At 42.3% G+C, this 72089-nt stretch overlaps 2 protein-coding genes and 1 pseudogene across 3 annotated transcripts; all 3 read left to right on the forward strand.

Annotated features, from left to right (window-relative positions):
* Positions 1-36298: 36298 nt before the first annotated feature.
* On the forward strand, positions 36299-38331 carry LOC121798031 (uncharacterized protein At5g01610-like). Its single transcript, XM_042196854.1, has 3 exons — positions 36299-36583; positions 37427-37481; positions 37797-38331. The coding sequence occupies exons 1-3, from the start codon at positions 36497-36499 to the stop codon at positions 38165-38167; spliced, it is 513 nt and encodes a 170-aa protein (XP_042052788.1). The 5' UTR covers positions 36299-36496; the 3' UTR covers positions 38168-38331.
* Positions 38332-44586: 6255 nt separating this feature from the next.
* Positions 44587-47396, forward strand: LOC121746872 (ferritin-4, chloroplastic-like). 2 transcript variants are annotated; one of them, XM_042140826.1, is made up of 8 exons: positions 44589-45024; positions 46064-46147; positions 46240-46300; positions 46412-46499; positions 46578-46639; positions 46754-46819; positions 46919-46982; positions 47062-47396. In XM_042140826.1, the coding sequence occupies exons 1-8, from the start codon at positions 44687-44689 to the stop codon at positions 47109-47111; spliced, it is 813 nt and encodes a 270-aa protein (XP_041996760.1). In that variant the 5' UTR covers positions 44589-44686; the 3' UTR covers positions 47112-47396. The 2 variants fall into 2 exon arrangements, with proteins under 2 accessions (XP_041996768.1, XP_041996760.1); XM_042140834.1 differs by lacking the exon at positions 46064-46147 and having other exon boundaries at positions 44587-45024.
* A 3352-nt stretch (positions 47397-50748) lies between these two features.
* LOC121746886 lies at positions 50749-51799 on the forward strand (annotated as a pseudogene).
* The last annotated feature ends 20290 nt before the right edge of the window (positions 51800-72089 follow it).

The raw sequence follows: 72089 nt of genomic DNA on the forward strand, positions 1-72089 counted from the left end.
TGCGGTCCGGTACTGCCTATGAGGGACCCCAACCGAAGAAGTCCAACAGAGAGCCTAGTGGGACGAATATACTGAAGGATGTCGTCTCGGAGCGAGAGCTCAACAGACCTCTACCTCAGATGCAGGATCCATTCTTTTTGGATAAAGCACCATTGGAAAAGAATGAAACAAGAGGCGAACTGCCCAGGAGAGACCCTCCTAAGGAAACGGAACCCACGAAGAAGGCTCCCACCCAGAATGTACCTGAAAGAGCAGAGGTGCGTAGGTGTCGCTCAAGCAAGGATCTATCCTACTGATTAGTATAAGAATCCCCGCTAGCCTAGAACCTGCTTTCAAAGAATCCTCAACCCTCTTCTACTGGGTAGTATAGTGAAGGTAGGGGTCGAATCCCACAGAGATGGTGCGCTAAAACTATTGCGGTGATATTCTGGAGGGTTTGGTTAGCTACCAAGCTTTGGGTTGAGACTTATCTAGGCTGGAATTTAAAGGTGGTACTCTACTGACTAGGAGGTGGGAAAGGTGTTGGACAGGCGGCTGTGTACGTGGAAAGTGGGGAACATGGTTTTTGGCTAACAAATGTGGAAGGTACGAGTTTACTATAAAATGTTAAACAGAATATCAGAGGAAAAAGAGGTAGTTAGGTGACTAGGCCTACAGGTCTGAAAAGTAACAGCTGAAAAGTAAGGAAAAGTAAAGGACAAAAGCAAAAAGTAACTAAAAAGTAAATGTGGTCCCAAATTTGGATGTGGACATTGTCTTCTCCAGCAAGTCTGAACACAAATCGAACAACTCAGGTTCCATGAACGAGAAATGCAGATTAACAACTTCACAAAAACAGATCTACGATCTAAACTCCAAATAAAAAGATTAAACACTGAAACTGCAATTATGCTTACTGGTCAACATGCAGGGTGGCAGAAATCACATAAATTGGGTTTTCACACTTAACTAATTCAGATCTGAAATCTAACAGCTATCTAGACTTGCAAACTCAAAGAGATTAACTACAGAAGTTAAAACATGCGATTCCACACTGGAAATTACCGTAACGGCTAGATCTAAGCTATCGAGGCAGGAAGAAGAAAGAACAACGATACAACCGAACGAAACAACTTCATAGCAATTTAGAAAACGTTTGGATCACAACCAAGACTTCAAAATAAGAAAAATACTGGAAATGCGAAAGATCCAACGTAGAGAAAACAAACAAGATTAACTAGAAAGCAAATAAAGATTGTTTTTGCCACTCCGGGCGATGGAACTGCTAACTACGATCGTGCTGACTGGAAAGAGAACTTCTGAAACTCCGGAGACTTCTAGAACTCAGGTGATCATGGTTGTGGCGAGGAATGAGGCTCTGGACTGGGCTGAAGGACTGAACTACCGAGAGAATTCTACCTAATAGTGGATGATGATCTTCTTTATCTCTCCAAGTGGCTTCCTTTTATAGGGAGGCTTGCCCTTAATTTTAGGGTAAAACCTCATTGCGAAATGACTTCTCTGCCCTTAATTGCGGTTGACTAGCCCCAGCTATCCTTCTTCTCCATCTCGAGCCATATTTTTTTGCATGCATCCTGGTCAGTATGTAATCGTTCTGACGCCCTTTTCACCTGAAGTATCTGAAGCTTTGCCTACTGGCTAGAACACTCATCCTACACACTTAAGCAACTGTTTTGCAGATATAATCCAATTATGCACATCATACTGACCAGTAACTAAGGCCTAGAATACGACTTATCAAACTGCTCACACTTACCACATGCTTGTCCTCAAGCGTGAAGAACAAACAAAAAGAAATAAGTCGAATTCTAGTCTGGTTACTCCCCTGACCAACTCAATCCTAAATTAGACCCTAGACTATAACGGAAAGAGAAAACAAAAAACACAAAAACAAGCACAGAAAAGAAAACACATAAACGAACACAGAATGACTAAACACAAAGATTGGGCTATATTTTCAACCATCCCTCCCCTCAGGATCAGGTGCAATCCGGCCTTAGACAGCCTTGAACTTCCGCCGCCCCCCCTTTCTCTCCCAGTCAGTATATCCGCTCGTCAAGATCGCCCAAACTTTCGGCCAAACACTAGGTTCACTCATTCACTCATACCTCTCCGGGAATGTTAGGACTGTTCTCTCATAGTGCTCAACCACAATTGCTTCGGACTTAGATTTCACGTGCCGCTACTGAATGGCTTAAAGGCTTGTAACGGGGCTATTGGTTTGTAGTGTTTTGGGTGGATGTTCCTAAGGCTCTAAGGTTCAAAAAACTTCTATTTTATTTGATTTGGGGGAACTGTGTGCATTTGGGCCTCTGGTTAGTTGCTTTTCTTGGCTGGCGCTTCTGGTTTTGATCTCCAACTGGTCAGTAGCTTCTTGTGGCTTCGCCACCCTTATCCATGATCTCAAACCATGGATTGAAAATAGAAGAAGGAGCTGATCTAGCTGACAGAGAAAGGTATCAACGATTAGTGGGGAGGCTCATTTACCTTTCACATACCCAGCCGGACATCACATATGCAGTTGGCGTAATTAGTCAGTTCATGCACAAACCACAGGTTGATCATATGGAGGCCGCCTTAAGAATCGTTCGATATTTAAAAGGAACTGTGGGGTATGGAGTGTTCCTAGCAAAAGGAAAAGACCTGGAGGTCCATGGATACACTGACGCTGACTGGGCAAGCAATCCAATAGATAGAAGGTCGACAGGGGGATACTTCACATTCGTTGGAGGTAACCTCGTCACTTGGAGAAGCAAGAAGCAGAAGGTAGTAGCTCTATCTAGTGCTGAAGCCGAATTTCGAGGAATCAAGAGCGGACTCACTGAAATAATATGGTTGAGGAGACTGTTGACAGAAATTGGCTTCCCACCTACACGGAAAAGTCAACTATTTTGTGACAACAAAGCAGCAATCAGCATTTCAGAGAATCCAGTACAACACGACAGAACCAAACACGTGGAGGTCGATCGCCACTTCATCAAAGAAAAACTCGAAATGGGTACTATAGAGTTCTTTTCTTTGTGGCTTCGCCACCCTTATACCTTCTTCTTCTTTTTAGGACCTGGGATAACTCCCTGGTCAATTTTCTTCCAAACTTCCTTGCCCAGCTGGTTCCTGCCTTCTTATACACCTTTCTGGCCAGTAAGCTCCAATCGTCTCATGCCTTGCACACACAATCCCAGTGGCTAGGGGTGTATATCTGGGTATAAAGAGTTAAGAAAATGGGTTCTAAAGGTGGTTTTTTTTTTTTTGAGGGGGGGTTTTCTACTGCCTTCAGTGTTGCTACACGCAGTCACTTCACCCTAGGCACCCTGTGGCAGCCACTCTTTTCTTTTCTGAATTAGTGGAAAGTGGTTCCACTTTAGGTTTTTAACTCACATTTAAAGAGGGATTTTGTGTTTTCGCTCTAAGTGTGGGCTTTTCTTTCATACTCGCATCATCTATCCTGGCTAGGAGGTACTAAGGGGGGTGGTTTCTGTTTTCCAGCATGTCGTATCTCCCTCAATTCCCCTCACCGTCAGCTCAGGACAGTTGAGTTTTAAGCCCAATCAACACACAAAAGAAAAAAAAACTATACCTAACAAGACACTAACACAAGCATAAACACAAACCACACATATACACATACATCATATTGGCCATTGCGTCCCCCCTCCCACTTCACAAGTGTCTGCCCTCAGATAAGGCTGTGAAGTGGAAAAGGTAATGGCCAGTACGGTGGATACACAAACATGACAAACAAAACGATATGCTAAAAACTAAAACTTCTCACACTTAGACCATGCAATGGGCTAAGTGTGAGCCAACATGCTTATGAAAACAAAACAAAGAAAAAAAAACACAACACATGCGTCAAAATAGCGAACCCTGACTTCTCACACTTAGACTATTGTGTAGGCTAAGTGTTATGAAAAGGGTTTGGTCACATACTACACGGATTATACTACCTAAAAAAAACAAAACACATTTAAAATACGAAAAACTAAAAACTGAAAATAAAAAGAAAACTAACTGGTCAGGTGGGGTGGTGGTCACTTGTTCCTCCTGCTCCTTCGCGGGGCAGGTAGTGGTTGATAAGGCTAATTTCATGCATCGGTGTAGGGGTTCATTTCATGAAATTGCTGGGTCTAACGCATTGAATTAAGTCAGGTATGTGAAGTTTTTCGCCAGATCCAGGAAAAGAAGAGGACGCTTGCATGGTCCTAGGAAACTGGCGAAAGGGTGAACAATTGGAAGAAAATTGCTAGACGGAGGAAGCCTCGGAGTTGAAGGGTAGAATAGGGATTTCTACGAAAACTCTAGAAGGCTATGTCCGCATCTATAAAAGGGAGAAACATGCAGGCTGGAGGGACCTTCTCGGCTGGAGGCCTCACTAACAGCTCCTTGCTCGATTCACCTTTCCACACACTTGACTCTGAATTCGCGAGAGATTCCAGTTAGCACTTGGCTGGTGGTTCACATTTAGCTTTCCGACAATGGTTTGAGGGTTGTAACACCGTCCTAGTTCAAGGGCGAAGAAACAATTTACATTTCCGTTGCTATTTACACTGATTCCGCCGAGCTTCGCTGTTCGAAGCTCGGTTTTCTTTTGACAACCAATATTTCCGGTTTTATTCCAGATTTTACTTTCGCTTATGTCTATTGTGTTTATTTCTGGTTTGCTGGTTGAGTTCGATTGATTTCGAGTTAGGATTGTCAGAGTTAGTTATTTTTGCAGTTGGTTCTGATTTATTGCCGATACTTGTTGTTTGGATCTGAAGAATGGTTCTGCTTTTTGGATGAATCGGAGGTTGGGTTTTGCTGGAGTTTGTGATTTGTTTGCAGATTGTTCATGATTGATTGAGATTGGAGTAGATCTGTGAAAATCGGAGTTATGGCGTTGGTTTTGCTGTTTGTTGGGTTCGGATGGCTTGGATCCGGAGTGGATTAAGCGTCCGACGTAATCTGAGAAGGAGTACTTGATTTCCATGCCTAGTTTACGTATTTACATTTCATTTCGCCTAGTTTACGTAGATCTGTCATATCTTCGAGTTATTGTAAGTTTCCGTCGACCAAATCTGTTTATTATGTTTAAATCTGGGCATTTCCTCTGTTTTCTCCATTTGCGAATCTGAATTAGTTAGAAAAGTGCATGAAGATTGTTAGCTGCAGCTTTACCGTACGTTGTCAGGCTTGGATTTCATGGTCCCCACTTTTTATTTCCTTTGTCTAGTGGTTATCGGTAGTTATGTACTCGGTCTAGGAATTGTTTAAACTTTTCTGCCTGTTACTTGGTTTAAGAGTCCTTTGTTCTTCGGTCTAGTATTTACGTTTTGTGCCTAGGTCTAGTAGTAGTTAAAATCTCAACCCCTTTTGCGTGGCAGCAGCCATTTTGTTCAAATTCTCTCAATACTAGCCTACGAATCCATCTCTGTGGGATCGACTCCACTTCCCTATACTAATCCATAGTATTCGGGTTGAGGAAATTTAATTGTTGAAGGAGAGTCGTGAGTGCCCAACGACCGGAGCGCCATTCGATCCCTCGAGTTACTGGACCCTGTGATTCAGTTCATTCGGAGAAGCGTGGTGTCTCGACCTAGCAATTGCTTAGATCGAATTTTGCAAGCGCATAACTCACTCGACTCTCACCCTTCAAATGGCGCCGTTGCCGGGGATGGATGGCGTGCTTGGTGCTAGTGTTCAGAGTCTGTGGTGTAAATAGTTTTGATTTGTTTTCTTTCTCTTTTTGTTTGCAGTTTATGAGCAGAGGCTCAAGGTCTACCTACTGGAGCAACTCATCTGGGTGGACACACGGCCAGTTTGGTTGGCGGGTTAAGGATACAGTCTCTACTGTGACCACCAGATCAGGGTTCACCACGGGAGGCCCGTTTCCGAGTGAATTTACTAGCGACGAATCTTGGACGTCATCAGGACGCGAAGATCCAGAATCACCACCCGAATCAGAAAAAGAGTCAGAAACAGGGGAAGCAGAGGAATTAGTCATGGCGCAGGTGGTAGACCCAGATCCAGAAATCGGCTCTCTCACTGCCCATTTAGATGGAGAACCAGCTCAAGCTATAGTAATGAATCCACGCCAGAGGACTATCGAGATCAAGACAAACGTACTCGGCATCTTGCCGACGTTCTCTGGGCGTAGAAATGAGTGTCCGTATGAGTTCTTAAATGAATTCAGTAAGTTATGTGGTATTCAGAAGAGGCCGAATGATGCAACAGAGGAGGATTATCGCTTACGAGCGATTCCGTTTACCTTGAAGGGGGAAGCTAATACGTGGCTATTGAGGTTGCCTCCGGATTCTATCCGCACATGGAGGGACTTCAAGTTGGAATTCTTAGATTATTTCTTCCCATCCAACAAGACGAATGCACTTAAGAAAGAAATACTAGAGTGTAAGCAAGATTACGATGAATCGTTGAGTCAGTACTGGTCGAGATTTAAGGGGTTGTTGGATGCATGCCCGAATCACCGGATGATAGAGGCAGAGACCTACTCTCTGTTTTACGAAGGAGCCACTCCCGAGTCAAAGGACTTAATGAACTCCTCGAGTGGGGGAAATTTCACAAGAAAAAGGGGAAGTGAGGCAAGAGAGATCCTAGGGAAGTTGATTGACGCTAAGAAGGCGTACGATAACCCTAGGAATGCAGTGAAAAGAGGATCGGTGCATGCTGGGAGAGAACAAGAAGATAACAAAGTCGAAGCGAGGATTGATAGGCTCGAGAAGGCTCTTTTGAACGCGATTGAAAAGACGATTCCACTGGCTTCACAAGGGAAGGAGAAATCTCCTGGTCTAGGAGATAATCAAATGCAACAATATTACGGGACCCAGGAAGGAGATTATCAGGCCCAGGTCAATGCAATGGGAAGTTGGAATCCCGATGGGAGCTGGAATCCAGGGAGACAGAGAGATGCGCCTTGGAGAAACCATCCGAATTTCAGATGGACTGACAACGAACAGAATCAGCCGGCACCACAACAAAGTCAGCAGTTTGCACCTCAGCCCGAAAGACAAGGTAACTGGTCAGGAAGGAATCAAGAGGGGCAGGGCAACTGGATTAATCGGAACCAAGGAGACCACTCGAGCTGGGGAAACAGGAATCAGAATAATCAAGGGAACCCTTATGTACCACCGCACCAAAGGAATTTCCAAAACAATTACCAGGGCCAAGGAAATCAATACAATAACTCTTCAGGCGGTCAAGGAAACGCTCGTCAGAATCAAGCAAGTGGACCAACTCTGAGTATAGGGCCGGGACCCAGTCAACTACCAAAGTTAACAAAGAATATCGATGATATGGTGCAAGACCTCGTCAGTTCTCAGCAACATATGCAAAACAACCTGCAATCGAACAATGACGTAGTGCACAAGCTGCAAGATGCTCAACAGGAGCAGAAAGCAGCCATGGATATGTTGGCTAAGCAATTGTCCCAAATAGCCACTTCTTTGAGTGACATGCGGGGAAACGAAGGAAAAATTCCGGCCTCAGTAAGGCCACCTGATAGAGCTAATATAAGTCAGATTACCTTGAGGTCCGGGAAAGGATATGAGGGACCGGTGGTGAGAACAAAGGAGGGGACAGATCCTAAGGAAGGCAAGAAGAAAGAGGATACAACTCCCAGACCCAGACACTTGGAGGGAGGAAGTCCCTTGGTCAAGGATGACCTTGAGGAGAAAGATTTGGAGAAACAATTGCCTAGACCGACCGAACCATTCTTCCTAGATCCAGAGCCGGAGTTGGAAGATGAGGCAGTGGGAAAAGAAACTGGAGAGTTATCAGCTGAAAGTTCTACCGGAGCAGGGAAGCGACTGAAACCCTTTCCGAGTCGGGGGGAAGCCAAGAAACAGAAGGAAGAACCGGTAGACTTCATGGACATTTTTGGAAAGTTGGAAATCAATCTGCCATTTTTACAGGCCCTGAAGATGCCAGTCTTTAGCAAGTTCATCAAGGAATTTATAGCTGGAAAGGCTAGGCCCAGTGGGAAAATTCTGATAGGCGAGAATGTCTCCGCAGTAATTCAGAAAAGGAAGATGCCTTCAAAATGCAATGACCCAGGTATGTTCACCTTACCCATCTCTATTGGTAATGTGAAAATCGAGCATGCTATGTGTGATTTAGGTGCGTCGATAAACGTGTTACCACTTTCCATATACAAGAAGTTAGTTGGGGTAGGCATGGTAGATACGAAAGTTGTGATTCAATTGGCGGATAGGTCATGCATCTGTCCTGAAGGGGTGCTTGAGAATGTGATAGTCAGGGTACATGACTTCTTGTACCCTGCTGATTTCCATGTGATTAAGATGAGTGATAATGAGTCTGCTGAGTCGGGCGGAGTACTTTTAGGGAGACCCTTCCTACGAACCGCTAAGACTATCATTGATGTTTTTGATGGAACAATTTGCCTTGATTACAATGGGGAGAAATATACATTCAGCATTGATGAGGCAATGAAGAAACCTCTTGACGTTGAAATTTTGAATGCTATAGATGTTATTAACCCTTTGGTCCAGGAATATCTTGAGACGGAATTAATGCAGGAACAGATTGAGAACTCCGAGATGAGTCTTGACATTGATAGAGAGGTAGCCAGTTGGTGTCAAGCAATGAACACAAGTGAGTTATCTGATGAGGAGTTAGCTGAAGCAATTCTGGAATTCTGTGCAAATCCGGAGCTAGCCAGGTCAAGGAATACACCTTATGTGGCGAGTGTGGAAGGTTCTGCTGGGTCAAGGAAGGGAATGACTACGGAAGTAACAGAGAAAAATCCCTTGCCCCAGGAAAAAGATGTTCCCAAGAAAGAGCTGAAAACACTTCCACCAGGCCTAAAGTATGCTTATCTAGAGGAGAACGAAACTTTCCCTATTATTATCAACAGCAGCTTGACCGAGGGATAAGAAGAGGAACTGCTGAAGGTAATCCGAAGAAACAAGAAGGCTATTGGGTGGACACTCTCTGACCTGGTAGGAATTAGTCCAGATTTGTGCATGCATCACATCCGCTTGGAGGAAGGAGCAAAAGCCTGCAGAGACCCTCAACGCAAATTGAATCCTAACATGAGGGAGGAAGTGCTGAAGGAAGTATTGAAACTACTCTCCCTAGGAATCATTTATTCCATACCAGACAGTGAATGGGTGAGTCCAGTCCATATGGTACCCAAGAAGTCAGGAATACAGGTGGTCAAGAACGACAAGAATGAATTGGTGCCCACCAGACTAGTCACTGGGTGGAGGATGTGCATCGATTATAGGAAGTTAAATGAAGCGACCAAGAAAGATCATTTTCCTCTACCTTTCATTGACCAGATGCTGGAGAGGCTAGCGGGCAAGCAATACTTCTGTTTCCTAGACGGGTATAGTGGGTATTTTCAAATCTATGTGGATCCCGAGGACCAGGAGAAGACAACTTTCACGTGTCCTTTCGGCACGTATGCTTACAGGAGGATGCCGTTTGGCCTGTGCAATGCGCCAGGCACTTTTCAGCGGTGTATGATGAGTATCTTCTCGGATCTTTTGGAGGACTGCATCGAGATTTTTATGGATGACTTCACTGTGTACGGGAATTCATTTGACTCATGTTTGGCCAGTCTGGATAAAGTATTGAGAAGATGCCAGGAAAAACATTTGGTTTTGAACTTTGAGAAATGCCACTTTATGGTCCCTAAGGGAATTGTCCTAGGGCACGTAGTCTCGGAAAAAGGTATACAGGTAGACCAGGCAAAGATTGAGGTGATATCAAAACTGCCTTACCCGACGAACCAGAAGGAGGTAAGAGGATTCCTAGGGCAGGCAGGATTTTATAGAAGATTCATTAAGGATTTTGCGAAGATTGCTCAGCCACTCACTCATTTGCTGCACAATGATGTTGAGTTTGTTTTCAATGAGGAGTGCATAAAGGCTTTTCAACTACTGAAAGATAGACTAGTATCGGCTCCCATTATCCGAGCGCCCGATTGGAGTTTGCCATTTGAAATAATGTGTGACGCGAGTGACTATGCAGTAGGGGCGGTGCTAGGTCAAAGAGTTGACGGAAAAAGTTACGTAATTTTCTATGCGTCAAAAACGCTCAACCAGGCCCAGATAAACTATGACACCACGGAGAAAGAAATGTTGGCAGTCGTGTACTCTTTTGAAAAATTCCGACCATATTTGCTTGGGTCGAGGGTGATAGTCTTCACTGATCACGCTGCGATAAAGTACTTGCTGGCGAAGAAAGAATCCAAGCCGAGATTAATCCGTTGGGTGTTACTTTTGCAAGAATTCGATTGGGAAGTTAGAGATAAAAAGGGAACTGAAAATAAAGTAGCCGATCATCTGAGCAGGATATTTCAAAGGGAGACCGAGGAAGCAATACCGGACGCATTCCCTGAGGAACATTTGTACTACGTTAAAAAATTTCCTCGACCTACCAGCTGGGAGGAGGTTATGGAGTTAACAGGTCCAGGGGATGACGAAAAAGGGAAATGCCATCAAAACGCTGAGCCATGGTTCGCAGATCTGGCAAATTACTTAGTCACTGGAGAAGTGCCCAGTTCGCAAGTAATCTCCCGGGCCCAGAAGATGAAATTGAAGAGCGAGGCCAAGTACTATTTCTGGGATGACCCGTATTTGTGGCGAATGGGAGCCGACCAAGGAATCCGGAGGTGTATCCCGGAGTGGGAACAGAGGGATGTGCTGAATCATTGCCATGCCCTAGCTTGTGGAGGTCACTTTGGACCTAGGAAGACAGCAATGAAGGTGTTAGATAGTGGTTTTTACTGGCCTACGTTGCATAAGGATGCGTTCGAGTTTTGTCAGAATTGTGAGAGGTGTCAACAGACCGGGGGAATATCCAGGAGGGATGAGATGCCGCAAGTCCCAGTGATTGTGTGTGAGATCTTCGATGTTTGGGGGATGGACTTCATGGGTCCATTTCCGTCTTCATACGGGAACACCTACATACTTGTGGCAGTGGATTATGTGTCAAAATGGATAGAGGCAAAAGCAACCACCTCGTGTGAAGCTAAGGAGGTAGCAAAGTTTCTTAGAGCTAACATTTTCAACAGGTACGGAGTGCCCAGAGCTATAATATCTGACAATGGGACACACTTCCGCAACCGGACTATTGAAGCTCTGATGAGAAAATATGGCGTCCATCACAGACTGTCTACACCTTATCATCCTCAATCCAACGGCCAGGCGGAAATATCCAACAGAGAAATAAAGGCGATACTGGAAAAGACGGTTAATCCGTCCAGGAAAGACTGGAGTAAGAGGCTTGGAGACGCACTATGGGCTTACCGGACGGCATACAAGACGCCTATTGGGATGTCACCATATAGGCTTGTGTTCGGCAAAATGTGTCACTTGCCCGTGGGAGTAGAACACCGAGCATATTGGGCGATCAAGGAAATAAACATGAGACCCGAATCCTGCGAGGAAGAGAGGAAATTGCAGCTGCAGGAGTTGGAGGAGCTAAGGCTGGAGTCATATGAATCGGCGATGTGGTACAAAGAGAAAACAAGACTCTGGCATGACAAGAACCTCCGGGTCAAGGAATTGCAAGTCGGGCAGAAGGTTCTCCTATTCCAATCCCGGCTCAAGCTAATGCCTGGTAAGTTAAAGTCCAAATGGATTGGGCCATACACTGTTGTGAGTTTGCGTGCAAATGGAGCTGTAGAAATCCAGGGAAGTTCTTCAAACTCTACTCCTTTTCTTGTTAACGGTCATAGGGTAAAGGTATTTAGGGATAGCTCGGAGATGTGTGTAGTGGACGAAATGCCACTACGCGCACTCCACGATATCGCCTAATAGATCTGGGAAGTGAGTGCTCTTAGAGATTTCCTAGGTCCAGCATCCAAGAAGTTTTAGCATGACCTGACCTAGGGAATTTTGAGAACACTTGAACATAAATTGTAAATATTCAATCGCTTTCTTTAAATCAAGAAAAACCCAAACAAATCAGAAAAAAAATAATCTTCCAAAAATATTTTCGAAATACCAGACTCCTTAAGGAATTTTTTTTGATACTGTCATACCCTAGACCCGGGGAGTCTGGCGTTTCAATTTTTAGTTTAATGTTTTTCTTTAAGTGTGATTTTGCAGAAGGAATTCACAAGGGCAAGGAGTTGTGGAGTAAAAATTTTGGAGGGAGTTGGCACCGGTTCGGATTTCAAAAGGAACATTATGGGGAGGCGTACGGTCGCAAGCGTCATCACCTGCAACCGTCTGCCAAAAAACGTCCTCTCTCATGCCTACACTATAATCGGTTTTGCCTTCTTATTTTCATTACCTATTCTCTCTCCAATATTCACAAACACAAAAAATCCCCAATTTCCTCTCCCCTTTTTCTCTCTCTCTAACCCTAATCTGCAAATTCCGCCCCAAATTCTTTACAAAAATTCCACAGAACATCCATGGAAAACAAACAAGAAACCGGAAGCACCTCAGGGTCCGCCGACTCTGGGGCGGCGGCGTTTATGGCCGAGCTATTCCAGAAATTTGGGGGTGCGGAGAAGGCGATGGAGGCATTCGCCATGTTTGCAACCGCAATGGGTAAATCCGTAAAGGCTGCTCCGTTTTCTAGTGTACCACAACCGGAGGCCGTCTCAGAACCCGTCGCCGAACCTGAAACCGTTCAAGAAGCCATCGCCATTCCGGAACCCACTGCCGTACCAAAGGAGACAGTTGTTCCGGAGACCACCACACAACCAGAGGACATTCAAGAATCCACGACCACTAGCCCAGAACCAACCACCGCAGGGAATCGTGAAGACGACTCAGATTTGGTCACATGGTTGGAATTGTTGGCTATGTGCGAACCAAGGGTAGACTCTGCAACTGAGGGGGAAACCCCTGTTTCGATTAGTGTTTCTGAGGGGGTGAAGCCCGTACTTGCTAGTGAGGAATATGTTGAGAGAGATGTTCTGGAACCATCTGGGGAAGTCAAAGATTTTGTTGTTGATGTTAGTATTTCTGAGGGGGAAACCCCTGTTTTGGAAAAATCTGTGGGGGGGGGAAGGCCCCTATAGTTGGTGAAGATGGGGGCGACGAGGCCCTAATTTCTGAACAAAATGTGGAGGGGGATACCCCTGAGAAACCGGTGGGTACTGAGGCCCACGTCGGGGAAAGATTTGAGGGGGTAGAGACCCCTGTTTACATCTCGGGGGCAACCCCATTGTTGTCCAAGGAGGGAGAAGCCCTCGATTCTGAAATTAGCCAGGAACCCGCTGACGCCGGGGTGAAGTTGATTGTGGATCTGACCGAGATCCCAGAGGATACCGACTCGCCGGTCAACCCCAGAGATGCTAGGAGACGGGCTCGCCGGAGCCTCATTGATGAGATTGATGAAACAGTGGAGCCGACGGAGGAAGAATCGCTGGGTCCAGAGACCGCAGCATCTGAACAGGTGAACTCTCCCAGACCTGGCAGGGGGGAGAGTGATGAGGAGAAGCGTCGCCTAGCGGCTGAGAAGAAAAGGAAGGGGAAACAAATTGCTCCTTCCTCGACCAAGAAGGCGAGAGGGAACTCTACTGAATCCACACTTCCGCCGGCAGCTAAGGTACCATATGCCGCAGAAACCGAGAGCCCTTCTGAGTCCAGCGACTCGGAAGAAGAACAGGAAGAGGAATTCAACTTTGAGCCAACCGAAGTGTGGATAACAAACAGCTTGCTAGATGAAATGAGGACGTTTGACGACCCAAAGCGCACGGCCATTTATAAGGAGAAGAGTACTGAGGGGAAGGTCGCTAAGTCAGGAAAGATGTATAGCTCATCGGAGCTCAAAACGATTGCTTGCAACGATGAATTCCGGACTTATATCGACGCAATAGGCTTCGATTGGTTGGTCAAGCACAGTACTACCGAGGTCCCGATTGACCTGGCCCGAGAATTCTTTTCCACCTTCCGATTTAAGTCCACTACCGATTTGGATGCCGAATCCATTAATTTCAGACTTTTCAGTGAGGAACATACGATGAGCATCCGGGAATGGACCTTGCGGATGGGTTTGCAGACGTGAACGGAGGACGATGAGGGCCTGTGGAACGAGAGGATGATTGGTCCACCGAAAATGACGCCGGGATTTAAAGCGCAAAGCGCCTGGGAGTTCTTGACTCACCCGAGGGTGGGTCAATTTAAAACGAGCTTTTCGAAGGCACACCACATCGAAAATAGGGTCCTGCGATTTGCCCAGACTTTTATTAGTTACAATTTAATGGGAACAGCCAACAACGCTCTGACTACCGCGGATCTATACTTCACATGGTGCATGGCTACGGGGGTAAGAGTTCACTTGGGCTATTGGATAGCCCAAGCCTGCCATCAAGTGACTGCAAATCCTTCCCGGCACCTATACACGTGCCACCTGCTCGGAGCCTATCTGCAGAGGAATGTAATCATGAAGATCCATAAGGCATGCCGAGAGGTAAAGACATGTTCGCCCCCTGAGGTTTTTAACATGGATTATTTTTTCAATAAAGGGTTGCTGATCGCACGCGGAAGGGAAGTATGCTTTTACGAGGTTGGGCAGTCAGAGGCTCAGGTGAAACAGGACCCCGATGTGGTGGAAGTGAAGGATACTGCTGACGTAGAAGCAGGAGCCAGGATAGAAGTAGAGGAAGTGCGAAAGGAGGTTGGTTGGATGAGGTCAGAAATGAAGATGGTTCGGGAGGAAATTGTGTCCCTGCGGGGAAAAAGTAAGAATAGTACTGAGAGTGTCAGGAAAGATGTCGCTGGAGTACGAACGGAACTGGAAGAAATAAGGACGGAAGTTCGGAAGGTTAGGGAGGAAATGGTGACCCTCAAGGGGCGCATGTCTGATCTTGTGGCGACATCGACCAGATGTACTGGGAAGATGACGGAAGGAGTTGAGTTGATGATGGCGATGACAAAGTGGCTAAGAGCAAGGTTCCCAGAGACACCGAAGGAACTTCCGAAGCCTAGCGGCGATTCTACAACGCCAGGTCAAGGAAGTCTGACTGCGCAGAAGCCACCGCATGCCCCAAGGCCCCAGACTACTCCATCTCCCTCTCGGCCCGTGATATTGAAGACAACCGTACCCCGCCCGACAGAAGAACGACATGAGAAGCCAGAGTTGCCAGCCAGAAAGAAAGCTAAGGTGACCCACCAGACAGCGCCACCAAAGTCTGGCCCTCGCGGGGGGCCAGACCCCGAATTGAACCCCCCACGGAGCCAAGTAACCCTTATTTTCTTTTTTTTTTTATTTTATTTTCCGTTTTGTTTGTGTTCTTATATGCCAGCATGCTCTGTAATTGTACATATGTGTTGCCTTTCTTACACTTAGCCCAACTTTTGGTCTAAGTGTGAGAAGGGGGTGTTTTGTTTTTTTTTTTTTTGCATGCCTTGGTTTGTTTGTTGCGCCTTCTCCCACTTAGCCCGATGCTCGGTCTAAGTGTGAGAAGTTTTGCTCTGTATTTGTGTTTGTTGTTGTTTGCTTTATCAGTCTGCTGTTAGTACTTCCCTTTTTCCCCCTTCACTACGATGGCTTGGGGACAAGCTTGAGTGAAGCGGGAGGGGGGGAGTAAGTATCGTTTTTGTGTCTTAGGATGTGTGCTTCGCATGAGCTAGCTAGATAATAAGGCGAGATCCCCTTAGTAAGAGTGATTGAAGAGAGAAAGCAGATCAACTTTGACACTTTCTTCCTTAATAAGCCGAATGCGATCTGAATGAAGTTAGGACGATGGAAAATGCCTTAGATAACCTAGTTGTACAGCCCTACTATAAAGTGAGTTATAAGCCTAAACACTTTTAGAGCTAACATGAAAAAATGGGCTATCACTTGATGCTTAGGGAGTAGAGTATGAAGGAGAAAAAATGGGTTAAGGAGGAATAAGCTGGACGAAGTCCAGAAACCGGAGGTATAAGTTGGACGAAGTCCAGGGGAGGTAAAAAAAAAAAAATATTTCTAGGAGGAATAAGCTGTACGAAGTCCAGGGGAAAGGGGTTATAATACAGGAAAATGAGGAAGAGAAAAAAAAAAGAGAAAAAAATATAATCCTCAAGGGCAGAAAAAATCGTAGTCTGGCCCAGGGAAATTCATAGGAAAGGAGGAAGAATAGGGAGAAAACTCTCATAACCCGACGCATCAGTGGTATAACTCTAACTTTGGAGCGTTTTGATCCTAACATCCCTGGTGAGGAATGAGTGATCAAGCGAACCTAACAGATGGGAAATCAATAGGCTATCTTGACTAACTGACAGACCGTTTAGGCAGACGAAGGAAGGGGGAAGATTTGAAGACTGTAATCGATCAGATTGAACTTGAGCTTGTGGGGATAGTAGCTTAAAAATTCGAAACTAGTTCATGCTTGTTTGTTTTGTTGTGTTTCTGTTCTTTGTGTTCTTTTCTTTTCTTAGTCCGTAGTTGCTTAGGTCTAGGAGTTTGTTTTGTTCTCATTTTTAGGGTTTTACTTGGTAACCATGCATTGAAATTCGCCTTATTCCTATTTTCTTGTCTTTCATACTTGAGGACAAGCATGGTTTAAGTGTGAGCAGTTTGATAAGGCTAATTTCATTTATCGGTCTAGGGGTTCATTTCATGAAATTGCTGGGTCTAACGCATTGAATTAAGTCAGGTATGTGAAGTTTTTCGCCAGATCCAGGAAAAGAAGAGGACGCTTACATGGTCCTAGGAAACTGGCGAAAGGGTGAACAATTGGAAGAAAATTGCTAGACGGAGGAAGCCTCGGAGTTGAAGGGTAGAATAGGGATTTCTACGAAAACTCTAGAAGGCTATGTCCGCATCTATAAAAGGGAGAAGCATGCAGGCTGGAGGGACCTTCTCGGCTGGAGGCCTCACTAACAGCTCCTTGCTCGATTCACCTTTCCACACACTTGACTCTGAATTCGCGAGAGATTCCAGTTAGCACTTGGCTGGTGGTTCACGTTTAGCTTTCCGACAATGGTTCGAGGGTTGTAACACCGTCCTAGTTCAAGGGCGAAGAAACAATTTACATTTCCGTTGCTATTTACACTGATTCCGCCGAGCTTCGCTGTTCGAAGCTCGGTTTTCTTTTGACAACCAATATTTCCGGTTTTATTCCAGATTTTACTTTCGCTTATGTCTATTGTGTTTATTTCTGGTTTGCTGGTTGAGTTCGATTGATTTCGAGTTAGGATTGTCGGAGTTAGTTATTTTTGCAGTTGGTTCTGATTTATTGCCGATACTTGTTGTTTGGATCTGAAGAATGGTTCTGCTTTTTGGATGAATCGGAGGTTGGGTTTTGCTGGAGTTTGTGATTTGTTTGCAGATTGTTCATGATTGATTGAGATTGGAGTAGATATGTGAAAATCGGAGTTATGGCGTTGGTTTTGCTGTTTGTTGGGTTCGGATGGCTTGGATCCGGAGTGGATTAAGCGTCCGACGTAATCTGAGAAGGAGTACTTGATTTCCATGCCTAGTTTACGTATTTACATTTCATTTCGCCTAGTTTACGTAGATCTGTCGTATCTTCGAGTTATTGTAAGTTTCCGTCGACCAAATCTGTTTATTATGTTTGAATCTGGGCATTTCCTCTGTTTTCTCCATTTGCGAATCTGAATTAGTTAGAAAAGTGCATGAAGATTGTTAGCTGCAGCTTTACCGTACGTTGTCAGGCTTGGATTTCATGGTCCCCACTTTTTATTTCCTTTGTCTAGTGGTTATCGGTAGTTATGTACTCGGTCTAGGAATTGTTTAAACTTTTCTGCCTGTTACTTGGTTTAAGAGTCTTTTTTTCTTCGGTCTAGTATTTACGTTTTGTGCCTAGGTCTAGTAGTAGTTAAAATCTCAACCCCTTTTGCGTGGCAGCAGCCATTTTGTCCAAATTCTCTCAATACTAGCCTACGAATCCATCTCTGTGGGATCGACTCCACTTCCCTATACTAATCCATAGTATTCGGGTTGAGGAAATTTAATTGTTGAAGGAGAGTCGTGAGTGCCCAACGACCGGAGCGCCATTCGATCCCTCGAGTTACTGGACCCTGTGATTCAGTTAATTCGGAGAAGCGTGGTGTCTCGACCTAGCAATTGCTTAGATCAAATTTTGCAAGCGCATAACTCACTCGACTCTCACCCTTCAGTGGTGCAGGTGGTTCTTGCGGTTGCTCCTCCTCATTCTCGGACTGTTTTCCTTCAGGCTCGGCCGACTCCTCGGCATCTCCATCCTCTTGTCTCTCCTCTTCTGTTTAGGGTCCTTGTGATCCGACTTCCTGGCCTCCGTGGCCGCTTGTACCAGCTTCTCGTACTAACTTTTCAGCAGCTAACTCCCTCAAGATTCCTTCCATCACAGTTGCCAAACGGTTCAACTCCGCCCTTGCTTTCCTATTATCATTAACTCCACCACTGTTTTTTCCAACCTCTCCTGCCTCTGCTCCTGCGCTGGTGTTCCCTGGGCTGCCTTCGCTCTCCCGGCTGGTATAGTTCCTTCTCCCATCGCGTAGAAACGTGGTATGCCCTGCCTCATGTAAACGGTGTTCGTTCGGACGAACAATGGTGTATCAAAGAGACCGGGAGGGTCGACCAATGTCAAGGGGGATAAGTCATCTCCCTCCGAGATAGCTATGTTGTTCCTGACAAAAACTTCCAATATATGGCAGAGGGAGAGGTTCCTCGCTGGGTGGGTGGCAATTAGATGGCATTGGTAGGCGGTTCAAAAACCCAGATGTAACTTCCTTCCGTGCTTGGCACACCAGAGAAGGTATAACTCCATCATCGATGTCCTAACAGCGGAGTTCAACTGCCCCAACAACTTGAAGTCCAAGTGAAGCTGGACTAGGCGTAGGATTGGGTTATTGAAATGGATTGAGCGAGAGAGAGTGGATGCAAATTCTCCAGAGACTGGGTGAGTTAACTCCTCCCATGCCTCCTGGGGCTCAAATTCCACATGTCTGTGGGGAATTCCCCGCTCCCTACTTCTCCACTCATGCCCTATGGCCTCTCCTAAACTACACATTCCCAATCTCACCGTCCACTCAATCAAGCTCATGCCCACCTCTCTTCCGAATACCCTAAAGGTTATGGACTCTTCAACCAGATCCGTAGTGACCTTGAATCTAAAGGTAGTGAAAAACTCATTTGCCAGCCTTATAGGTATACTCGGATCCCCATTCTCCAACAACCAATCAAATCCCAACGCACGCAAATGCAACAAGAGAGTCTCACGGGAATTCAATTCATCAAGTGCTGGGAAAAAGAGTACCTTCCCACTCTTAATCTGCTTGTTGTCGTCCTTGTCATCAAACGCATCCTGAAGCTTTTTAGTGCTGAAGTGCTTCATGTCTTCTATTAGCTCGTCAGTGAGCTCCACCTTCCGACGCTGGTACTTCAATCTTTCCACGGGAGGATGCATCAACTCTCGATGGTTGTGTGGGAGCTGCTTCTCCCCATACTCCTCGTCCTCTAGGGAGACGTCGTTTTCTGACCCCGATTCTTCACTAGCGGTATACTCACTGTCACTCGGCTCCTTTCAGCGCGGTGGGGCTCTCTGATCTGACTCTGTGATGGCGATTCCGGTGTTGACCGTGTGTTGCTTCTTACTGCTTGGTTTCTTCTTAACAGGGGCTTTCCCCTTCCTTTTCCTCTCCTTGCGGTATCTGTCCTCATCTCCGTCTTCATTTTCCTCCGGTCTCTCCTCTGTTGGTGTTGAAGGCTCATTCTGGGCAGTAGACTGGGTCTCCAAGCGGATATGGGTACTGTCATCTCCTGGCTCTGGGTGCCCTACTGACTCCGATGCGAGGTCCAGACCCTCAGCCATCGTGTCAGTTTCTTCCCTCTGGTCACTCGGCGTGGGTGAGACCACCTCGGTTGCTGTCGAGGCATCTTTCAAGTTGGTAGCAGACAAGGATTCCTCCCCAGGTTTTGTAGGAGTAGCCCTGTGTTCTTCACTGAGATTTCCAATGCACTTGCTGCCGTGTTTGCTCCTGCCTTGTTGGATGTCCATTTCCCGAGGCATCTTTGCGATACTCTCTTTGGCTTCAGCCGTTCTGCCTTTGGATCACCTTTAAACACCAATTTTCTTTTAACTGCTTTCGGTTTCAATACTGGTGGTACCACCTGCTCTGGTTCCGCTGGTTGTACCTCAGTATTCTTCTCCTCGATTTGTGTATCACTCTCCCCTGCTTCTGGCTGAGGAGTCACCGACTTCGGCTCTCCCTCTTCGGTCTGTTTCTCTTCCACCTTGTCTACTGGCTGGTGGGCTAGGCCTTCTGGGTCGTTCCTTGTACCAGCTTCTTCACTCTCTCTTATACTACCTCCGATGCGAGGTCCAGACCCTCAGCCATCTTGGAAGTGCCATCTTCCATCCTGGTTACCTCGTTCAAAAGCTCCTCAAACTCCTCATCAGTCATAAGGACTTTTTTTCTGGCCGTTTCGTTCAGATATATCCCTCCCTTTCCATTTCTTTGGGAACGAGTTCCGCTACCGGTGTTCTCTCCGATTCATCTTCTTCCTCCCGGCTCTTCTGCTCCTCGCTTGCCTTCCATTCACCTTCCCCTAGGTCAGAGTCACAATAGGCAGAAAGACGGTCAACATCCATTGGTTCGATTTGTTGGCGAGTCGGGGAGGGTTTTGAGGATTCTGATGGTGCGGTCGTTAAGGGAGATTTCTTTTCTGGTGGGATTGTTGAGGAAGTTGGAATGGGAGTCGGTGGGTGCACTGTGGGCTGAACATTTGTTTCTGGGGTAGGTACTATCGGGGTTCCTCCGGTCATGCTTGATCCGCCTCCGATTTGGTTAAAACCCGCCAACACAGCCGCCCAATCTTTATTTGGGTCTTGCTGCCTGATGAACTCCGCCAGTTCGTTCAAGGGAATCATCGCCGGAGCCTGAGGAATCGGCTCTTGTGGTTGCGGTTGTGGGTTTGGCGGCCGCTCTTCAGTCGGCGGTTGTATTTCTGGAATTTCATCTCGAAGGTTTGAAAAGGGTCTCACCGAGGCTTGTTTGTTGGCCATTTTCTTTAAATCTACTTGTTGGGGAAGTGTGTCTGCGGGTAGAAGGTTTTTTGCAGCATCCCCCTCTTTTACTAATTCACCATCTAAGAATTCCTCTGTACTGGCTGGTAGTTGAGCCCCTGCGGCTCCAATAAATTCTGATTTCTGACAAAAGTTCATAATTGCTTTTTCTATCTCTTCATCAGTCAACCCTTGGCTACTGATCAGATCACACCATGCAGCAGCTTCTATGTCAACCTGTTCATAAACATCTAAAGCCTGGAGTTTCTCCTGCAATAGTTCGGTCTCAAGAAAATCTTGGACTAGGGGGTCAATCACATCAACATAGCATAGATTTTCAGAATCGATGGGTTTCTTCATGGCATCATTTATATCGAAAGTAAACTTCTCCCCATGAAAATAAATGCAAATAGTCCCCTCAGCCATATCCACTATTGTCTTGGCCGTTCTCAGAAAAGGTCTTCCTAACAAGACTCCACTAGACTCCCTCGCTTCATGCTCACTCATTTTGATCACATAAAAATCAGCAGGGTAAGTAAAATAATGCACTCTTACTAACACATTTTCTAAAACTCCCTCAGGACTTATGCACGACCTATCAGCCAGTTGGATCAACACCCTAGTATTTGACAGCCTCACTCCTTTCAACCGGTTATAGATAGACAATGGCATGACATTTATAGATGCCCCCAAATTAGACATTGCATGTTCGACCTTCACATCTCCTACAGTTATGGGTAGGGTGAACATACCTGGGTCGGCTCTCTTGGGTGGTAACTTCTCTTGCACTATTGCTGACGCTATCCCTTCCACCATAATCTTGCCATCCTTCTGGGCTCTCCCGGCTATGAAGTCCTTTATGAATTTCCCGAGAGGGGGTAGCTTCACGGCTTGGAGGAATGGTATGGTGACATCCAACTTCCCAAAAATCGACAAGTAGTCAACCGGGTTCTCTTTCTTCCTCTTTGTAACAAATCGGAATGGGAATGGTTTCTCCCTTTTTTTCTCCTCTACTGGTCCCTCAGCAACCTTCTTGGAGTCTTTCTTGGGTAGTTCCTGGGTCTGGGCCTCCATTCTGGGCTCTTCCTCTTGAGGAGGTTCCTTCCTGGTCAGTAGGGTGTCGGGTTCGCCTCTTACACTTGGTGTATCATCCAAGAAGAATGGATCCTGCATCCGAGGCATAGGTCTCCCTAATTCTTCCGCTGAAATGGTATCGCCTCCTATCTTCGTTCCATTGGATCCTCCACTAGGTCGTTTCGGTTGAGGCGCGTCATAAGTAGTTCCTGACCTCAACGTAACCTTACTCACATTTGTCTTTTCGGGCATTTGGACTGTAGATGGGAGTTTCCCCGCATTTTCCTTCAAATCACCCACTGAACTGGCCAGTTGAGCTAACTGCCTATTCATCATATCCATGTTCGCCTTATGTTCCTTCTGGGCATTTTGCATCCCCTGCACGACCTCATTATGGGATTGCAATTCTCCTTTGATGCTCTGTTGTGACGCTAGCATTTCACCCATCATGTCCTCAACGGATCTCCTTGGCCTGTTCGAATTTTGGAAATGACTCGGCCCTTGGTGTTGATAGTTCTGGGAGTTTTGCTGGCCTTGATTAGGCGGGTATTGGTTATACTGGGCAGGAGGGGTGTGCTGATCTTGAGGATATTGATTCTGGTGCTGGCCTTGGAATTGATTTTGGTTCTGATGGTGTTGGGGTCCTGGGTTTGGCTGATTTTGGAAATTTTGGAAGTTTCTCTAGTGGGGCGGCACATAGACAGGGTTCGGGTTCTGGTTTTGTGGGTTTTGGTTTTGGGATTGTTGGTTTCTTCCTGACCAGTTAGGCTAGTAGTCTGGGTTTGCTGGTCCACGGTTAGGGTTTTGGTTCGGATGGGGGTTATACTGGTTCTGACCTTGGTTCTGATTTTGGCTTCCGTCACCCCATCGGAAGTTTGGATGATCCCTCCATGGTGCATCCCGTTGTCTACCTTGAATCCAATGCCCACTAAAATTGAAGTACCCCGCAGCATTAACTTGCTCCATATTCCCGAAGTCATTAGGCTAATCATAGTTCGGTCCTTGATTTCCCTGCTCTGCACCCTTGTAATTCCTAGCTGGGGGAGGTGGTGGAGTGCTCTTCTCGATCGCACTCAAAAGTGACTTCTTCAGCTCACCCTTTTTCAAATCCATTTTCTGCTCCAGCTTATTTTCCTGATCAGTAGACGAGGCAACAGCAGCCCACTCTCGGTTGTATCCTTCCCTTGAATGGTCATACTCTTTCTTTGCATTCAGTAGCTTCCTTAGGACTCTCTTCGCTTCGCTGACCTGTAATTGCGTGAAGCTTCCTCCTGACGATGAATTTGCCAGGTCCTTGGTTACCGCGTTCATACCTTCATAGAAAGTATGATGTACTTCAATGTCCGCCATGCGATGGTTGGGACATGATTCCAAAAGACCCATGTATCTTGCCCAATAATCACTCAAGGGTTCATCATACCCTTGCTTCACATTAGTTATTTCCCTCTTCAGCGCGCTTGTCTTGGATGACGGAAAAAACTCGCCCAGGAATGCTGACTTGAAATCGGCCCAAGTCTCAATAGAGTTGGGGGGCAGGCCCATGAACCAGGTGTTAGCTTCCCCCTTGAGCACAAATGGCAAAGCCTTCAGCCTATAATCATCCTCAGTCGCTCCTGCTGGTCTCCTCTGCGCCCTACAAATTTTACAAAACTCATGAAGAAACTCATACGGCCCTTCATAGCTCTTCCCACAGTATGTAGGCAGGATCGCGATCACATGAGGCTTCACATCGCAGGCGGTTTGCCCTGGAGTAACGACTATGGCTTGTGGGGGCTCTCCTTCAGTATGTGCGTTCAGCGTCCCGATCTCCGGGTCTTCATCTCCCTGGTTGGCCATTTCCCTTGGGTTGCCTTCCAACAGTGGTTTCTCTTCTGGTATTGGTCCCTCTATGGTGCCCTTCTCTTCGTCACTACTCGTGCCTAGGTCAGACAAGGTGGTCGACAGGCCAGAACGAGTGGTTACGAGTATAGTTCCTCGCTTGAGTATTTTCGGCCTCCACTGATCAGGAGACGAGCTACTGCTCATAAACTTAAATGAAAAGAAAAAGGAAAATTATACACAATATATACACCAAAGTATCACACACAATAGCAACTCAAAAACGCCATCCATCCCCGGCAACGGCGCCATTTGAAAGAGCAGGGGTGCGTAGGTGTCGCTCAAGCAAGGATCTATCCTACTGATCAGTATAAGAATCCCCGCTAGCCTAGAACCTGCTTTCAAAGAATCCTCAACCCTCTTCTACTGGGTAGTATAGTGAAGGTAGGGGTCGAATCCCACAGAGATGGTGCGCTAAAACTATTGCGGTGATATTTTGGAGGGTTTGGTTAGCTACCACGCTTTGGGTTGAGACTTATCTAGGCTGGAATTTAAAGGTGGTACTCTACTGACTAGGAGGTGGGAAAGGTGTTGGACAGGCGGCTGTGTATGTGGAAAGTGGGGAACATGGTTTTTGGCTAACAAATGTGGAAGGTACGAGTTTACTATAAAAGGTTAAACAGAATATCAGAGGAAAAAGAGGTAGTTAGGTGACTAGGCCTACAGGTCTGAAAAGTAACAGCTGAAAAGTAAGGAAAAGTAAAGGACAAAAGCAAAAAGTAACTAAAAAGTAAATGTGGTCCCAAATTTGGATGTGGACATTGTCTTCTCCAGCAAGTCTGAACACAAATCAAACAACTCAGGTTCCATGAACGAGAAATACAGATTAACAACTTCACAAAAACAGATCTACGATCTAAACTCCAAATCAAAAGATTAAACACTGAAACTGCAATTATGCTTACTGGTCAACATGCAGGGTGGCAGAAATCACATAAACTGGGTTTTCACACTTAACTAATTCAGATCTGAAATCTAACAGCTATCTAGACTTGCAAACTCAAAGAGATTAACTACAGAAGTTAAAACATGCGATTCCACACTGGAAATTACCGTAACAACTAGATCTAAGCTATCGAGGCAGGAAGAAGAAAGAACAACGATACAACCGAACGAAACAACTTCATAGCAATTTAGAAAACGTTTGGATCACAACCAAGACTTCAAAATATACTAGAAATGCCAAAGATCCAACGTAGAGAAAACAAACAAGATTAACTAGAAAGCAAATAAAGATTGTTTTTGCCACTCCGGGCGATGGAACTGCTAACTATGATCGTGTTGACTGGAAAGAGAACTTCTGGAACTCCGGAGACTTCTAGAACTCAGGTGATCATGGTTGTGGCTAGGAATGAGGCTCTGGACTGGGCTGAAGGACTGAACTACCGAGAGAATTCTACCTAATAGTGGATGATGATCTTCTTTATCTCTCCAAGTGGCTTCCTTTTATAGGGAGGCTTGCCCTTGATTTTAGGGTAAAACCTCATTGCGAAATGACTTCTCTGCCCTTAATTGCGGTTGACTAGCCCCAGCTATCCTTCTTTTCCATCTCGAGCCATATTTTTTTGCATGCATCCTGGTCAGTATGTAATCGTTCTGACGCCCTTTTCACCTGAAGTATCTGAAGCTTTGCCTACTGGCTAGAACACTCATCCTACACACTTAAGCAACTGTTTTGCAGATATAATCCAATTATGCACATCATACTGACCAGTAACTAAGGCCTAGAATACGACTTATCAGTACCCAAGGAAAACTCCGGGAAGGCTGTTGAAGGACCGACTGAAGAGGCGAAATGAAAAAAACCATTCCCTTACCGGTTCGTGACCAAGAGGAAGAAGGAAAACCCAGTGGATTACATGTCAATTTTTGGAAAGCTGGATGTCACCATACCATTCCTCCAAGCCGTGAAGCTACCCCCTCTTGGAAAATTTATCAAAGAATTCATAGCCGGGAAAGCCCAGAAGGATGGGAAGATCATGGTGGAAGGGATAGCGTCACCAATAGTGCAGGAGAAGCTACCACCCAAGAGAGCCGACCCAGGTATGTTCACTCTACCCATAACTGTAGGAGATGTGAAAGTCGAGCATGCAATGTGTGATCTTGGAGCTTCTATTAATGTCATGCCTTTGTCGATCTATAACCGATTGAAGGGAGTTAGATTGTCGAGTACTAGGGTGTTGATCCAACTGGCCGATAGGTCATGCATAAATCCCGAGGGTGTGTTAGAAAACGTGTTGGTTAGAGTGCATGATTTTACCTACCCTGCTGACTTTTATGTGATCAAAATGAGTGAGTCCGAGGCTAGGGAATCTAGTGGCATATTGTTAGGAAGGCCATTTTTTAGGACGGCCAAGACAATAGTAGACATGGCTGAGGGAACAATTTGCATTGATTTTCATGGGGAGAAGTTTATTTTTGATATCAATGAGGCAATGAAAAAGCCTATTGATTCTGAAAATGTATGCTATGTTGATGTGATTGACCCCTTAGTCCAAGATTTTCTTGAGACCGAACTATTGCAGGAGAAACTCCAAGCTTCAAATGTGTATGAGCAAGCTGACGTAGAAGCCGCTGCATGGTGCGATCTGATCAGCAGCCAAGGGTTGACTGATGAAGAGATAGAAAAAGCAATTATGAACTTTTGTCAGAAATCAGAATTTATTGGAGCTGCAGGGGCTCAACTACCAGCCAGTACAGGGGAATTCTCAGATGGTGAATTAGAAAAATGGGGGGATGCTGCAAAAAACCTTCTACCCGCAGACACACTTCTCCAACAAGTTGATTTAAAGAAAGCGGCAAACAAACAAGCCTCGGTGAGACCTTTTTCAAACCTCCAAGATGAAACCCCAGAAATACAACCGCCAACTGAAGAGCGGCCGCCAAACCCACAACCGCAACCACAAGAGCCGATTCCTCGGGCTCCGGCGATGATTCCCTTGAACGAACTGGCGGAGTTCCTCAGGCAGCAGGACCCAAATAAAGATTGGGCGGCTGTGTTGGCGGGTTTTAACCAAACCGGAAGCGGATCAAGCATGACCGGAGGAACCCCGATAATACCTACCCCAGAAACAAATGTTCAGCCCACAGTGCACCCACCGATTTCCATTCCAACTTCCTCAACAATCCCACTAGAAAAGAAATCTCCCTTGACGACCGCACCATCAGAATCCTCAAAACCCTCCCCGACTCGCCAACAAATCGAACCAATGGATGTTGTCCCTCTTTCTGCCTATTATGACTCTGACCTAGGGGAAGGCGAATGGAAAGCAAGCGAGGAGCAGAAGAGCCGAGAGGAGGAAGATGAATAGGAGAGAACACCGGTAGCGGAACTCGTTCCCCAAGAAATGGAAAGGGAGGGGATAGATCTGAACGAAATGGCCAGAAAGAAAGTCCTTATCACTGATGAGGAGTTTGAGGAGCTTTCGAACGAGGTAACCAGGATGGAAGATGGCACTGCCAATATGGCTGACGGTCTGGACCTCGCATCGGAGGCAGTATGAGAGAGTGAAGAAGTTGGTACAAGGAACGACCTAGAAAGCCTAGCCCACCAGCCAGTAGACAAGGTGAAAGAGAAACAGACCGAAGAGGAAGAGCCGAAGTCGGTGACTCCCCAGCCAGAAGCAGGGGAGAGTGATACACAAATCGAGGAGAAGGATACCGAGGTACAACCAGCGGAACCAGAGCAGGTGGTACCACCAGTATTGAAACCGAAAGCAGTTAAAAGAAAATTGGTGTTGAAAGGTGATCCAAAGGCAGAACGGCTGAAGCCAAAGAGAGTATCGCAAGGATGCCTAGGGAAATGGACATCCAGCAAGGCAGGAGCAAACACGGCAGCAAGTGCGTTGGAAATCTCTAGTGAAGAACACAGGGCTACTCCTACAAAACCTGGGGAGGAATCCTTGTCGGCTACCAACTTGAAAGATGCCTCGACAGCAACCGAGGTGGTCTCACCCACGCCGAGTAACCAGAGAGAAGAAACTGACACGGTGGCTGAGGGTCTGGACCTCGCATCGGAGTCAGTAGGTCACCCAGAGTCAGGAGATGACAATACCCATATCCGCTTGGAGACCCAGTCTACTGCCCAGAAGGAGCCTTCAACACCAACAGAGGTGAGACCAGAGGAAAATGAAGACGGAGATGAGGACAGATACCGCAAGGAGAGGAAAAAGAAGGGGAAAGCCCCTGTTAAGAAGAAACCAAGCAGCAAGAAGCAATGCACGGTCAACACCGGCATCGCCATCACAGAGTCAGATCAGAGAGCCCCGCCGTGCCGAAAGGAGCTGAGTGACAGTGAGTATACCGCAAGTGAAGAATCGGGGTCAGAAAACGACGTCTCCCTAGAGGACGAGGAGTATGGGGAGAAGCAGCTCCCACACAACCATCGAGAGTTGATGCATCCTCCCGTGGAAAGATTGAAGTACCAGCGTCGGAAGGTGGAGCTCACTGACGAGCTAATAGAAGACATGAAGCACTTCAGCACTAAAAAGCTTCAGGATGCGTTTGATGACAAGGACGACAACAAGCAGATTAAGAGTGGGAAGGTACTCTTTTTCCCAGCACTTGATGAATTGAATTCCCGTGAGACTCTCTTGTTGCATTTGCGTGCGTTGGGATTTGATTGGTTGTTGGAGAATGGGGATCCGAGTATACCTATAAGGCTGGCAAATGAGTTTTTCACTACCTTTAGATTCAAGGTCACTACGGATCTGGTTGAAGAGTCCATAACCTTTAGGGTATTCGGAAGAGAGGTGGGCATGAGCTTGATTGAGTGGACGGTCAGATAGGGCCTGAGTGGAGAAGTAGGGAGCGGGGAATTCCCCACAGACATGTGGAATTTGAGCCCCAGGAGGCATGGGAGGAGTTAACTCACCCAGTCTCTGGAGAATTTGCATCCACTCTCTCTCGCTCAATCCATTTCAATAACCCAATCCTACGCCTAGTCCAGCTTCACTTGGACTTCAAGTTGTTGGGGCAATTGAACTCCGCTGTTAGGACATCGATAACGGAGTTATACCTTCTCTGGTGCGCCAAGCACGGAAGGAAGTTACATCTGGGTTTTTGAACCGCCTACCAATGCCATCTAATTGCCACCCACCCAGCGAGGAACCTCTCCCTCTGCCATATATTGGAAGTTTTTGTCAGGAACAACATAGCTATCTCGGAGGGAGAGGACTTATCCCCCTTGACATTGGTCGACCCTCCCGGTCTCTTTGATACACCATTGTTCGTCCGAACGAACACTGTTTACATGAGGCAGGGCATACCACGTTTCTACGCGATGGGAGAAGGAACTATACCAGCCGGGAGAGCGACGGCAGCCCAGGGAACACCAGCGCAGGAGCAGAGGCAGGAGAGGTTGGAAAAAAGCAGTGACAGAGTTGGCCGATGAAAATAGGAAAGCAAGGGCGGAGTTGAACCGTTTGGCAACTGTGATGGAAGGAATCTTGAGGGAGTTAGCTGCTGAAAAGTTAGTACTAGAAGCTGGTACAATCGGCCACGGAGGCCAGGAAGTCGGATCACAAGGACCCCAAACAGAAGAGGAGAAACAAGAGGACGGAGATGCCGAGGAGTCGGCCGAGCCTGAAGGAAACTAGTCCGAGAATGAAGAGGAGCAACCGGAAGAACCACCTGCACCACAACCTGACCCGCGAAGGAGCAGGAGGAACAAGTAACCACCACCCCACCTGACCAGTTAGTTTTCTTTTTATTTTTAGTTTTTAGTTTTTCGTATTTTAATTGTGTTTTGTTTTTTTTGGGTAGTATAATCTGTGTAGCATGTGAGCAAACCCTTTTCATAACACTTAGCCTACGCAATAGTCTAAGTGTGAGAAGTCAGGGTTCGCTATTTTGACGCATGTATTGTGTTTTTCTGTTGTTTTTATGCTTTCGTAAGCATGTTGGCTCACATTTAGCCCATTGCATGGTCTAAGTGTGATGAGTTTATGTATATATGTGTTTTGTAATTGTTGGATTCTGCTTAGGCTTTAAACTCTCCCACTTAGCCTATTTTATAGTCTAAGTGTGAGAAGTTTTAGTTTTTAGCATGTCGTTTTGTTTGTCATGTTTGTGTGTCCACCGTACTGGCCATTAACTTTTCCACTTCACAGCCTTTTCTGAGGGCAGACACTTGTGAAGTGGGAGGGGGGACGCAATGGCCAGTATGATGTATATGTATATGTATGGTCTGTGTTTAAGTGTTTGCGTAGTGTCTAGGTCTAGTTTTTATTTGATTGAGCTTAAAACTCAACTGTCTTGAGCTGACGGTGAGAGGAATTGAGGGAGATAAGACATGCTGGAAAATGGAAACCACCCCCCTTAAGTATCTCCTAGTCAGTATGGATGATGCGAGTATGAGAGAAAAGCCCACACTTAGAGCCAAAACACAAAAGCCTTTTTTAAATGTGAGTTAAAAGCCTAAAGTGGAACCACTTTCCACTAATTCAGAAAATAAAAGAGTGGCTGCCACAAGGTGCCTAGGGTGAAGTGACTGCGTGTAGCAACACTGAAGGCAGTAGGAAACCCCAAAAAAAATATTTATTTTCCAACTCTTAGAACCCCACTTTCTAGCCATACACATACCCAGATATAACCCCTAGCCCCTGGAATTGTGTGTGCAAGGCATAAGACAAGAAGGCAACTGGCCAGAAGGTGTACAAGAAAGCATAATCCAACTGGGCAAGAGTGATTGAAGGCCCAAGGAAGAAAATCGACCAGGGAGTCATCCCAGGTCCCAAAAAAAAAAGAAGGAATGAGGGTGGCGAAGCCACAAAAAAAAAAGAAAAAAAAAAGAAAAAAAGAGAAGAATATGAAGAAAAATGGTCAGAAAAACTTGACCACGAAAAAGAAAGAGAATGAATAAGGGTGGCGAAGCCACAAGAAGCTACTGACCAGTTGGAGATCAAAGTCAGAAGCGCCAGCCAAGAGAAGCAACAACCAAGAGCCCAAATGCACACAGTTCCCCCACATCAATTAAAATAGATGTTTTTGAACCTTAGAGCCTTAGGAACATCCACCCAAAACACTATAAACCAATAGCCCCGTTTCAATCCTTTAAGCTCTTCAGTAGCTGCACGTGAAATCTAAGTCCGAAGCAATTGTGGTCGAGCAATATGAGAGAATGCAGTCCTAACATTCCCGGTGAAGGTATGAGTGACTGAGTGAACCTAGTGTTTGGCCGATCTTGACGAGCGGATATACTAACTGGGAGAGAAAAGGGGGGCGGCGGAAGTTCAAGGCTGTTTAAGGCCGGATTGCACCTGATCCCGAGGGGAGGGATGGTTGAAAATATAGCCCAATTACTGTGTTAATGTGTCTAAGTGTTTTAGTTTTCTTTTATTTGTTATGTGTTTTTCTTTGCGTCATAGTTAGAGTCTAGGGTAGGATAGAGTCGGTCAGGGGAGTAACCAGGCTAGAATTCGACTTACTTCTTTTTGTTTGTTCTTCACGCTTGAGGACAAGCATGTGGTAAGTGTGAGCAGTTTGATAAGTCGTATTCTAGGCCTTGGTTACTGGTCAGTATAATGTGCATAATTGGTATATATTCTGTAAAACAGTTGCTAAAGTATGCAAGGAAAGTGTTCTAGTCAGTATGGAAAGGCTCGGACAACTCAGGTGAAAAGGGCGTCAGAACGATTACATACTGACCAGTATGCATGCAAAAATTTCTCGAGATGGAGAAGAAGGATAGTTGGGACTGATCAACCACAATTAAGGGCAAAGAAGTCATCTCACCACGAGGTTTTACCCTAAAATCAAGGGTAAGCCTCCCTATAAAAGGAAGCCACTTGGAGAGAGAGGGAGGATGAACTCATTCATCATCATCACTCTTAGGTAGAAATCTCTCGGTAGTTCAGTTCTTCAGCCCAGTCCAGATTCTCGTTCCTCGCCACAGCCATGGTCACTTGAAGATCATCAGTTCACCGGAGTTCCATTCTCTCGTTCCAGTCAGCACGATCGTAGTTAGCAGTTCCATCGCCCGGAGTGGCAAAAACAATCTTTATTTGTTTTCTAGTTAATCTTGTTTGTTTTCTCTACTTTGGATCTTTCGCATTTCCAGTATTTTGCTTATTTTGAAGTCTTGGTTGAGATCCAAACGTTTTATGCGATGAAGTTGTTTTTATGCATCTCTTTCTGTTCAAATCTGTTTCATTCTGCCTAGGTAGCTTAGCTCTAGTTGTTGCAGTAATTTCTAAGTGTTGGAAGCATGATTTCATTTGGAGTTGTTCGATCTGTGATTTGCCAGTTCAGTGGCTGTTTAGATTTATTTTCCAGAAGTGTTTTAGTGTGAAATCCGAGTTTACGTTATTCTGCCACCCTGCATGTTGACCAGTAAGCATAATTGCAGTTTCTGTGTTTAATCTTTTGATTTGGAGTTTAGATTGTAGATCTGTTTTTGTGAAGTTGTTAATCTGCATTTCTCGTTCATGGAACCTGAGTTGTTTGATTTGTGTTCAGACTTGCTGGAGAAGACAATGTCCATATCCAAATTTGGGACCACATTTACTTTTTAGTTACTTTTGCTTTTGTCCTTTACTTTTCCTTACTTTTCAGCTGTTACTTTTCAGACCTGTAGGCCTAGTCACCTAACTACCTCTTTTTCCTTTGATATTCTGTTTAACCTTTTATAGTAAACTCGTACCTTCCACATTTATTAGCCAAAAACTATGTTCCCCACTTTCCACGTACACAGCCGCCTGTCCAACACCTTTTCCGCCTCCTAGTCAGTAGAGTACCACCTTAAATTCCAGCCTAGATAAATCTCAACCCAAAGCGTGGTAGCTAACCAAACCTTCCAGAATATCACCACAATCACTCCAAAACGCTTTCATCTCTGTGGGATTCGACCCCTACCTTCACTATACTACCCAGTAGAAGAGGGTTGAGGATTTATTGATACCAGGTTCAGGATTAGCAGGGACTTCCATACTGATCAGTAGGATACACTCTTTGCTTGAAACGACACCTGCACAAACCTGCTCTTTCAACCCCTAACAAAAAAATTAGAGCCAGAGGACCCTAACGTGTAATATAATCACGAATGCAGTGTTTTAGCCACTTTTCGGATGAAAATGCCCAAATGGCTTGAAGGGCATTTTTGGCAATCTCTAAATTCGCTGACATATGAATTCTGTCACATTTCTGTCAGCAACTTCTTACGTGATTTCCTAATAAGTTCTGGTACTTCATACGTTATTAAAGTTTTGTCATTATTTGCTCAGAAAAAAAAACTTCTCATATCCTTCTATTTCTAGTTAGTTATAATATATCATGTAAGAAATTCATTGAGAAACAACAAAAAATATGAAAAAGTGAAGTTATTTATGCAATAAAATTTGAATCAATAATAAGCAGAATAAAAAATATTTCACATTTAATTAAATGATACAATAATTATTTTCATGAAAACACTGACATTTAAAATTTTATTTCATTATATATCATCGAACTAGTTTGTTACTCTAAGCTTAACTTTAAGACGATTTTTACGATTGATATTTTATTGAGAATCTTAATTTAGTTCAAACTGAAACTTTTAACATCATATTAGCATTCTATCTTTAGATATAAATTTGCATAGTTTCTTGTCATTCATGATAAAAGTGAAACATGAATAATATTTTGAAAATACTCAAGCATGTGATATGATCTATTTAGTTATTGTAGAATTTTTTTTATTAATAATAGTATTTGAAATTAAGAGAATGTAATTTTATAAATTAATACCGCAAAATTAGGATATTTTTCTTATAAATAAAATTGATCGTACCAAGGTCAAAAAATAGGGGAAATAGAAATACAAAAAAATACTAGAAAATGAGTTTTATAAGGAAGAAAGGGTCTTATTTTATCATTTTCATATTAATTAATGCAGATAATGATAAATCTGCATATTATAAAAAATATTAGAAAGTGTACATAAGGCAAAATTTTAATTACGTATGAAGTACCAGTACTTATTTGGAAATTACATAAGAAGTTACTGACAGAAATGTGGCATAAATAATATGTCAGCAATATAATAGAGTGACAAAAATGCACGTATAGGGTCTGAGGGTGTTTTAGTCCAAAAACATCATTCGTGATTATATCAAACGTTAGGGTCCTCTGGTGATAATTTTTTTTGTTAGGTGTATAAGGTATCACAACCCAAAATATTAGGGATTAATGAGGCAGTTCACTCGAGTAGCATTTGAACAAAGTCAATAATTTAAATAACTATTATCTTTAAAAATTATACTCTTATTCATATTTTAATATGGATCCATGTGTGTGCCATGGTCACTATTTTCACTCAACATAGAAATAAATTTAATATGGATCCATGGGTGCCATGGTCCCTTGAAACAAGTCTCCCTTAACATGGAAATTATTGAGAGTAGTGAGAAAGCATACGATGTGCATGCAAGTTGAAATGAAATCAAAGTTCAAACCAATAGTTCTTCAAGATATTGTATCAAGATTATTCGAAGCTTAGGATCTGCAAGTTGAAATGGATTCAAATTGGCCAAACTGGCTAAGTGGGGCCACATATTAGCATGACTTTGATTTGGTTCATAATATTTATCTTTTGGTTACGATGAAAAAGTTTTATTTTTATTTTTATTTTATTTTTCCCAATAAAGATGAATATTGTTAAAAATAAAAATACATTTATATTAGTTTTATTTTTTCCAATTCTATTATTTCTCCGCCAAAAACCGAAACAATATTATTAAAATCTATGTCACATAAAAATAAATAATCTCTTTTAGGACTGAGGGAGTACTAGAAGTTAAAAAAGGCGGAGAAGAAACCTTGAATACGAGATATTTATATTTCAAAGGCAAATTTGTTCAATGGTTTCATCAATTTTTTTTAAGTTTTTTAAATGGGAACAAATTCGTACTCAATGCCTTAACTAGTAGTGTGTTTTTGGAATTGTATATCCTTAAATGTTACGAAAAATGTACATATTCTCTCTTTTTAATGATTCGTACGACGTCATGAGATAAATGAGTCATTTTTTATCATAAAAATTAATACTTAAACTTTATCATCTCTTTATTATTTTCTTATATTTTATTCTTTTCTCTTTAATTAAAAAAATCTCATTTTTTAAAATATCATACCAGAAACACCTCAATATGTGAAACGAATGGAGTAATTATGACAAACGAGATATATAAAATCATTGTTTGTTTTCAAAATTATTTTATTTCAGTAATGGAAGCACTAACTCAGTTTTTTTGTCTAAGTAACTTGAAACAGACAACAATTAATTTTAAAAAAATGTTTGAATAGTTTATCAATTAGTACTAGTACTTAGGGATGTCAATTGGGTTGGCTCATCGGGTTTCGAGCCAACCCTACTCGGATTGCGGGTCAATTGGATGCGTGCTAATCGGGTTGTGATTTCTTTCGGGTTATAAAAGTTCAACCCTAACCCTAAAAGCTCGAATTTCGGTCTAGCCGTCGGGTTAATCGGGTTGCTACCGATAAGATTAACATGCGATCAATCTAATAAATAATGAGGAAAATTAGTTATATTCATAAAATGTAAAATATTTAATTATGCTAAATTTGAGATATATGCTTTAATTCAATCATAAACATGATCAAATACTAATATTTGAGATATTTCGTGAAATTTTATTGCATGTTTACGCAATTAAAATATTTTTTTTAGTGATTTGAAGTTTTTAATTTATTTATCAATTATTATGTTAATAAAAATTTAATATATAATTTATATATTAAATATAAAATTGAATGTTAATTCTTTTAGTTATCTATATTATAAAAATAATCAATGAAGTGTCAAATTAGTAATCTCTCTGTCCGCGAATAGGAGTCATATTTTTCCATTTTAGTCAGTCGCGAATAGGAGTCCCGGTTCACTTTTACCATAAGTGGTAATAGGGTCTCACCTTCTACTAACTCATTCCACTCACATTTCATTTAAAACTAATATATACAAGTGGGGCTAACTTTATTCCACCAACTTTTCTTAATATTTTTTAAAACTCTTGCCGCTTATAAATGAGTCTCCTACTGGTGGATAGAGGGAGTAGTAAAAAATATATTAATAGAAATTTAATCGGATTTTCGGATCTGACCCTAATGGGTTGCGAATTAATCAGGTGGAGGCTAATCGGGTTATAATTTTATCGGGTTAGAAATCTTCAACCTTAACCTTATAAATCAGGCAGGATATTCGCGCTACAGTGACATGCCTACTAGTACTCAATCCAAAGCCAACTAATAATAAAACTAAATTCACTTTGTAAAGGAAAAAGAGTAAAAGAAATCCATTTAAATTAGGCGGGTTATTCGGGCTAGAGTTACATGCCTACCAGTAGTCCATCCAAAGCCAACAAATAATAAAACTCAATTCACTTTGTACAGGAAAAAAGAGTTGAAGAAATCCATTTTATTTATATCTAAAATATCCATTTTAATCATATTTTCTATAATTATAACGAAAACGCCTTCACTGTCGCGAAGAATAAATCAAAGTCTTCTCGCTCTCGAAATTGGGGGTTAACTCAGATTTTGGAAGAGAGGAGATAAGAATTAGTCTTTAGATCTGAAAATTGGGGAATTCGATATAAATCTTTCACAGAGTAATCGTTTTGGGTTTTGTAGATGGATCAAATTCTGAACAAGGTGGGTTCCTACTGGTTGGGTCAAAAAGCGAACAAGGAAATCAACTCCGTTGGTGATGATATCAACGTAATTCTCCTCATCCTCTGTCTATATGTTGCTTTAATTTTTTTAATTATTGTTTTGAATTCTGATAAGCAATTATTATGATCGTTTCTGAAAATCTTATTATGTAGGTTTTGATCAACGATTGATTTAGGGTTTCTGTTTCGTGGTATTTTCTAGTTGCTAATATCGGGGTTATTTGGGGATTTTATGTTATATTTATTGTTAAGTAGGTTTAATTTAATTTTTGGGTATGTTACATTATGATTGGGTTTGTTTGGAAATTATTTTGGTTGATCAATTTTCCTAATCCATAAACTTCTTAAATTAGAAGTTTATGACAAATCATTGCAAACTCATTTATATACTAGTATAATTCTGATAGTAGAATGATTATGTTGAAAATTAAGAACATTATGGCTTCCTTGTACAATTTTAGGAATTCTGGGAATCTGGATTGTTGTACCAAAATTTCGATTGCAGACTGTGGATGGAAGTGAATTGGGCGTCTTCTGTAGATTTTTGTTGTAAGCAAAATTTGGGAGTTTTTGTGGAGAATTTTCCGTCTAGTTTGGTCTATTTCAGTTTTTTTGTCTGTTTCATCGCTGTTGTTACTCTGATAATCGAAAATGTTATGTGCCAACTTGGTTAGGGTTCTTCACTGATTTTTATGTCAAGTTTTATTTTTCCTCTCGCTTCTTATCGCTGTTTCAGTGTAAGTGCCTGTAGAGCACATATGCCAGTTCGTGTGCGTGTTAAGATGTACCAGCAATGACTGATTATAACTTACCATTGCGCAAGGTGTATGCTTTCCTCTTTTCATTTTAGCCGTTTTTACTAATTATCTTGTCTTTCTATTTTTGTTAGTCATTGGGTTCTAGTATTGAGGGAGGTGCCAAATGGCTGGTGAATAAGTTAAAAGGTTGCTTCTTTCTCCTCTTTTATACTCTGCATCTATGGTGATATTTAATCAGCCTCCATGCGCCACGTAATTGATTTCTCATATAATTGATATTTCTGAATGCGATTGTGATTAATGTCGTCTACTTGATGATAATTATGAATGAATAACTATTTGGTGTCTACTCACGGCAATATTCGCGGGGATCTTGGGCATGTGAATATATAAATCATCACCATGTTGTTTGATCACTTTATGAATGTTGAAAATTTCTGATTTATGCTTTCTTCCATCGTCTTGTGGAGTTAAAGCGTGACAAAGCTCGTCCTTTTTTAGGTAAAATGCAGAAACCACTGCCTGAACTCTTAAAGGAGTATGACCTACCTGTAGGCATATTCCCTCGTGATGCAACCAACTACGAGTTCAACGAGGAGACTGGTAAGCTCACTGTTTACATTCCAGCGGTGTGTGAAGTGGGCTACAAGGATTCATCTGTACTGCGTTTCTCGACCATGGTGACTGGTTATCTAGAGAAAGGCAAGCTGGTGGACGTTGAAGGGATCAAGACAAAGGTGATTGTATGGGTCAAAGTTACTTGCATCTCATCCGAAAAGTCGAAGGTCAGTTTCACTGCCGGGGTGAAAAAATCCAGAAGCAGAGATGCGTACGAGGTTCTTAGAGATGGAATCGGCATAGACAAGTTCTAACACTATTCTGCAGTTGATGAATCAATTGCCCCATGTTGTAATACGTTTTAGAGAATTTCGACTCTTATGAATTTAGTGCTTAATGCTCGACTCTAAGTAATTGATGTGGTAAATAATTGTTTGTGAATGCTGAATGCAAAGATTGATAAATATGGATCTGAAAATTGAAATTCTTTTTTGAATTGCTCGCAGTCGATGAAAGGTAGTAACCTTAAATAACATGCAATTGATTCCCAGAATTTTCAATAACTCAACGTGAAATTTAGTCATTTGGTCTGACAATGAATTTGGTTTAGGGTATGATGTACTAGTTTGTACGTTTATTGTTATTTAAAATGATCACTAGAAGTAGCATCTTATGAAGTGGATATGGTCACTAAAATTATAAGTCATGATATTTTATTATATTGGTTAATGATATTAGTATATTTCATCAATAGCGTACTTCCCTGTGATTTATTTACTAATATACATATCATTTGGGCAGTACCTTAGAAAATACTCCTTATAAGACTTGTTAAATTGATTCCATTAGGTAATAACAAATCAATCTTATGTATATATCCTTCAATAACATTAACCATAATTTGAATTGTAGCATAATCCGTATAATTTTTATGAAAAATATTACTTTCTCCGTCCCTGAAAAAGTATGAAATTCTTTTTTTTAGTTTGTCCCTAAAAAGTATGAATATTCTAATTTTGGAAACTTTGTTCTCTCTAATGAGGTGAGACTCATTATCCACTAATAATACTTTTAAAACATTTTCTATCTATCTCCCTTACTTTATCAATTATGCATTAAAAACATGTGACAAACCAAATGTTCATACATTTCAGCGACGGAGGGAGCATAATTAATAAACATAGCTACCCTTGTTCGTTTAATTCTATTGACGTCATGCCCTTCTAAGAGCATCCACAATAGGGACGGATGTCCCAGCGGACATCCCGAAGGACACCTCAAAAACACCTCCTGCCGCGTTATAAGGACATCCCACAACACTGTCACGTCATAAGGACATCCCGGAGGACAAGAACAATAATAAAAATTCACAAATTGACTATATTTAAACAATTTACGGAATAGAAATTTTGACAAGAATACGGGGAAAATGCAACCATTTTATTTAAAAAAAACATACATAATTGAATAAAAAAAATACATAGTTCATAAAAAAAACATCCCAAAGCTTCGACACAAGCGGCCCCGACTCACTCCTCGTCGTCACCTTGGCCAGTTCCGGCGTCACTCCCGGGCAGGGGTGGGAGGTCCAAATCCTGCCTCATACTGTCGATGACCCCCTTCAGCATCTCCCTGTATAGGGGGTCAGTCGCCTCCAGCTACTTTTCAATGGTGTCTATCATGCTGCTGCTGCATGCGCGTGAGGTGGGCGAGTTCGGGATTGGCCTACGTAGGAGCTGCCGATTGGACCTCGTGGGACCCGCTGGCGCTTCCCCTAGCCATTCGCATCGCAGTCTTTTGCTCAACCGGGCGACGGCGGCGGGAAAACGATGGAGGGGTCGGGATCTTTGCGGCGGCGTCGGGGAGGTCGTGGGAACCGGCACTGCTGCTGTACTCGCCGGAGGAGTTAAGCTTCGTCCTCTTCGGCCAGCCAGCTTCAACACCTGCACGAAGCTTGGCGGACTCATGCACCACAACATAGACTTCCCAATAATTGTAGACGTCGAACTTCTTCGACTTGTCGGGGTACTACTGCATGGACAAAGTCTTCACATCCTCCATGGACATGCCGCTGGTTGCCGTGTCGATGTTGTTTTCGTAGATGCCGGTAAATCGGCTGATGACCCTCCGTAGCCACTCCCACTGTTTCCGGCATTGCTCTCCATTGTGAGGCTTCCCACCTGGCGGGCAGAATTTGATGTAGTTCTGGCTACTGCGCCACCACATTCTGTCGATAGTCTAGTTAGCCCCGATGTAGGGATCCTCGACTATATTGACCCAGGCTTTTGCCAGTGCGACGCACTCCGCCTCGCTCTAGACGGTCCTCTTTCCCTCGCCGGCCTCCTCCTCCTCCCCTTCGTCCCCCCGCACGCGAGGACGAGGTAGTACCCTTGCCCTTCCCTTTGCCCTTCTTCTTCGACTTCCCTACCGCCGATGGTATTTCAGTGGGAGACTCCCTGAGCGGAGATACCCCAACTCCTCAAAAGATAAAGTCTCAATGCCGATGAAATGAGTCTCCAGAGGAGTACTCTGGGAATCGCTAGACAATAAATCCATGTAGGGGAGATACACATTGTCCCCAGGTGGTTGGGGGACCCCCATTCTGCTACCCCCCGCAGCGGCAGACATGCCCTGCATCACACCGGGCATCATCATCCCGCTCATCCCTGGCATCATTCCCCCCGTTCCGGCCGCCATTCCGGACATCATTCCCTCCATCATCCCGGGCGCCATCCCCGTCATCCCTCCACTCACCCCGGGCATTTGGGGCACCATGCCACCCATCCCTGCACACCAAGGGTACATATTATAGTACTCGGGCATCATCCCCGCCATTTGGGGTTGGGGCATCATCGGCGCCATTTCGGGCATCATCCCGAGCATTCCTGCAGTTACGCCGACATTTTCCCCCACCTCCAACGGAAAACGTTGGCGTTTGTGACTCGCTCGTGGCGGGAGAATCATTGTCGTGCTCCATTTATCTTCAAAAGAAATGAAAGTAGAGAGAGATAAACTCGTTAGTCACTGTGGTGCGAATGAAATGAAATTCAACTAGCCGTATATATATAGTTTTTAAAAAGGGTAATAGATCTGCCAATTGTTAGAAATTGCAGAACTTCCCACCTTGGTACAATGACATTAAAGTAATTCAACAACATAACCACTCACTTCCAAATATCATAGCTACCTAGAGATGTAGTGATTTCTTTCAAGATATCTCGAAGGACAAAGTCGTCAGGCCATCTGCAACGCTGTCTCTTATCCGTCTCATCCCTTAACTATTCATGGGTCTCACTGTACTTTTCACTCCATCTCTTAACTAAGAGACAGAACCTGCAACCCTCCATCTCTTATCCGTCTCTTAACCATCTCTTAACTTACTATTCATTCAATTTCATTTTTTATTTTTATATCCAACAAATTCAATTAATAAAAACACATTTCATTAAATAAAATAAAATTACAACATAAAATAAAAATACAACTTAAAATTCAAGAAAATAAAAAAAATACATAATTATAATCCTAAAAAAATAAAAATTACATAATTTAAAATACAATTTTATAGAAACTAAAAAAACTATTCCACCGGCGAATCATCCCCCGAAGGTGGTGGCAGTACACTCAAGCTACCTGGAGGCGGAATACCAATTTGCCTTGCCATATACTCAATTCCGACAAGATGGGCTTGATATTGTGGAGGCGTCATGCGGGAAGTGTCCGCCATCGTGGCGGTCAAGTATATGGACAATAGGATGTTCGAGCCCGAGACCGAGCCCGAGCCCGCCTGGCTTGATTCGCCTCGGCCCCTCCTCCCTCTAGCCGCCTTCACCGCCTTGGTCCCTTGCTGCCGATGGCGCCCACGGGAGGACACCTAGCATCGTCTGTCGTGCCCTCAACCTCCTGCGAGGCAAACTTTTGTGCGGCGCTGACCGAACCGCCCCCACTAGAAGAGTATTGGCCACCCGCCGTGTGCTTCGTGCGCTTCGAGGTCGAGCCCGAGCTGAACCAGACACCGCCGGCCCACCTTTCCTCGTCTTCGACGGCCTCCCAAACATCGACATGTTTGAATTCTTTGCCAGTGTCTTCGAAATAGACTCACAAAGCCGATCTCAGAATGTCAGCTCCCGTGGCTCCGCTTTGAAAATGAGCCGCTTCGTTCTTGTAGATACCGCATAATTTTTTGACCTCTCTGTCGACTTGGTCAAAGTGAGCGCAGAGCATCTTCAAAGTGCGGCGGCGGGACCCCTTCGGCTTAATCTCGTTGTAGGCCTCGGTGACCTTTTCCCAGAAGCACTTCCGAGTTTGTTGATTCCCGAAGATGGGATCATACGAGACGCTGATCCAGGCGTTGTACACAACCATCGTGTCCTTGTGGCTGTACGGATGCCGACCTACATCCTCCTCCTCCTCGGCCGCCTCCGCCTCTTCCTCCACCGCCCTAGAGCTTCCACCGCCTCATCCTCCTTTCGGAGTGGGTTCATCCGGATAATCCTCCTAAATTTGGGATAATTCCTGCGAACTCCTCGGGGCGGAGGGACGAGCGTATGCATCAACATCAAAATGAGGTGGTTGGTACCCCGCCGGCGTCGACGAGCCCTGGGTGTCCGGTGTCGACGAACCGGAGCCGGAACCACCCAAGACATTGTACATGCCCCCTAGTCGCCAAACGCGTTGATGTCAAACCCGCCGGAGCCACCACCGCCATAGTTGCCGTCGCCGGACATTTTGTGATGACAATTGGAGAGGTTAGATGAAAATTGGAGAGGAAATGAAGATGATTTGGGAAGAATAGATGTGTATTTGTGTGTGAAATGAGGATGAAATAGGAGTATTTATAGAGTAAAAAATAAAAAAATAAAAAAAGGAAAACGGTAATATTGTCGTTTTCGATTTTTATTTATTTATGTATTTTTATTAAATTCAATTTTTTTAAAAAAATGATTTATTGCGTCTGCGTGACGAAGCCCACTCGCGGGCGTGTCACGCATGGCGCCGGAGCGCGACATGTCGCGCGAGCGTGTGGCGAGACAGCACGCGATCCGTCTTGGTGGGACGGGGCGTCTCGGCGAGACCGGGACGAGACGGGACGCTGCAACGCATCTCGCCACCGTCTCGTCTCGGCGAGTCGAGATACGAGCCACCCTCGGGATGCGTTGCGGATGGCCTCATGATTTATCTTGTTCGCGTGATTAAAACCCTCGTCAACCCTTCTTGATTCAAGCCATTTGGTGAAGTTGATGTGTGAATGTGAATCTTTGCATCGAGGGGGCTAGGGCATGATCGGCTTTATGTATGTACTTGCTTCTCTTCAAAAGAGCTCAACCACAAGTCTAGCCATCGGAGTGAAAGGAATGCAAGTGGCAAGAAATTTACCTGGAATCGAACCCAGGTCTGTACCGTGGTAGGATACTATTCTACCACTAGACCACTGGTGCCTCTTGTTTGCATAACTGAACTCTTTTATAAATGATGGTTTGGTTTGCTATCTACTCCTGAATTCCTCATACACTGCTCATTTATTTCCACAATATTTTTGTTCTCTCTCTGCTACAAGTTTTATTTTATATGAAAAAATTTTGTCCTCGTTACAAAATACTTTGCATAAGAAATCATTAACAATAAATATTTTTTTCTTCAAATATATACACTGAGAAAGAAATTATTAACAATACCAAAAGATGAAGCTAAATTTGGACGACCCTCAATCCACGGGAAGAATGCATATGAGGGCAATGGGCAATGATATTGACTATAATAACGTCAGTTTCATCTTTTACAAGCAGCATTTATATCTTGCTAGCTACATAAAGCATTATTGATCCAAATTTGTGAATATTTCGAAAGAGTCCATCACTACTTTTTCTATTTAGTTGAAATAATAAGATTAGAGTCTTACCTCTCTGTTATAGATAAAAATTATACTCTCTCCATACCTCCTTGATAAGTGGTTCATATTTCTTTTTGGGACATTGATTAGAGTCTTACCTCTTTGTAATAGATAAAAATTATACTTCCTCCATACCTTGATAGTGGTTTGTATTTCTTTTTGGGACATTTTAAGGTAAATGAGTCATTTTTTAGCAAAAAAATCATTACTTTTATGTTATTCTCTTTCTTATTGTATACTCTCTATTTTATTCTCTTTCCTATCTATTTTAACCTAACTTAACTAACAAAATTCCATTTTCTAAAAGTATAACTTCATTTTCTTGCATAAAATTGTTAGTTTTTGTATTTTATAATTCTTATTTCTCAAATTAATTAGAAGCAATAATTTACATCACATGATTTGATAATTTATTATTATTGTTGATTCTTAAACCTAGTAGACTGAAATAGTGATGGGAAAATGAAATTGCAATTTCTCAACCGATACAACATTTGAAAATTTACCACAGTTTTTATATAGAGAAAAAATTTGATAAATTTTAAAAATTGGCTAAACTTTATTAAAAGCAGTTTGTTGGCACCTTCAATTTGTCACCATCCATATTCACTATTTGAAATTTAAAAACGCAATTACTCGAAATAAGAAAAATCCACATAGTGTGAACGTACTAAAATAAGCCGTGATACCATTTGAATGTTGTAGATAAAGTTCGGATTAGGCCACGAGCTCGCCACACGCCTCTGTCTATATGGATCTCTTCCCCTCCCTACGTGTCTCACTCCCATTGGCCCCTCCCCCGCCGTATCGAAATTCGCCACTTCTATTTAATCCGAACCACTCATCATTCAAGAAATCACACACCCAAATCCCAAAATCATTTCTTTTTCACTCCCGAATCATCGTTCTTCGATTCCAATCACAGCTTGATTGATAAAAAGAGATGTTTCTTGAAGCAATTTCTGCCGTCTCTCTGCCTTCTGCTGCTAGTCTCGGAGCCTTGTCGAATTTGCCAAATGCTGCGGCGGCGAATCCGAATTTGAGTTGGTTGTCTGGTTCGTCTTGTTTCCGAGGCCTAGTTTTGGCGAAGAAGAGTGAGAATGGGTTCGTGGCGAGCGCGTCTTCGAACCACGCGGTGACTGTGCCGCTGGCTGGGGTGGTGTTTCATCCGTTCGAGGAGGTTAAGAAAGAGGAGCTTGCTATCCCTATTGCCCCTGATCTTTCCATTGCCAGACATAAATTTTCTCAAGAGTGTGAATCTGCCATTAATGAGCAGATCAAGTAAGCTCTCTCTCTCTCACTGCGTGTGTTAGATTCAAGGGTTGATTTTATTTAATGCGATTAATAGATGGTTTGGTTTAGCTTATAAACTGCACTTGCTGAACGCTTTGATATTCAACGAGTCGATATGGGACAAGATTTAGACATTTAACATGCCCCGCACGTGTGGGCCGGAATTAACATCGGTCTTCCACTCATGAGATAAATAAGATATAAAGAGATCCATCATCTACTTGGACTCGCTCTAATACCATATTAGAAATGGGTCACTGACTCTGAAAATGTCTCATGAGAGGTAGAGTTATCCACACTTATATACATTAGATGAGATCTTCATTGGGACAAGATTTAGACATTTAACATGCCCCACACGTGTTGGCCGGAATTAATATCGGTCTTCCACTCGTGAGGTAAATAAGATATAAAGAGATCCATCATCTACTTGGACTCGCTCTAATACCATATTAGAAATGGGTCACTGACCCTGAAAAGGCCTCATGAGAGGTAGAGTCATCCACACTTATATACATTAGATGAGATCTTCATTGGGACAAGATTTAGACATTTAACAGCTTCATATAACTCCTAAAAACTCCATCCGTATCCAAAAAATAGAATAGTTTTACCATTTTGGGCCCTCCTCCAAAATTAGACCAGATCTAAATATGAAAAGTTTTCAACAAATAATTAATAATCCTACATATCATTTATAATATGGACCTTACAATCTACTAACCCTCATTCCATTACCTTTTCCTCCCCTCTCTCTTACTTTTTTGCATCTCTTTCTTTCTTTACCAATTGTACAATTAAACCCAAAATCTTTACAAAGTTGTCTATCTTTTTAGGACCCTTTTTAGGTGTAGTTTTACTGCTTTAGACCCTTTTTTGCTATGATTCAGAGTGTGTATCACTCTACGTTCTCTCAGCCTCATGATTTATCAGTCTTCACAACCAAAAATGAAGGAAAAGGTGATGTGTGAATAATTAACTACTAGTTGTGATGCTATAGTTATGGATTTAACTATGTTTTTTGCAGCGTTGAGTACTGTGTTTCCTACGTTTACCACGCCCTGTATGCTTACTTTGATAGAGATAATGTCGCGCTAAGGGGCCTTGCTAAGTAAGTTTAGCAAAACTCCAATGTTTCAGTATCTTAGTAGCCCTTGACTTTTCTTGCCTATTACGCATGCTTATGATGTCGTCTTTCAACAGATTTTTCAAGGAGGCGAGCATAGAAGAGAGAGAACATGCTGAAAAGCTAATGGAATATCAGGTAGTAATTGCTTAACATGATCTTGAAATAAAACAAGAAGCCAAGGATTGTTGTACATTAGCCTTTAGGTAATTTGGTGTGCTTTGTTTCCGATTTGGGATGCATTTGTAGAATAAACGAGGAGGGAGAGTGAAGCTGTTCTCCTTACAGATGCCGCCTGCAGAGTTTGATCATGTTCAGAAGGGCGATGCACTACATGGTTCGTCTCTTCTCCATTCCCGCGTCCTGTGATTTTTGTGCTTTGATTTTTCTCTTACAAATCTGTGTCTTGTCTCAGCCATGGAACTAGCATTGTCGTTGGAGAAATTAACCAATGAGAAGCTTTTGAAACTTCACAGTGTATTGCTCTATCTTGAAACGAGCTCTACTACAGAATTTTTTCAGTAGTTTTCTCCAAATGCTAAGTTTGAATTTACGAGTGAATGAGTCTGCGTTTTTGGTTTCCTTCAACAGGTTGCTGATGCCAACAATGATCCCCAGCTAGCAGATTTTGTTGAGAGTGAATTCTTGGGAGAGCAGGTAAACTTGAATGATTCTTGGTGACGAAGAAAATAGCAAAAATGTACTACTTAGAAACGAAGTTTCTAAGGTTATATGTTGCTTTCAACTTTTAATCAGGTTGAGGCTATCAAGAAGATCTCAGAATACATCTCACAGCTGAGGAGGGTTGGAAAGGGACATGGTAAGAAATATTCAAGCATCGTTTTCTTGCAATTCGTGTTGCTAAGTGTTGAACTTGCAATTGTGTTTTGGTGGTGCAGGGGTTTGGCACTTCGATCAGATGCTCCTTCAAGGAGAAGGCGCGGTGTGAGAGTCTGGTGCCGTTTCGTGCTAGATTAGGCTGTAAGGGAATGTCATTTTAGTATAAGATTAGAATGGGGGTATATGGTTGATTACCTTATTTGCTTGAGCATGGAGCTCTATTGTAAGAGTATATCAAGAAGCAACAGCAGTTGGAGTTAAAAGCCTTAATAGGTTGTGCTATGTTTAGTTTTCAATAAGAGTTAGTGTGGAAGATTCTTCAATCTTCACATCTTTTGTATATACATTTATGTGGCTGAATTTGTTTTCTTCATTAGGTTTTCGATTAGTTCTATTCGGATACAATTTAATCACGTTAGAATTTTATCGGGTTGAAATTTACAATCCTAAAAGTTTTGTATTTCGGTTAATCCAATAGACTAATCGGATTTCGGATTTGTTATAAATATCAAATGAAGTGCAAGAGGACACAAAAATCAAATAATTTTGATGTACCAAACCATCCACTAATGAGAAAAAAGTTAAAAACGGGCAAAATAGTCCAAAACAATGAAAAATTTCATCGAGATAATAAACTATTTCACCTTGCCTCTAGTGCTCAGAATTTCCATGAGGTACCGCAAATATGCAAACAACATTAATTAAATATTTTTCATAGTTACATAATCAATTGAAAGGAATATAGACGATAGTGCACGTAATTAACGTGATTTGCATTCAAAACAACATAAATCTAACCTTTTAAAACATATAAATATGTGTATATCAGCCATTAAACTTAATTATTCAGCTCCCAGGTTTGGGTGTTGCTTATGATCCCCCTCGTGCAAAATCATTTATTATATTGAATGAAAAGATATCTTATTATCAGCTTGTTTCAATGATATGTGAAAAAATTGGAATTGAGTTGGATGCACATACGATTGATTTAACATGGAGGCATCCTGTGGTTTTTAGTGGAGTGGTGAATTATATAGCTACACCAGTGGATGATAATTTGTTGGAGTATATGTTTGCTGAAAATCCACGTGAAATTGAACTTTTTATTGAATATACTCCTGTTACCACTGCCTTGCAATTTGAACCACCTATCACTCATCATGATGTTGGAACGTCTAGGAGAGATGCTTATCCTAGTTTTGATGTCGGGACATCTAGGAGGGATGATGAATATCATAGCTTTGAATTCAACACATCTGGGAGGGAGGTTGATGAACCACTAGATGTACCATATGTGACATGTGATGGTTATGATGGTTCGGATGGTTCTGATAATTGTGATGGTTCAGATGATTCTGATAATTGTGATGGTGCAGATGGTTCTGATTGTGATGGTTCCGATGGTTCTCAACCAAGTGATCTTGATTATAGTCTAGAATCATGTGAAGATTCTACAGACGACGAGATATTTGATATGATCGTTGAGAATTATGTACAACCATCTGTTTGTGGGGAGCAATCTGTTCCCGACTATGTGCCTGAAGGGTTACCATTTTTTCGATCATTACCATGTGAAGGCAGCCGAGGTTACTTTTCACATGACCATGGATTGGGTGAAGAAGATATGTGGTATTGGGATGAGGATAATCCGAGACATATAGATGTGGGAACAAAATTTGATAGCAAATTGCAGTTGAAAACTGCTGTCACATTATGGCATGTGGGAACAGGTCGGATGTATGAGGTTATGGATAGTAAATCAAGAAGATGGCATGCAGTTTGTAGGGACTCATTTGGTCCGAAAAGAAAAGGCAGGGACCTTGGGCAAAGCTACCCATGTAATTGGGAGGTTAAAGCAACGTTTAAGAAACGTGATGGTAGCTGATCTATCAACTCATGGGTTGATCGTCATTGTTGTATGGGAGATCACGATCCAAGTGAACATGTTAATCTTACATCATCCATGATTGCTCTCTGTATTCGAAGTCAAATTGAAAACGATGCTGAATTCAAGCCTTCTGCAGTACGTACATATATATCAAAGATAAATTTCACGTGAAAATCAGCTACAAGAAAGCATGGTATGCACGCAGAAAAGCTATTGAGCTTGTATATGGTGGGTGGGAGGGATCATTCAGACAACTCCCCAGCTACCTGACTGAGTTGCAAACTCAAAATCCGGGGACAATCGTTGAGTGGTTGCATGACCCTGTATTGAGTCAAGGTAATACAAAGGTGTTCCGCTACGTATTTTGGGCATTTGGGCCAGCAATAGAGGCGTTCCAGCTAGCAAAGCCGGTCTTATCAGTTGATGGGACTCACCTGCGTGGAAGATTGAAAGGTAAACTACTTGCTGCAGTAGGTTACGATGCAAATAAGAACTGTTTGCCTGTTGCTTTTGCTATTGTTGATGAAGAAACAAACGAGAGTTGGAGTTGGTTTTTGAATCTTGTGAGAGTGCATATTATAAAGCATGACCAGGAAGTGTGCATAATATCAGACAGACATCAAGGCATTATAAATGCCATGAAGTCTGATGTGTGGAAAGAGGTACCAGTTGGTTATCATCGATACTGTTTAATTCACGTTAGATCGAATGTGTTACAAAGACACAATGGATTAGTTCGATTTTTTCTGGTTGGGAAGAATGGGGCGACGATGGAGTTCGCGTTCTGTGAGAGGAGAAGCAGCCTGGCCCGATTTTGTATCCAAGGGAGACACGCATTAGCGTCTCGCGTGTATGTTTAAAGACGCGATAGGAAGACGCGTCTATTCCTTTAAACGACGCGAGAGGAAGACGCGTGTATTCCTTTAAACACGCGAGAGCCTGATGCGTCTATACTTTTTAAACACGCGAGAGCGTCATGCGTGTTTAGTTAAAACACGCGAGAACGTCTCGCGTCTTTCCCCTCTATGGAAACTTGTTTTTTCCGGGTACAAATGGCGGATATAATTACCCATGACGTAGTTTCTTGGAATTTCGCCGAAGAAACATAAACCCTAACGGAGGAGTTATATGATTTACGGAAAGGGTAATATTGGGATTTCAATATGTTTTTGTTGGGTTTACTTAAAAAGGGAGACTCAATTAATTTAGTAGGACTCAATTAATTTTTAACCCATTTATTAACGGGCCGAATATCATTAGCCCATCAACATGAAGAAGAGGAAGAAAATGAAATTGGAAATTTGATAAATAATTAATTTTCTCAATTTTTTTAGAAGATGGTTGAAGTATAAATTAATACTCCCTCCGTCCCAGTTTAAGAGTCATGTTTTACCATTTCCGTCCGTCCTAGTTTAAGAGTCTCATTTAGAATTTACTATATTTGGACATAAAATTTAACCTCTTTGTTGATAAAATTTACACTCAAATGTCATTACTTTCATAAAAATAAAACAAAACAAAATCTTAAACAGACAAAAAGTCAAAAGGGTTCCACTTTCCACTACCTCACTTCAATTATTACACACTTCAACAACCACTAACTCACTTCAATTATTACACACTCCAACAATTTCTTAAAACTCGTACCCTAACTAAATTGCACTCTTAAACTGGGACAGAGGGAGTATAATACTCCCTCCGTCCCGTAATAGAAGACATACTTGGGAGTGGCATGAGATTTTAGGAAATGTTGTTTTATGTGTTAGATGCAGAGAGAAAATAATATATTTATATTAATGTGAGAGTGAGTTTTTTCTAAAAAAAGGAAATGTGACATCTTTTATGGGACAAACTAAAAAGGAAAGCGTGAAATCTATTATGGGACGGGGGAAGTATAACAGAACAATGAAAATCAGACGAGGGGGGAATTCTCTTACAAATCTATTGTGTTTGTGTCTTGTCTCAGCCATGGAACTAGCGTTGCCGTTGGAGAAGTTAACCAATGAGAAGCTTTTGAAACTTCATAGTGTATTGCTCTATCTTATTTTAAACTCCAAATGCTGAGTTTGAATTTACGAGCGAATAAGTATGCATTTTTGGTTTCCTTCAACAGGTTGCTGATGCCAACAATGATCCCCAGCTGACAGATTTTGTTGAGAGTGAATTCTTGGGAGAGCAGGTGAACATGAATGATTGTTGGTGATAAATTAGACACAAAGTTTTTAAGGTTTTATGTTGCTGTCAACTTTTCCCAGGTTGAGGCTATCAAGAAGATCTCATAATACATCTCACAGCTGAGGAGGGTTGGAAAGGGACAAGGTAAGAAATTTTTGAGTATCGTTTTCTTGCAAATTGCGTTACTAAGTGTTCTTCATTTGAACTTGCAATTGTGTTTTGGTGGTGCAGGAGTTTGGCACTTTGATCAGATGCTCCTTCAAGGAGAAGGCGCGGTGTGAGAGTCTGGCGTCATTTCGAGCTAGATTACGCTTTAAGGAAATGTCATTTTGGTAATATTAGAATGGAGCTATATGGTTTATTGCCTTATTTGTATATCAGAAGCAACAACAGTTGGAGATAAAAGCCTTAATAGGTCGTGCTATGTTTTGTTTTCAATAAGAGTTAGGGTGTGATTGGTTTGTTGAAAAGGTTTATTGGGATTTTCATATAACACTTTTTCTCATGAATAGTGATTCCAAATTCTGAGTAATTTGGTGTTTGGTACAGCTTGATTTCAGACTTAATCCATTGTTTGGTAAGTTTTAGGTATTGCATTCCATAATTAGAGAACTTATTGTGATGCCAAAAATATCCCTACTTTTTTGAGTGAAATGTCCACAAACTCATCCGTCGTCCTTTATGGACAGGAAAATGGCACCTTCGTTGTCTGTCTTTGGCGCCACCCCTCCAAAATTCCCACCATGTTAATGATTGAGCTGATCAAATCAATTTGGAATCAAGTTTTTCCAAAATAGAGCCGTTGGAACATGGGCAGTTGTGCGTGTGTGCTCTCGAAGTGACCGTTGGTAGTTATAACTGATTTGGGGTTTTTTGCTGTGAACAGAATTGAGGTTTGATTGATTCAGAATTAACTGCATTTATATAGCAGCGATTCATTGAAGAAGAGATAGAACTCAAGAGAGAGACCAAGAAAGAGAGATAGAAAAATTCCAGCTGTGCGTTTGTGCTTTTGAAGCAAGTCGACTTCGAGCGAGCTGAGAGTGTTACTCATTTTGTAAATCTCTGAGAGATTGAGTGTTTTGTAATCCTTCAATTTGAGTGAATCAATCAATAAAATACATCACCAGATGTTGCCCGTGGACGTAGGCCATTTGTGCCGAACCACGTAACTGACAAACTCGTGTTTTAATCGGTTTAATTGGTCTGTTGAGGTTCTTAATGTCGAGTTTATTATTTGAATTTCCAATTTCCAACCGATTATTCTATCTTTTGGAGTTTTATGTGTTTGTTGAGTGTTTTAGCAAAAACAGACGAAAAAAGGACACAATGAGCATCACCCGGCCGGGTACAAGCAAAACAACGTGAAAGAGTCAGAGTGAGGCTGAAAATGACCACCTGGCCGGGTGGATTTTATGTTCAATAATTGTACCCGACCGGGTACTTAGTTTTGACGCCTCATTTTGCAGAAAACACGATTTTTTACGAAAAAATCAGAAGAAAAGGCTAGGGTTGCAGTATACGGGATTCATTCCACACTTTCTGGCTACCACACTCCACACAATCCCAAGAACACTTTTGAGAGAGAGATTTGAAGATTGAAGATTCTACATCGGAAGATTGAAGCTTCACTCTAAGATCTATCTCACATGAGTAAATAGTAGCTTTTATTCATGTTTTTGTTTGGATTCTTTGTGTTAAACTTGGTTTTCTCCATGAACATGAGTAGCTAAACACTTTTTGTAGAATTCTTGGTGATGATGCATTAATTTCATAGTTTTTATCGAATTGATTTTTTTTCTTACCTTGCTCTTGTAGTTATTTGATTATTCTTGGGTTTATTCCTTTCAATTGCTTGATCACCACTTGATTGTGTATGATCAATTAGATTAATCAGGAGATGAAATAATTAATCTGGAAATAAGAATAAATCACAACATAATACAATAGAACTCGGGAGAGTTGAGGTTTTGAGTGAGGTCTTTGATCTTATCGTGCTTTTGGGAGTTAGGGGTTAGAATTAGAAGGGGACTTCAATCCTAACACCTAATCTATAGGTTTCTCACCTCGAGAGGGGGTTTAATCTATAATTATGGTCGACTTAATAACTCTTGGGACACCAAAAGGTAAGGCAATTTGATTAGATAAGAGTTTGGAATTGTGCATCGGATCCTTGAGTTATACAATTTTCTCCATATTATCTCTTCACTTCGTGTTTACTAGTTTTTATTTGTTTACTTGTTTTTTATATGCTTTCAGTAGTGTTAGAACAAACCAAACTTTTCCCGATTGTCTAGATAGTAGTTAATATTTGTTCGTGGTAGTTAAGTTGGTACAAATTTGTCTCTGTGTGATACAATACTCTTGCTTGCTAATTGCTACACCAGCCCCGTACACTTGCGGGCATCACTTGTGTTAAAATAAGTTGAGTCAAGTTTTTGGCGCCGTTGCCAGGGACAATTTTGTGTCGTTAGACCTTAATATCGTGATAATAGTTGAGATTACTAGTCTAGATTTTATTTGCTTTATTTTTATTTTTGAGTTCTCTAATCTTTGTGTTTCCTTGCTCAGGTTGTATGCACACGCGTCCTAAAGGTCCACCTTTAGAGCCTATCGATCCCGAGATCGAAGCATCCAACATAAAGAGGAACGCACAAAGGAGGTTAAACCAAAGGATTCGGGTATCTTCACCCGGTCATAGGCGTCCACCTTCTCCTATTCAGAGAACTGCATCACCTAATCCATCTCCACTTCCATCACTCATACGGTACGAGCCGCATTCTCCAATTCTGATGGAGGACGAAATGGAGAATAACCACAATGAGAATAACAACGAGGAGAACAATAAAAATGAAAACAATAATGAGGGACCTCAAGATCCTGTCATTCGTCAACTCCGTGAGCAGATGGCCGCCATGCAGAGGCAATTGAATGAACAAAACGTGAGGCGAGCGGTAGTGCCTGTATAGAATGAGTTTGCGTACAGACGAGTTGCTAATCCACCAGTCAACAACGAGGGGATAGCCGCCAACCGTTTTGAGCTTAAGACGAGACTGATAAACATGGCAGAAAGCACATGCATTCGGCGGCAGGAGTTCAGATGATGCCAACAAGCACTTGACCAAGTTCATACAGATCAGCAACACTGTGAAGGCTAATGGTGTTATAGATGAACAAATCCGCCTCAGACTGTTCCCGTTCCCCTTGAAGGATGAAGCCAGGGATTGGTACGATAACATGGATCCCAACTCTGTCGCAACTTGGGATGCAATGGTTGAGCTTTTCTTGGATAAGTATTACCCACCTAGCGGGCACTCAAGCGGCAAGCAAAAGTCATTCAGTATGCTATGCAGCCTCAGGAAAATGTTCAAGAGCCATGAAAGAGATTTAAATATCTGATGAGAAGGTGTCCCAACCACGATCTGAGTGGGGGGCAACAAATCTTAGCTTTCTACAGGCATGGGCGGATCCAGGAATTAAAAATGGTGGGGTCGGACGAGAAAATTAATAGTAATATTTAAATATATAAAATAGTAGTAAAAATACATTACAAATGAAATATCCCATATTTTATATTAAGCACGATAATTGACTTCTATGAGTATTCATATTTTGATGCTAACTTAAAGTTATTTCATTGGAAATAGTTATGAATATGTATCTTTTAGTCGTGTTCAACATTATTACTAGAAAAACAGACGAAAGCGCAAAATCTTTATAAAAGAAATGTATCCATTAATCTTAATGAAAAGTAATTAAAATCAATGATTAAAAGCAATTATTATATTTATTAAAATTAGATAAAAAATTTATTAGTTACTACTAGTTTAAAATAAAAGTAAAAACTAATACATGATTAAAAGAAAATCAATAAACTAATGGTTTATAATAATTCAAATTTTGATTTCAATATTCAAATTTAATACCCATTTTCAGTGGAATAACCATTTTCCACTGAAATGCCGCACCTTGATACAATATTCAAATTTATAATAATTCGAATTTTGATTTCATAGTTAACTCTTTAAAAAACGGGGTACTACTTTAAAAATGTGCATACATGTACATTTTTTTAATCACGTTCATCAAAGTATTTAAAAGTCAATTTTTGAAAGGGACAATGCTAATAATTAATTTTCCCTATTTAAAGTGGTTGTACTTAAATATAACTCTAAATTTTGTACTGTGGTATCACTTGCTTAGATGATAATAACCAATAACCAATAATAATATTAATAATAATAAACACATTTGAACTAATATATATTAGTTCAAAGACCTCACTTTACTAAAAGAAAACTGTATGATCTTACAAATTAGAATGCAATTACGTGGAATTAAATCATATACTCCTCATATAGAAGAAAAAGAACTCCATTGGAGTAATAAATGTATGTTGTCCTCTCAAAGTGGCGCATATTTTCGCATCATAAATCAAAGCACGCAAGTATACCATTTCTTCCCATTAAAATAAAAACACAAAATTAAACCAAATTACCATAACCTAAACAATAACCATATCAATTAATATTCTAAAAAAGACTAAACTAGCCTTCTTCTTCATCATCATCAGCACATCTTCATCAGAAATCCTTGAGCAACTTCCTCACCTGCTCAAGCGTCACAAACAGCACCACCGTAAACGGCCCCTGCCTCGATATCGTCGGAATAATCCCCTTGTAAAGGGCGAACGGCCACTCGGCCCTGATCGTCTTCATCGGAAAAGCTGAGATGCTTAAGGTCTGAGGATGAATCATGGGGCGGAGTTCCGGATGCCGTGGGGTCGGGGGCTGTTGGGAGGAGTCTTCCGGCGGTTCTCCGGGGACGGCGGTGGGGTCGGCCGACCCCGCGCGACCCCACCTGCATCCGCCGATGTCTACAGGGGAAGCACTAAAGAGGCAATGCGTGAATTGAACATGAGCTATAACGCCCGTACTTTTTAAGTACTAATTAAAATATGTCGTGAATTAGTTAAAATGAATTTTTGTCGTCATGCTATGCTTCTCGTTTTTTTTCTTTGTAATGGAGTATAGTTTTTATGTGCTAGGTGTGAAATGAGACGTCTCTTTTATTTAAATGACAAGAGGTTACTAGAAGACGTGTTTGAAAGTCTCGTTGAAGTAATGACGTTGATGTTGCTATACTTGGCATGATTGAATGAGATGGATTTTATGGTACTTGGAACAACACCAAGTTACTATGAGACAAATAATAATTTGTCTAAACGAAAGGAAATGGAAAAAAATATAGGAAACGAACAAAAATAAATATAAGAACTTGGGCCGACCCAAGTAAATATAAATTAAAGTCTAAATGTCCATAACAATTTTTAAAAGAGTGTTGGGCCATCAAATTCTCTTATATTTCCCCAACTTGAGCCCAACTCCACAAATAATTATGTTGGGCCCAATTTATTCATAGAAAATTTGGTGCAAGCCCAAAACCCTTTCCTCTTTTCTTCCCCTACGCCAACTTCTCCACTCCATGAAGACTCTCCATCTTTCTAAGTGATCTTCCACTTTCCATCTCCCACATTCAATTCTGCAAATCAAAGGTCATTCAATTAATAGAATAACCTTGTTAAATTATCTACTCTCCTTCCCTATTCACAATCTGCATTCCCAAAGAATTTAAAAGAGAGAGAGAGAGAGAGAGCCGAGAGAGAGTGGGAGGTAGAAGAAACCGCTTCCTTCTTGTTTCAATCTCATACAAGCCAAGGTAATCTCTTCTCACCAACTCATAGCTCAAGCAAATCAATTCTATTCTAGTTTCAAAACATTTGTGCAATCTGTGACAGAAACAATCTGCCAAGCCAAGGAGTTCATCCCTCTCGGCCTTACAAACTCCACAATCAAGTTCATAGTAACGAAGGTATAATCCCTGCTCTTTGCTCGGTTATACAAGTAACATATCATTACTCATTAATCCCTCGAGTAACTCTATCAATAACGCAACCAATCGAACAACTTAATCGAACACCCATCACAGTGTAATCGATAGCTAAAAACGAAAAGAAACATAATTTGTTTGAGAATTTATCTGTTCGGAGTTGTGCGGGGCTGTTCGGCTTGGTTTTCGGGACGAATCGGGGCTGCGGTGGCTGGACGCTGCTGACGTCGGCGGTGTCAGGCGGAGTTTGGAGGAACGACGGATTGAACGGCGGCGGGTCAGCGGCAGAGATTCCTCCACTCCGACGGCGACGGAGGGGCGAACCGGTGGAGATCCCGACGGCAGCAGCAGCAATCGACGGAGGCTGGCGAAGGTTGACCCGACGACTGCACCGTCAGCACTGAGGCGGCAACATCATGTCTTCTCGGCGAGCAGTGGCCGCCGGCGTGGAGTGAACCGGGAAGGCGACAGAAATTTGGGGAAATTTCTCAATCTCTGTCGAGAGATAGTGAAGAGAGGGGGGAGAGAGAGAGAAAGAGATAGAGATGAGATGGTGACAAAAGAAATGGGGCTTTTGTTTTAAAATTTGGGCTTTTGATTTAAAATTTGGGCTTTTGTTTTAAAAGAGTTTGTGCCTCATTAAATAAAATTGGATGGTTTGTGTGTAGATTGGGCATTTTTTTTTTGTGGAGCTTCTTTTATTAGTTGGGCTCCATTTAATTAGTTGGTGTAAGCGACCGACCGGCGTCGCACGCGACACCTTGGGCGGCCGTCGAATAATCGAAAATGCGTGAAAACTGAGAAAACGAACTAAAACACTTTAATTAGAGTGCATGCATTCTAAATGTTTTCTTTCTTGAGATTGATGTGTACTTTAATTTTCTCAAAAGGTGGTTCGCACGCTCGTTAAAGTCGAATCGAGAAGTTTGTTAAGGAAATTACTAAGCTTTTGAGGTGGGCTCTATTACTTAAACTCCGTTATTTGCAATGATATGTGTATGGTGAGATAAGGGTGGTTTAAATGTTATGTCATGCCGTATTTTATGTTTTGAATTGCCTATCTGATTGTCTACTAGAAAAATGTTCTACTAGACTTTGATGGTTAACGAATTCGGGTCTAACTAGGGTCTATGCCCTACTTAGGCTAGTGCACTGATGGGGATCGTGAGCCATCCTTTGGGTCGGCCAGTCCAGTGATCGAGTTTGTGGCCACATTCTCGTTTCACATGATGGTTCAGATATGGTACATGATGGAGGATGATGAGGATATTTGTCTGCGCAGACACCTTTGTATGGAAATGATTTTAGTGTTTCTCGGCATTTTAAAGTAAAACCCGAGTTTCACTCAACGATGGCTTGACATAACTTTATTGATAAAATGTATTTTGGGCATGAGTTCACTGAGTGCATCAAGTACTCTGCCCTTGCATGTGTTTTCCCTATGTGCAGGTTGAGCGTTGACGAGGACGGAGGATGATGAGCATTTGGACAAAGACCGCATTCAATAAATGTTCCGGTTGCTATTGTGTCTTCATACATAGTAGTAGTTAACTCTCAAATGCTCCTGCTATGCCTAGTTTTAAAACTCTTATGGTTTTCTTTAATCTGTTGGACTATTTCCCTACGAACCTTATTGCTTCGTGATTCCAAACTATAATTTAGTAATAAAGTTTCATCTTTTGTTTTACATGTCGTACCCCTTGATTGTTTTCCCTTTTTTCCCCGCTTCTTAATTCTCCCATTAGTTGCGACCCACCGTACTTTCTATCCTGAGGCACGAAATAAGAATGACTTTGGCATGTCGTGGAAGGCTCCCGTATGCCGAATTATTGTCTCGTGCTTTGGATGTGGAGGAAGCAATGCCACGAGAAAGGATAACAACTCCTACTACCCCAACACCACCTATACCACAACAAAATTTCCGTGAGAAGAGAAAGTGGGATGGGAACCGAGAATCCTTTGACAACAAAAGGTTCCAAGGTACCCCAAACTCTGCACGGGGCAAGGAAAAACAAGCTACTCCCTACCAAGGTGGAGAGTAGCGTCAGAGAGCGCCTCCCTATGCCAAGTGCCAAAAGAATCATTTGGGTGAATGCAGAATTGGGACTAATGTATGCTACAAATGTGGTGGAGTTGGACACTTTGCCAAAGAGTGCCCGAGCAACAACAATGCTGGAATGGGGGGAACACCAAATGGGCCACGAGGGAACCCTACACCACCTCAGCGCCGCAACAACGTCGCCAACCATATCCCACTCAGGCTAGAGCCTATGCTTTGGGACGCAAGCAAGCTAAAGCCGCACAGGGAGATCCGAGACAAGATAATCTGGCAGGTATGGGAACACTACTTGACATGCCTGTTGTTGTTCTGTTTGATACGGGTGCATCGCATTCCTTTATATCCCACTCCTGCATAGATGCATTAAAACTTCCTATTGATGAACTTGAACATAAGATGAATGTGATCTCACCAGTAGGAAGCCTTATAGACATTTCACAATCTTGCTCGAACATAGAATTTGTGGTGGGAGAACTTAGCTTAGTGGCTCACAACCTACATGTTATGCCAATGAAAAACGTCGACATTATTCTGGGAATGAACTGGCTAGCTGAAAACTATGCCACTATTCGCTGCCAAGAGAGGCAAATTTCATTGCAAACCTCAGGGAAGGAGCCCACTGCCTTCCACGGGATTTCAATGAACCAACGGACTTGGATAATCTCGGCACTTCAAGCAACTACAATGATTAGAAAGAGGCATCCTACCTATCTCGTTTATTTGCAAGGGCATGACAAGAAAGAAAGAAAAATTGAAGATGTGGCTGTAGTACGTGAGTTCCCAGACGTTTTTCCCGCCGCCTTGCCAGGACCGCCGCCTGATAGACAGTTGGAGTTTGTTATTGATCTAGAGCCGGGGGCCGCACCAGTGTCGAAGACACCTTATAGGATGGCACCTAAAGAGTTGGAAGAACTCAAAAATTCAGTTACAGGAACTGTTGGACTTGGGTTTCATCAGACCCAGTGTATCGCATTGGGGAGCACCTGTACTATTTGTGAAGAAGAAAGATGGAACGCTGAGGATGTGCATAGACTACCGTGAGTTGAACAAATTGACTCTCAAGAACAAGTATCCTCTGCCGAGGATAGATGATCTGTTTGACCAACTCAGAGGAGCGGGAGTATTTTCGAAAATGGATTTAAGGTCTGGATATCACCAATTGAGGGTACGAAGGGAAGATATACCCAAGACGGCATTCCGAACAAGATATGGGCACTATGAGTTTGTAGTAATGCCGTTTGGACTGACAAATGCACCTGCGGTGTTCATGGACTTAATGAATCGAGTATTCCATCCATACTTGGACAAGTTCATCTTGGTGTTCATAGATGATGTGCTCGTTTACTCCAAGATGAAAAAGAACATGAGGAACATCTAAGGATCACTCTAGAGACACTGAGAACTGAGAAGTTGTACGCCAAATTTAGTAAGTGTGATTTTTGGTTGAAAGAAGTGAACTTTTTGGGACATATTGTGACGCCCGAAGGGATTCGAGTTGACCCTGCGAAGGTTGAGGCCGTACAACACTGGAAGACGCCAAAGACCCCAAATGAGATTCGGAGTTTCCTGGGTCTGGCAGGATACTACCGAAGATTCATCGAAGGATTCTCCAAAATTGCAAGGCCGATAACCCAGCAACTGAAGAAAGGGGTTAAGGTCAATTGGATGCCGGAGTGTGAAGCCGGTTTTCAGTTGTTGAAAGAAAAGTTGACCACTGCACCCATTCTAGCCGTGCCAGAGCCGGGAATGGACTATGTGGTTTACACCGGCGCGTCTAAGGTTGGACTGGGATGTGTATTGATGCAGAACGGTAAAGTGATTGCCTCTTCTTCACGTCAATTAAGGCCACATGAGCTAAACTACCCCACTCATGATTTGGAATTAGCAGATGTTGTGCATGCTCTGAAGATTTGGAGGCACCATCTTTACGGAGTTCGATGTGAGATTTTTACTGATCACAAAAGTTTGAAATACTTCTTTGAGCAGAAAGACTTGAATATGAGGCAACGCAGATGGCTCGAGCTAGTCAAGGATTATGACTGTGGCATTAACTATCATCCTGGCAAAGCCAATGCAGTGGCAGATGCACTGAGCCGGAAAACCCAACCTCAACTGGCCACTTTTCTCACTCAAGAAGAAAATTTGATTCGTGAATTTAGCAAGATGCGATTGGAAGTAGTGTGAGCTCTTGAGACCGTAAAAGGAAAGATTGCCACCTTGGTGATTGCACCCGACCTGCGAACGAGGATAAGAGAGGGGCAAAGAAATGATAAAGATTTGGAGAAAGTTCGACTAAAGGTGAGGAAAGGTAGCAAGAGAAGTTCCGAGAGGAGGCTGACAATGCCCTCACCTACGAGGGGAGGCTATGTGTGCCGAATGACGAAAGACTTCGAAATGAAATTTTGACTGAGGTACACGAGACTCCATATACCGATCATCATGGAAGTACAAAGATGTACCATGATCTGAAAGGGTCATTTTGGTGGGATGGAATGAAGAGGGACATAGCTTCGTTTGTGGAGAAATGCTTGGCTTGTCAGCAAGTAAAAGCTCTGCATCAACGACCCTATGAGAAGTTGCAACCACTAGAGATTCCGGAGTGGAAATGGGAACACATCCCCATGGATTTTGTGACGAGTTTACCAAAAACTCGACAAGGAAATACTGCAATCTGGGTAATTATAGACCGTCTCACTAAAAGTGCACATTTTATACCTATTCCTATAACTCATGGATCTGATAAGCTAGCTCGAATTTATGTGAAAGAAATCATTCGGCTACATGGAGTGCCAGTGACAATCACGTCAGACCGAGACACAAGATTCAATTCAAGATTTTGGATAAGCCTGCAATGAGAGCTTGGTACTCGATTAAATTTTAGTACTGCTTTTCACCCACAGACCGATGGACAATCCGAGAGTGATTCAAACTCTCGAGGATATGTTGAGAGCCGTAGTTCTTGACAGAGGAGAAAATTGGAAAGTCGTACTGCCATTAATCGAGTTCGCCTACAATAACAGCTTCCAAGCAACGATAAATATGGCCCCGTATGAAGCATTGTATGGGAGAAAGTGTAGATCACCACTCTACTGGGATGAGGTTGGTGAAAGAAGAATACTTGGGCCAGATTCAGTAGAAGAAATGATTGATATTGTTCGACAAATTCGTCAAAGGATCAAAGAAGCTCAAGACAGACAGAAGTCATATGCCGATGTTCAGCATACCGATTTACAGTTTAACACTGGGGATAAAGTTTTTTTGAAAGTATCTCCGTCGAAGGGGATAACGAGGTTTGGTGTGAAGGGTAAATTGAAACCACATTACGTAGGGCCTTATGAAATTCTTGAGAAGGTGGGACCCGTAGCGTATAGGTTAGCACTACCGCCGAGTTTTGGGAGTGTGCATAATGTTTTCCATGTGTCACAATTGAGGAAGTACGTGTTCGATCCCAAACATGTGGTCCACCAAGAGGAAATGATTTTGAATCCCGACTTGAGTTATGAGGAGAAGCCCGAAGCCATTCTGTACAGGAAAGTGCAGGAATTGAGAAATAAATCAATTGCATCTGTGAAAGTTCTTTGGAAACATCATGGCCATGAGGAGGCTACATGGGAACTCGAGGATAAAATGAAAGAAAAGTACCCGGAGTTGTTCCTTAGAGATGAGCAAATTTCGGGATGAAATTTCTGTTAAGGTGGGTTGAATGTAACGCCCGTACTTTTTAAGTACTAATGAAAATATGTCGTGAATTAGTTAAAATGAATTTCTGTCGTCATGCTATGCTTCTCGTTTTTTTTTCTTTGTAATGGAGTATAGTATTTATGTGCTTGGTGTGAAATGAGACGTCTCTTTTATTTAAATGACAAGAGGTAACTAGAAGACGTGTTTGAAAGTCTCGTTGAAGTAATGACGTTGATGGTGCTATACTTGGCATGATTGAATGAGATGATTGAGATGGATTTTATGGTACTTGGAACAACACCAAGTTACTATGAGATAAATAATAATTTGTCTAAACGAAAGGAAACGAAAAAAAATATAGGAAACGAACAAAAATAAATATAAGAACTTGGGCCGACCCAAGTAAATATAAATTAAAGTCCAAATGTCCATAACAATTTTTAAAAGAGTGTTGGGCCATCAAATTCTCTTATATTACCCCAACTTGAGCCCAACTCCACAAATAATTATGTTGGGCCCAATTTATTCATAGAAAATTTGGTGCAAGCCCAAAACCCTTTCCTCTTTTCTTCCCCTACGCCAACTTCTCCACTCCATGAAGACACTCCATCTTTCAAGTGATCTTCCACTTTCCATCTCCCACATTCAATTCTGCAAATCAAAGGTCATTCAATTAATAGAATAACCTTGTTAAATTATCTACTCTCCTTCCCTATTCACAATCTGCATTTCCAAAGAATTTTAAAAAGAGAGAGAGAGAGATAGCCGAAAGAGAGTGGGAGGTAGAAGAAACCGCTTCCTTCTTGTTTCAATCTCATACAAGCCAAGGTAATCTCTTCTCACCAACTCATAGCTCAAGCAAATCAATTTTATTCCAGTTTCAAAACATTTGTGAAATCTGTGACAGAAACAATCTGCCAAGCCAAGGAGTTCATCCCTCTCGGCCTTACAAACTCTACAATCAAGTTCATAGTAACGAAGGTATAATCCCTGCTCTTTGCTCGGTTATACACGTAGCATATCATTACTCATTAATCCCTCGAATAACTCAATCAATAACGCAACCAATCGAACAACTTAATCGAACACCCATCACAGTGTAATCAAAAGCTAAAAACGAAAAGAAACATAATTTGTTTGAGAATTTATCTGTTCGGAGTTGTGCGGGGCTGTTCGACTTCGTTTTCGGGATGAATCGGGGCTGCGGTGGCTGGACGCTCCGGACGTTGGCGATGGCTGGGCGCTGCTGACGTCGGCGGTGTCTGGCGGAGTTTGGAGGAACAAAGGATTGAACGGCGGCGAGTCAGCGGCAGAGATTCTTCCACTCCGACGGCGACGGCGGGGCGAATCGGTGGAGATCCCGACGGCAACAGCAGCAATCGACGGAGGCTGGCGAAGGCTGACCCGACGACTGCACCGTCAGCAATGAGGCGGCAGCATCATGTCTTCTCGGCGAGCAGTGGCCGCCGGCGTGGAGTGAACCGGGAAGGCGACGAAAATTTGGGAAAATTTCTCAATCTCTGTCGAGATATAGTGAAGAGAGGGGGAGGGAGAGAGAGAGAAAGAGATAGAGATGAGATGGTGACAAAAGAAGGGCTTTTGTTTTAAAATTTGGGCTTCTGATTTAAAATTTGGGCTTTTGTTTTAAAAGAGTTTGGGCCTCATTAAATAAAATAGGATGGTTTGTGTGTAGATTGGGCACTCTTTTTTTTGTGGAGCTTCTTTTATTAGTTGGGCTCCATTTAATTTGTCTTGGACTTTTAAAATCTTAATTTGGAGAAATAAGTCTTGGGCCTTCTAATAAGACCCTTGGGCCGATAATTTAATCGTGGGGAATTATTTATTTAATTCTCGGATTAATTCGAAGCATGATATATATATATATAGGGTCTTGTTAGGTTGAGATTTTTTAGCTTAATTGAGAATTGAGATGCATTTTCAGCCACTCATTTTGAAATGTCAACTGCAAGTAGATTATGTCAACTAAGGAGTATTATCGTCATTTCATTTCAATAGCCAGAATATCAAATGTCAACAACTCGCATTAAAATGTCAACAACTAAAAAAAATTTAATTTTTTTAATTTTTTAATTTTTTTTTAATTTTTTTTAAATTTTTTTAAATTTTTTTTAAATTTTCGCGCGATGTCAACTAATGAGACATTATGTCAACTACGATGTGTAGTCTGCACATCAAATGTCAATAGCTCTGCACATCAAATGTCAACAGCTTATAATTGACATTATATATGTGTAGTTGACATGAATTGTATATGTAGTTGACATTATATGTGTGTAGTTGACATGAATTGTATATGTAGTTGACATTACATGTGTGTAGTTGACATGAATTGTATATGTAGTTGACAAAAAATAAAAAAAAATTAAATAAATAAAATAAATAAAAAAATAAAAAATCAAAAAAAAAATAATTTTTTTAAAAAAAATAAAAAAAATATTTATTAAATAAAATATATGATGAAATTACAAATATGCCCTTTCACAATTAATTAATGTAAAAATATTTTCCATGTGGCAAATTCTGGACCACTCATTTAATAAAAATGAGTGGCTTATAATGCATCTCAATTCTCAATTAAGCTAAAAAATCTCAATTGATCACAACCCTATATATATATATATATATATAAAATTGCGAAGGGAAATGGCTATGATAATTTAATTATGCGCTTGTATAATTTTGGAAATTTATTCCGACATCGTGGGAAAAAATACGAGGAGCCAACGGAGGAGGTATTGGTGTAAGCGACAGACCGGCGTGCACGCGACGCCTTAGGTGGCCGCCGAATAATCGAAAATGCACGAAAACCGAGAAAACGAACTAAAAGACATTTATTAGAGTGCATGCATTCTATATGTTTTCTTTCTTGAGATTGATGTGTACTTTAATTTTCTCAAAAGGTGGTTCGCACGCTCGTTAAAGTCGGATCGAGAAATTTGTTAAGGAAATTACTAAGCTTTTGAGGTGGGCTCTATTACTTAAGCTCCTTTATTTGCAATGATATGTATATGGTGAGATAAGGGTGGTTTAAATGTTATGTTATGCCGTATTTTATGTTTTGAATTGCCTATCTGATTGTCTACTAGAATAATGTTCTACTAGACTTTGATGGTTAACGAATTCGGGTCTAACTAGGGTCTAAGCCCTACTTAGGCTAGTGCACTGATGGGGATCATGAGCCATCCTTTGGGTCGGCTGGTCCAGTGATCGAGTTTGTGGCCACATTCTCGTTTCACATGATAGTTCAGATATGGTACATGATGGAGGATGATGATGATATTTGTCTGCGCAGACACCTTTCTATGGAAATGATTTTAGTGTTTCTCGGCATTTTAAAGTAAAACCCCGAGTTTCACTCAACGATGGCTTGACATAACTTTATTGATAAAATGTATTTTGGGCATGAGTTCACTGAATGCATCAAGTACTCAGCCCCCGCATGTGTTTTCCCTATGTGCAGGTTGAGCGTTGATGAGGACGGAGGATGTTGAGCATTTGGACAAAGACCGCATTCAATAAGTGTTCCGGTTGCTATTGTGTCTTCATACATAGTAGTAGCTAACTCTCAAATGCTTCCGCTATGCCAAGTTTTAAAACTCTTATGTTTTTCTTTAATCTATTGGACTATATCCCTACAAACCTTGTTGCTTCGTGATTCCAAACTATAATTTAGTAATAAAGTTTCATCTTTTGTTTTACATGTCGTACCCCTGGATTGATTCCCTTTTCTTTCCCGCTTTTTAATTCCCCCATTAGTCGCGACCCACCGTACTTTTTATCCTTAGGAAGTGCGATTGTGACATGAGCGCAGGAGGATCACTCTTGAAGTTGGGAGAAGCTGAAGCACTTGAGGTGATCGAGAGAGTAGCCTCAAATGACGAGGGGTGGAAAAATGAAAGGAACAAATCCTACCAGGTAGCATCCACCTCTGACTTTTATAGGATGGAGACAATGCCCAAGCAGCCGGACTTCGTAACTAGCAAGCTTGGGTACATGGGAACAGAACCGAATGGTTAGAGAATCAGCAAGGAGTTGAAGATGTGAACTACGTTTACCAAGGTTGTAACAACACTACTTCAACAATTACCGCCCCAATCAAGGGGGTGCAATTACAATAACTATGGGAACAAGGTGCATCCCAACTTGTCTTACTGGAACCCAAATAATGCCTTGCAACCACCACCAGGTTTCCTGGTATCTAATGGCCAAATCAAGGAGACGAAGAAGAATGAGCTTGAAGATGTGTTGATGGCTTTCATGAAACAAACGGGCGAGTGTATGGCTGACTCCAACAAAAGGCTAGTGAAGGTTGAAGCTGAAGTGCAGAACTTGAATACTCACATAAAGAGTATTGATATTCAAATAAGTCAGATTTCACAGGCAGTGGGTGTTCAACACCAACCAGGCCAGTTTCCCTAACATACCACTGTCAATCCTAAGGATTGCAAAGCCATCAATCTGAGGAGCGGGAAGAGCTATGAAGGTTCAACAATGTCGGTAGAGAAAGAGAAGAGCTCTCAAGAAGAGATAGTTGTAGAACAGGTGGTGGAAGACGAAAAGCCAGTGGAGGAAGTACTGCCTCCCAACGCAAACACTGTGATACATGCACCCCCAGTTGAGGTCAAAATTCCATTCCCACAACGTGTGCAAAAAAAGAAGCTAGATGACCAATTCTCTAGATTTCTTGACATATTCAGAAAGGTTCACATCAACATTCCATTGGTAGAGGCGTTACAGCAAATGCCTAGCTATGCCAAGTTTCTGAAGGAAGTGATCTCTAAGAAGCGGAGATGGGTGGAGCACGAGACCGTCAATTTGACGGAGAGCTGTAATGCCATTATCCAAAAGAAGCTGCCCGCTAAGATTAAAGATCCTGGAAGCTTCACTATATCATGCATAGTGGGGGATAGCCAAGTGGGCAAGGCTCTATGTGATTTGGGAGCGACCATCAATCTCATGTTGTTATCTTTCTTTCAGAAGTTGAAGATTGGGACACTGAGGCCCACCACCATCACACTCCAGATGGCCGACCGATCTGTATCGTATCCTAGAAGGATTGTTGAAGATATACTCGTCAAAGTCAATGACTTCATCTTCCCCATTGGTTTTGTGGTGTTGATATGGAGGAAGTGCTGGGGTTTAGAGCCCCTTGCACAGCGGAAGTCATGCATACATAAATAAATCATACATACAGATCTATTTGACCGATTATGGGATTAATTAACTACATGTTAAACAATCAAAAATGCATGCTAGAACACATATAATTCACAAATAAGGAATCAAAACCCTAGTTCATGAATTCCTACGGTTTAGAATTACCGATCCGATTCTTCAAAGAATCGTCAATTGCTTGCGCCTTCTCCACGTGATGTTCTTCGTACTCAACCACGAATCTTCTAATCTGTATCCCAAACTCAGAATCTAACCTTTGGGTGGGCAAACCTTGTCAGAATCGAAAAGAACAGGATTAGGCAGAAGACTGAACTTCAGTTCCGTGAAACTGAAAATTTCGTCCACTCCCTGGAGAGAGGGAGCACAAATTTTATGAGTAAAATCAATTAATTTAGTCTTCTATCTAGTCTCCTTTATATAGAGTTATAATGAGGCAGACTAGGGATCCATGGAGGTTGGACTTGGGCCAAATCTGTTGGACTTTTACTAATTAAATTGAGCCCTAATTTAATACAAGTCCAATAGAATATTATTACCATCCACTATAGTATAATAATATTGACTGCCCGTCCAATCCCAAATTACGAGTAATCCGGACTTTACCTCTTTAATTTATTATTTCCCGTGTTTAAGATATAAATATCCATTAATTAATTTAAGTCTGCTATTTGACTTTTATTAATTAATATCTTTTTCCAAGAGTTGTTTAGTTCAAAATCTTTATTTATTATTCTGGAATAAATTCCAACCGGTCGGGTTTCTGAATAATAAAACCTTTTTCGAACACCTTGTGAAGATGGAATCCACGAGCTCGGCGCTGCATGACAAGTTCGGTATTACATATCGGTTGTTAGCCGAACTGAATCGAGTTCGGTGATTAGCCGAGCTTCATCGAGTTCGGTGATTAGCCGAGCTTAATCAAGATCGGCGAAGTAGCCGTTGTGAAGTAGCCGTTGCTCAGTCATAGCCGTTGAAGTATTAGTTAATTTTCGGTTAGAGTTAGTTTGTAACTGCAGTGTGTAGTTAGTGAGCTGTTGAGCGCGGTTTTTTGTAGTAGTCTAGCTCAGCTACATATACTCTACTTCTACTTGAAGAGAGAGTAATCCATTGTATCAAGATCAATATTCAATAAGAGTTTTTCATTGTTTTCTCAATATCGTGTGTTACTCCATACTTATCACAAATCAAGTTCTTCATTCATTCTTGCAATTGTGGCTTGTTCATTCCTGATACGTCTTGATTTTATAACAAGTGGCGCCGTCTGTGGGAAAGAAGAACAAAGCTTAGGCAATTGAAATTGTTTCCTGGCTGTTTTGAGGTTATTTCTGCTACTGCACATCATCCGTTTGAAGAATGGCTACTGCAAGGCTAGAGGCTGAAAAATTCACCGGTTCCAACGACTTTGGACTTTGGCGAATGAAGATTCGTGCAATGTTGATCCAGCAGGGGTTGTCTGCTGCCCTTGAAAAGAAAAAGGAAGGTGATGAAGGGAAGGCCGAGTTGGATGAGAAGGCTGCGGCCAAGTTGGCAGAAATTCAAGCTAAGGCTCACAGTGTTGTGATCCTTTGTTTAGGCGATAAGGTGCTACGAGAAGTGGCAAAAGAAACCACTGCAGCAGGCGTGATAGCAAAATTGGAGAGTCTTTATTTGACTCGCTCTCTTGCTAACAGGTTGTGCATGAAGCAGAGGTTATACGCCTATAGATTCCAGGAAGATAAAGGCATTTGTGAACAAATGGAGGAGTTTTCGAAGATGATTGATGATCTTGAAAACATAGATGTCACTATAGGAGATGAAGACCAAGCTATCCTGCTGCTCAACGCGTTGCCAAAGAATTTTGATCATCTTCGAGATGCGATGGTGTATGGGAGGGAGAAAACCATCACCTTATCTGAAGTAAAGGCCGCATTGAGAGCAAAGGAATTGCAGAAAGGTGCTTCAAGATCTCAAGAGAGTGCAGCTGAGAGCCTACACATCAAGAAGTTCAAGAAGCCAAAATTCAAGAAGAAATTTGAGATTTCTAAGCCTTCAAGCTCTGAAGTAAAGGAGTCAAGATCCTGTTTCTGGTGTAAGAAACCAGGACACCTCAAGAACGATTGCTTTGCTTGGAAAAAGAAGCAAGCATCTGAGGGGAAGAAACTGAACAATGCGGATTGTGTTGAGCGAGTAGAGCTTCCAGAAATCATGAATGTAATGGATGGTGGAGTTAGCGGATCTTGGATAATGGATTCGGGGTGTAGTTTTCATATGTGCCCACATGAACATTGGTTCCAAGATCTAAGTCCTGCTACTGGAACGGTGCTCTTAGGGAACAACCAAGTCTGCAATGTTAGAGGAATAGGAAAGATAAAATTCAAAATGATGGATGGATCTGTGAAATTGCTCAGTGATGTGAGGTACATTCCTGAGATTAAGAGGAATCTCATATCATTAGGCTTGTTGGAAGTAAAGGGGTTTTCATTCTCATCTCATGAAGGCAAGATGATGATCAAGAAAGGAGATCAGATGGTTATGACTGCAGAAAGGAGAAACAGCCTGTACTATCTGATTGGAGAGGTTGTGATTGGTGATTCAAATGCTGTGGCTGCTGAAAACTTGAATCTATGGCATCTACGGATGGGACATCCAGCTGAAGGAAGCCTCAAAGAACTAGCCAAGAAAGGTCTTATTTCTGGAAACACATCAAGCAACCTTGGTTCCTGTGAACAGTGCATCTTGAGCAAATCAAAGAAGAAGCCATATCCATCTGGTATGCATTTATCTACATCTCCTTTAGAGTATATCCATGCTGACTTATGGGGGCCAGCTCCAGTAACCACTCTTGGTGGAGGGAAGTACTATCTGGCAATTGTAGATGATTATTCAAGGAAGCTATGGGTTTATATCCTAAAAGAAAAATCAGACACTTTCTCTAAGTTCAAGAATTGGTGCTTGGAGGTAGAGCTTGAGAAAGACAGCAAGGTGAAGTGTCTTAGAACAGACAATGGAATGGAGTTTCTTTCTAGAGATTTTGATGAGTTTTGTAAGGAGAAAGGGATCAAGCGTCATAGGACAGTACCCACAAATCCCCAACAAAATGGGGTTGTTGAAAGAATGAATCGAACAATCTTGGAAAGAGTTCGGTGTCTCCTTTTCGCTTCTGGTCTGAGCAGTAAATTCTGGGGAGAAGCAGTTTGTACTGCTGCATATCTTATCAACAAATGTCCCTCTTCTAGCCTAAAGTCAGATACACCAGATTATAGGTGGTATGGGACTCATGGTGACTACTCAAGGTTCAGGGTTTTCGGATGTGCAGCATATGCACATGACAGAAAGAGTAAGCTTGAGCCTCGGGCAATAAAGTGTGTGATGCTGGGGTATCAGAAGGGGGTGAAAGGTTATAGGCTATGGAGTGTTGAGCCTGGTAATCAGAAGGTTGTATTGAGTAGGGATGTGGTTTTCATTGAAGACCAGATGCCTTACTTGAGCAAGGGAAAACAGAAAGATCAAATTCCCTATGATATGTTTGAGGTGGAGCTAGGGAAGCTAAGCCTGAATCCATCTGCGCGTGACAGTGATTCAGAGAGTGATGAGCTCAGTGATGAGCAACAAGGAGACTCCATTTCTGATCAAGGTGGAGTAAATCCGCAGTCTGCTGATGGCAACCTAAGGAATTACCAACTTGCTAGAGACAGAGTAAGGAGAGAAAATATAAGGAAGCCAGCTCGGTATGCTGAAGCAGATGTGGTATACTATGCATTGTGTGCTGCTGAAAATCTGGAGTATGCGGATCCTCAGTCTTACAAAGAAGCAATGGTGAGCAAGGACAGAGAAAGATGGATAGAGGCTATGAATGAGGAGATGAACTCTTTACTCAAGAATAACACTTGGGTTCTTGTGGATAAAAGCAGCTTGAAGCAAGAATCTAAGGATAGAAAACTCATAAGTTGTAAGTGGATCTTCAAGAAAAAGGTGGAGACAACAGATAAAGGTAGGATCAGGTTTAAGGCTCGGTTGGTAGCTAGAGGCTTTACACAAGAAGAAGGTATTGATTTCACAGAAGTATTTGCTCCAGTGGTAAAGCACACCTCAATAAGGATTTTACTTGCTGTTGTGAACCACAGAAACTGGGAATTGCAGCAGCTTGATGTCAAGACTGCATTCCTTAATGGGGACCTTGAGGAAACCGTCTTCATGAGTCAGCCTGAGGGATTTATAAA

The sequence above is a fragment of the Salvia splendens genome, chromosome 1, assembly GCF_004379255.2.
Source record: "Salvia splendens isolate huo1 chromosome 1, SspV2, whole genome shotgun sequence".
NCBI lineage: Eukaryota > Viridiplantae > Streptophyta > Magnoliopsida > Lamiales > Lamiaceae > Salvia > Salvia splendens.

Excerpts from the sequence above, each read along its gene's own strand:
- LOC121798031 (XM_042196854.1), top strand. The coding sequence starts at position 36,497 with ATGGATCAAATTCTGAACAAGGTGGGTTCCTACTGGTTGGGTCAAAAA. Across the intron at positions 36,584-37,426 it reads CCGTTGGTGATGATATCAAC|TCATTGGGTTCTAGTATTGA; the intron begins GTAATTCTCCTC and ends TATTTTTGTTAG. Across the intron at positions 37,482-37,796 it reads GCTGGTGAATAAGTTAAAAG|GTAAAATGCAGAAACCACTG; the intron begins GTTGCTTCTTTC and ends GTCCTTTTTTAG.
- LOC121746872 (XM_042140826.1), top strand. The coding sequence starts at position 44,687 with ATGTTTCTTGAAGCAATTTCTGCCGTCTCTCTGCCTTCTGCTGCTAGT. Across the intron at positions 46,301-46,411 it reads AAAAGCTAATGGAATATCAG|AATAAACGAGGAGGGAGAGT; the intron begins GTAGTAATTGCT and ends ATGCATTTGTAG. Across the intron at positions 46,820-46,918 it reads GTGAATTCTTGGGAGAGCAG|GTTGAGGCTATCAAGAAGAT; the intron begins GTAAACTTGAAT and ends ACTTTTAATCAG.